Below are 71,471 nucleotides of genomic sequence, written 5' to 3'. Positions count from 1 at the left end.
CTTTCACAATATCACAAACAGTTTCGGCCTCTCTCAGTTTTTCTTTGAGAAAATCATTTTCAGCTTTAAGAATGAAATTTTGTTGTTCAAGATCTTGATTCTCAGTTAGAAAACATCTTATTTTTTCAGAGAGGTGATCTATCATAAGATGAAGGTCTTCAGTTTCAAGGTTTTGAAAGAATACCTGATCTACTTCATTTGCCATGAGACAAGGCTGTGACTTAGTCTCAGATTCTTCATCATCATCATCTGAGTCATTTTCCAAATCTTCCCATGAAGCCATCAGTCCCTTCTTCTTTCCTTTTTTCGGCTTTTCTTCCTTCTTTAACTTGGGACAATCAGATTTAAATGCCCCATTTCCTTGCAATTGTAACAGATTACTTTGCTAAGATCTTTCTTCATCCTCCTTGAGCTGCTGCCTTTGTCTTTGAGTTTCATCATTTTCCTGAATTTTTTTGCAAACAACACAAACTCATTTTCAGAAGAGTTATCACTGGATTCATCATCCAGAGGGTTAGTCACAGAAGAAAAGCCAATTCCTTTTTTTTTTGAATCTTTTTTTAAATAGGAGTTTTCAAATGCAAGAAGATTTCCTCTCAAATCATCAAGTGTCATGGAATCTAAGCTACTACTCTCAGAAATAATTAAAGCTTTTGTTTCCCACTCTTTTGTAAGACATCTCAACACTCTTCTCACTAGCACAGATTCTGAATGTGAAATTCCCAGAACCTCTAAGCCAACAATGATAGTGTTGAACATTTCGAACAGTTCATCAATGGACTCTCCTTCCTTCATTGTAAACATTTCATATTCTCTGTTCAACATGTCTGTCCGAGTCTTCTTTACAATGGTGGTTCCTTCATGAGTGATTTGTAGCTTGTCCCAGATTTCCTTTGCCGTTGTGCATCGTGATACCCGTCGGTACTCCTCAAAGCTGACAGCACAGTTGAGCATGTTTACTGCCTTGGCATTTAACTCTACTTTCTTCCTATCTTCCTCGGTCCATCTTGCTTCTGGTTTGAGGGTGACCACTCCTTCAGCATTTGTGGTAGTTGAAAATTGAGGTCCTTCCAGGATAATCTTCCAAAGTCTGTAATCTACTGCTTGTACAAATATCTTCATCCTCTCCTTCCAATAGGTATAATTTTTTCCATTAAAAAGAGGGGGTCTGTTGCTTGATTGTCCTTCGGTCAGATTATAGGACACCACATTTGCGCCACTGTTTTCCGCCATGAGGATCTTTGCTCCAAGCTGCAAAGCTTGATCTCTTTGAGACCAAGCTCTGATACCAATTGATGGTTTCAGTGGCTAAGAGAAGGGGGGGTTGAATCTTAGCCCCCTTTTTGCTTGCTAACTCTTGCTGGACTTAGAGGAAACTTTTCTGTTTTTAGCTCGTCCCTAGCCATGAGACATTTTCATTTTATCTCGTCACTTGACACGAGACATTTTTTATTTTTCATCTGAACAGTAAAAAACAGAATTGAAGTAGGAAGAGAGAGAAGATTACACCCAGATATATCCTGGTTCAGCTGCTAAGTGCAGTTGCAGCCTACATCCAGTCTCCATCACAACAATGATGGAATTTCACTATAATCATCCAGATTACAAATTGTAAAGTGCTAACCCAACTTACAAGGGGATTCCCACAGAATCATGAAACACAACACAGATGTACAAAGGAACTCTAAGACATCTATGGCTTTTTCTTTTAATTTTGCACTCTCTGCCTTTTTCCGCTCTATGGCTTTTTCATACAAACCTCACTGTTTGCCTTTTTCCATGAGACTCAAGACATGACAAAATTAAACAGAAAAATACTAAACAGAAAACATTGAAGGAGAAGAAGAACTGCTAGCTTAGGTAGCTCTGAGACTTCTGTGCCTTGCACTCTCAAATCTTACTCCTTACTCCAAACAGTGGCTGTTCTCTCTTTTTAAAGAAGAGGGAAGCCTCCACACTTGAAGCCAACACCCAAACCAACTTCTTCCTCCTTCAAGAAACAGAACCGGTTCGGCCACATAGAGAGAGAAGAGATAACCATGCAAAACCCAACATGCAATTACCTCTGGTTCTTTCTTGATCATCACTCTTCATCAATCCGAGCTCTCCATCCTTGGCTTGCTCTCCAAGATGGATTTCTGGCCCTTGATGCTTCATGATGATGATGACTTCATCTGCTTCAATCTCTGCCTCAACCATCACTTCGCCACTCTAGCTACTTCCTGTGGTGGTTGAGCAGAATCAAAGACAAGCCATGCTTCAAGAATCTCCTTTGCTGGCCAAATCTTCTTCCTTCTTTTTGAGTATGAAGGATCCGAGATTACCTCACCAAATCTAACCATATTTGGTGATTATCTCAGCCACAACATACTTTTGATTTTCTTTTTCTTGCCATCATTAATTTGATGGTCTTTATGCATGCAACTCCTTCTTTTCGGTGATAGTAGCTTAATGTAGCTTCCATGGTTTCCTGGTTAATGACCGAAGAGAAGAGAAAGAGAGAGAGAAGAAAGAGAAAACAAAAGCAAAGCTATGAGTGTTATGATGAGTAAAGTAATTAGGTGCACTTTTCCATGCTTTGTGTAGTAGCGTGTAAGCTACCATTAATTGCCATCAAATCACTTTGACCTTTTCTCTCTCATATTTCCAAGGACTGCATTAACTTAACTTGATAAAATTTGAGTTCCTTCACAAGTTAATGTGCGAAGTCCGTTGGAAGCATGCAATCAAGATTCAATGTCTTGGGTTTTTATTATTTTAACCATTGTGCCCCAATTTCATTTTTCTTTCGGACCATGGCATGCATAAAACAAATTTGGGCTATTGAACTTTGGCCCACTTATAACATTTGCTTTCCTGATAAATTTTTGGATCAAGCATTGAGCACATAAGAAAGCATTCGTTTGGGCTTGCATCATTCATTCTGGCCCAATTAATAATTCAGCTTCATAGCATGAGAAGCATCTAGCAAGGCTTATAATTGGGCTTAAACTAGAATTTCATTTTCGGCCCAACACAAAATCTGCACAACAAAATTATTAATTAAGCAAATATGAATTAAGATCAAATTAATAATTTTGTAATTAAATATTTAATAATGTTTGTTCATCATCAAAATTAAATAAGAGTTTTCCAAACTCATTATATAGAGAATTTGAATGGTATAAAAATTCAAAATTTAGATTTTTCAAATTTAAATTGTTTGAATTTGAATTTTTTAAATTTTGAATTTTTATTTTAGAGAATAAAGTGTGATCTTTTATCATTGAATGATTTTTTTCTTAATTTTTTTTATCTCATATATAAAATAAATAGTAAAGAATCATTTTTTATTTTTTAAAATAAAATTCAAAATTTAGATGATCTAAATTTAATTTATTCATAAGATCTTATTTAATTTGGATGGACTTTCCTTGTTGCTTCCTCCGAGATTTTTTTTTGTGTGTATTGATTTGCTTTAAGCTAATAGAATTTTTAGTGTGTATTTTTTTGTTAGAATTATTTGGAATTTGTATTTAATGTAGAATTGCAGAATTTATTGTTTAATTTTAGGATTACTTGCTTTTGGTGTAAAATTGCAAATTTTTAGTCTAAAATTACTTAATACAACTAAAATCAAAATTGTGGATTTTACTCAATTACATAATTGCAATTTAATTTTTCTCAATCAAAGAGGAATAATGTTTACAAGAAAAAAAATAATTAATGTATAAATATATTGTATTTTGATTATTCTCTTTATATATTAAATAAATTAATGTTTCTTGATAATTTTGATAAAAAAATAAATAATAATAATAAGTGGTCCATGTTAATACTCACGTATCTAGACCCTAAAATTGTAGGAAAGTATGGTATAGGACCGTATTTAGGCCCCATATTTTGGTGAGTGGAGCCTCCATTTGTGGTAGAGGTAAAAGGAAAAATAATAATAATTTGCATGAGTGTTCCTTTTGGAGATGGTAAAACAAAAGAACAATAATAATTGCAGTACCTTGGAATCATTGTTACAATTATTGGTTCTTTTTAGCTATTTTGCTAACGTGCCTTATTATTATTATTATTATTATTATTATTATTATTATTATTAAACAGTTACTTTACAATTATTATTCTGTTTTTATTTTTAACATAATTAATTTTTTAATATATATGTTCTTAAATAATTATTTAACAAGTCATTACCTCTTATTCAAGTAGAAATCTTTTAATAATGTTATGTGCTTATATTTATAACTAACCATATAGTTAGTCCTACGTACAAGTGTCTAAAAACCTCTAACTAAACTCTTAAAATAGCTAACTAATTTAAGTTGCCAACTAGATAACCAGTGGCTGTAAAACCTGATGATAATACAATAAACCTTCTGTAAATTTCTCATTACACAACAATAAAGCATTTTCTAGTTTCTACTATCTTAAACTTATCCATCAGAATCACTAACAAACTTGCAATATTTAAAAATACTTGACACTCACATTATATTGTACAGTGAACACCAAATAATTGGATTCTCACATTACAAATATAACAATTTTTTATTTTGATATTGCAGAGCAATGTATAAAATACATATATATTAGACAGAACGATGTTTAATAGAAAGTTGAAAATTAATAATATATCTCCCGACAAATTGATAATACACCCTAGGGGATTATATACTTTTACGAATAAAAAAATATTGGAGGCGATTAGATAAAGATGTCTAAAATGTCTTTTTTTTAAGATATTTTCATGTTGTGTTTTAATTGATTTTTGTATAATTTATTCGGTGTTTCTCATCACATATTATTAAATTATTCAAAAGATTTTCTTTCCAAAAACAATAAAAAACATTTAATTTGGACTAAAACTAAAAAATAATAGATTAACTATTAAATTTTTTTAAAATATTATTTACATTAAAAAATATATCACATTCATCAATATATATATAATTAAAAAATAATTAATTTATATTCGTACAATATATAAAATAATTACTATATTATTATTATATTGTAGATTAAAATTCACTAATTTAAATTTTCTTTTTATTTTTAATATAAGCATTAGAAATAAATAAAATTTTTATAACTAAATGTAGTGTAACAAAATATATATAATATTAATTAGTTTTTAAAAAATTCTAAAAAAATAGTTTCTTTCATTTTAGTAAAATAACTATTTATTAAAATAGACAAATTAATTATTTTCTTCTAATATATAGTTTTTTTAAGACATAAAAGTAATTAATTAAGACATTAGTTAAGATAATTAAAGTCACTATTTCATTAAAATTTTAATTTAAAGAAAAATCCTAGTTAATTTTGGTATAGAAATTTCGAATTTGAAAACATTGATAAAAATTATGTTGAATTTTTATTTATTTGATTCTCATTTAAATTAATCACTACATAAGTTAAAGTTCTGTTTTGAAGTTATATTCGAGCTTTAATCTGATTTTTAAAGTTTCAATTTACTTAATTTGATTTTTTAACTTAGGTATCCGTGACTCGTATTAGGGTTTTAAGTGTTTAGTTAAAAAAAATAAGGTTAAAAAAATTTCAATTGTCATATCAAATAGTCACTAGAATGTATAATGTAGCAGTCGTTAGTTCATCTCAGCATGTTAACAGATTTTGTGAGACGATGACAAAAATAAGATTAGGAACCAATGTGAGTCATAACTATTAAGTTAGGAGACTAAATTGAGTAAATCGAAATTTTTGAAATTAGATTGAAATATAGTTGTTAGAACTGAACCAATGATTGAACCGGTCAAACTACTAGTTCACTGGTTTATTGGTTCAACCGATAAATCACTAGTTGAACAGATAAAACCGGTCTCACGAAGTATAAAATATAAAATATAAAATAGTTAAAAACTTAAAATTAAAATTTGAAATACATATCTTCACTAACATTTTATGAAGAATCAAGTCTCAACTTCTAAAAATAACTAATATAAAAAAATCATAAAATTTTAATACTATAATAGTATCTTATTTTGACACAATAAAAAAATAATTAATTTACAAAGCCTATCATCTAACTATAATATCAGTAGATTTTAACACTAACATCAAAACAAATAACCTTAATCACAATACTAGCAATAAAATAGATCAAGTAAATTAATAAATTTTTAGTGAAATTTATATTTATATTAATAATGGTATATAATTAAAATATAATTAATTTTAAAAATAGAAAAAATAAAAATTAAATTAAATTAGATATTTATGTATACTATATAATTAGTATTTATCAAATATAGTATTTAAAAGTGCAATGGCTAAGTGGCAAGTAGAGGTTGCTTTTGCTCCAAGGTTCTTGGTTCGAGACCTTGTGGAGACATTTTAACAAAATTTTCAAGCAAACCAGTTTGGTTTGCACCGGTTCTTACCGGTTCACACCGGTTTTATTCCTTAAACGGTCCAAAGAGTAAACCCTAGTCTGGTTCTAGTCCAGTTCACTAGTTTTCCAGCCGATCCAGTTCGGTTGCGTATTTGATCTGTAATTTGAGGATATGATCTGATCTGTAATTTGAGGATATGATCTGATCTATAAGATGATCGGATTGGATCGAATCGGATCCACACTCTAATCAGATAGAAGTAAATATGTTTAAAAAAGTAAACAAAAAAAATTATTGACTTTTTTTATAAAAATAAAATTTTTTAATATTTTTATTTTATGGATATATTTGATATCTGATCCAAACATAAAAAGTACGAATATCGAATTTGATCTAATGAGTTTAGTGCGGATTGTATCAAAATTTCAGCCATATCTCATCTGTAAACACCCCTAGCAATAATAACTAAAAAATTATAATGATTATATTTTTAACTAAGAGGAAGCGCAAAAAAAAAGTACTAAATACAAGAACATTTAATCAAATATTAAAAAAAAATTTACTTTAAAACAGTTGGACTTTTTTTGCTCATATAATAATAATAATAAAAATAATAATATGATAATTATTTTATATATCACACAAATATAAACGTTTTTTTCTATGATCTTAAGAAAGGTTTTGTAAGTCCCTAACCTTGTTATCGATTTTTGTAGTGTTAGCCCTCATATTATCAATTTTGATTCATATATAATTCGGATGAAAAATTATTTGGTAACATGCTTCTTTTTTTACTATGATATACTTGTTTATTATTATTATTATTATTATTATTATTATTATTATTATTATTATTATTATTATTATTATTATTATTATTATTATTATTATTATGTACATTAAAAAATAACAGGCTAAATTATTGCCATAACAGAATAGACGTATGAAAGTTTATCATTCTTCTCTAATGGAGGAAATAAAATTCTTTTTAATAGTTTATTTAATGTTTAGTAGAATAAAAATAAATTTTATTAGAATAAATTTTAGTACGAGTTTAATATTTTTATTCATCATAAAATATTTATAGAATTACTCATAGATAAATTTTGGAAAAAGGAAAAAATATCATGATTTTCAATTTTATTTTTAAATAAATTTTATTTTTATTTTTTAATAATATTAATTTTTTACCATATATAATTATTCAATTATTTTTTAATCATATATAAATAAATTATTCTTAATAAGACTTTTTTGTGTTATTCAATTATCTTTTTTAAAAAATAATTAATTATTAAAATAATTAAACTTTTCACAACAAAAATAATAAAAAAAATTATGAACGAAAAAAATTAACCATCCTGATAATTTTTTGTATTTTTATTCATATTTTAATTATAAACATAAATATAATTTAATTATATTATTTATGAAATGTGACTATAAATGTAGATAAAATTTAGTTATATTACTTATATATAGTTTCATTGTATTGTATTGCTTATAAAGTTAGATTATAATTATGACAATAGAATTGTTTTGTATTTTTATATGTGTAACTAATTGGTAGTGTTAAAACATTACTTTTAATTATAAATAAGATTTATAATTTAAAAAATCAAATACTCAATTAAAAAGATACGAAAAAATAATGTTAAAATATTCTAACTCTTTAAAATAAAAATATTCAAAATTCAATTAAAAATTATTTAAAATTTAAACTCAATAAAAATTTATATTCAATGTATTTTGTATTAAATATATTTAATAACCTATTATATCATATTGGTTGAAATTAGTTTTTATAATGTTAATTTTTTAATAACACTTTATTAAAAAAAACCATCTTTTCAAAAAATTTTAAAAATTAATTAATATTATATATATTTTATTACATTACATCTTGTTATAAAAAAAAATTTATTTATTTCTAATGCTTATATTAAAAATAAAAACAAAATTTAAATTAGTAAATTTTAATCTATAATTTATATATATATTTTGATGAATGTGATATATTTTTTTATGTAAATAATCTTTTAAAAAAAATTAATAGTTAATCTATTATCTTTTTGTTTTAGTCCAAATTAAATATTTTTTTATTGTTTTTAGAAAGAAAATCTTTTGAAAAATTTAATAATATGTGATGAAGAACGCCGAATAAATTATACAGAAACCAATTAAAACACAACATGAAAACATCTTTAAAAAAAGACGTTTTAAACGTCTTTATCTGAGTGGCCTCCAAAAATATTTTTCTTATAATACACTCCAAGCGAATTATTTATATCACAACATTCTTAGAAGTTTATTAAATACCAAATCAATTAATACTTAAATAATTCACTAACACTAAAATAATTGTAAAAAAATTAGTCTACAAATATATAATAACTTATCTATATCTCCAAAATGTTGCATGAGTTTTTTTTTTGAAATGATCGCATGAAGTATTTATAGTTTGGGAGAAAATTCATGTGATTCCTCACATCTTTTGTCTCTCAATTCTCAATAGACATGTCACTTCAATCTTCAAAGGTGTTTTTTTTTTTAACTAAAAAAATATTACTTTACCCAAAAATTATACACAGTACTATTACTTCAAATGATGCATGGCTATACATACCAATTGAAGAGATATTTATACCTTTTATATTTGTATTATTTTAAATTAATTTTTAATTTCTAACATCTTAAAATGTCAAACTAGCTACTATATAAAATTGATTGGGTTGGAGAATTTTTTTTAAAGTCTATTATTCCATTGCAATTTCTCCATAAATAAAGTATTAAGCAGTTTATTTTTCATTTTGGATTCATCCCCAAAATTAGGTTCTTTTATCATTATTGGTAAAGTATTATTTTAATTTAGACTAAATTTTAATTTTGTCTCTAATATTTAAATATCTTATTTTTATTCTAAATATTTTATTTTAATTTTTGTTATCAATTTTTTTTTAAAAATAGTCTTTTTCTATTATCTTTTATTATTTTATTGTTTTCAATCTCAAATAACTACAATAACTATGATAATTATTATAATTATAAATTTTGTTACTATTAGAAGAAAATAATAATAAAATATCTTTAAAAAATATTTAATTTTAATCATAAAATTAAACTAAAATAAAATATTTTAAATAAAAAAGTTTCATACATTAAAAATAAAAAAATTTAATTCAAATATTAGGAATAAAAAAAATATTTTTTTATTATGTTATAACTTCACTCCTAGAAGTTTTTATTTTTAATATTGGAGTGATAGTGGTGTTTTTTTTAAATGTGGGTTGTTGGGGTATTATACTTAAATGTGAGATCGTTTAACTAGAGGTACACAAATCGGTGCCAGGGATTTGTGTAGGGTACACAAATCAGTCCCAGAGATTTGTGTTAAAAAAAATTAAAAAATTTTAAGTACAGAAATCGGTGCTAGAAATTTGTGTACTTCCACAGTTTTAAAAAACACCAAAAATTACCATATTAAAGTATATTACCACTTTTACTTCCATAACAAAAAAAATTAGCCTCACTCCTAAGTCCTAAGAGTCCCACGTGGCACTTGATTCATGACAACCCAAAAAGTGGGTCCATTTTTTTAGAAGAAAAAGAAGATATTGTGAATCTGTCAACTATTGTCGGGTCCTAAAATTCGAAGACGCGTGTCCTAATAAAGAAGTAAAGTTTCACTCTCCCATACAGAAGAAACAAATCACTACTGAAGCATTGCCATTGGCTTTTTCTTGTGCAAAACTGATTAACATTTTTCAATTAATTTTATTTTGTGAAAACTACCTTATGACTTGACACTCATTTGATTTCCGTGTAACAATCCACAAGTAAAAATCAGATTCTTTTTTGCTTTTTATGGTTCATGGTAATGTAAGTGTAAAATAACACAAATTTTCTTATAATAAGTGAAGGAAACCCTATAAAAACACAAGTTTTCCTTTTCCTTCAAAACTTTACAAAAAAAAGCATAAAACATGGAGGATAGGTAATTTCATTAAATCTTAACAGAAGTGAATATAAGTGCTAAAAAACATGCCTATACTTGCACGGAAAATCATATACATATACTTTGAATCCAACAAATAACCAATTCAATACACACTTAACTTGTAGGAAAAATAAACGTACATACATAAAAATAATTACTAAATCAGTTATTAATTATATATATATTTTATATTAGTAATTAATTTTAGTTTATAACTAATATAATTAAATTTGTATTTATTACTTAAAGAGATCTCTATTATTTAATATTGTTTTGGAATATAATTAATAAACGAAAAAAAATGTTTGGAATTGAAATTATATTTCTTAATTTTACATACACTTTTTTTATAATTAAAAAGAAATATTATTATCTTACAAGTGAAGTAGTGAAGAACCGAAGATTCTCTCCTCCTCACGTTTGGTTTATTCTGGCAGTTAAAAATCCAAGAAATCTTAGATATTTTTTCTTTTTATTATTATTTTGCTCTTCATTTTGTTCTTTATAAATAGCATGGACCGTTACCTGCATTCACCACCACACACATCAAAATCGTTTTAACTACATAACTAACTCATCATGTCGAAGGTGGTTTGTGTCACCGGAGCCAGCGGCGCCATCGGATCATGGCTGGTTAAGCTCCTCCTCCAACGTGGCTACAGCGTCCACGCCTGTGTCCAAGATCTCAGTTACCCTCTCTCATAACTTCATTTTCTTTTATTCCGATCCTCACAATTCATCACTCTCATTAACTACTATCAGTAATTACACTCTCACTATTATAACACACACATTATCTAATATTCACTATGTTAGGTGTACCTGAAAAATAAGTTACCAAAAATATAAAATATATATTAAAAATAAATTAAATTATACACGTATTTATAATAAAGTACATAAATATTTAAAAACAATACTAGACTATTAATATTAGTCTCTTAGAATTCTTTTGTTATAACTAAAGGCATAATTTATTTAAATTTGATTTTTGGTGTGAAAAATTGGGACATAATTTCAGAGGATGAGAAGGAGACGAAGCATTTGGAAGCCATGGAAGGAGCGAAGGGTAATTTGGAGTTCTTCGAGATGGATCTTCTAGACAAGGAGTCGATTGCGAAGGCCATAAAGGGATGTGCCGGTGTTTTCCACCTAGCATGTCCCAACATCATAGGACAAGTCCAAGATCCAGAGGTACGAATGGAGTCTAACTACGATGGTCTAATATCAACAAAAATCAGTTATAAATAACATTATTTTAAGTTTTATTATTTAACTTAATTTGATTTAGTTTATAAAAAGATTTGGATGTGTAGCATTACTTGTAGGAATTAATCTTGAATTTGTGATATTATATGGTTATTGATGAATGAATGAATGAATGAATGAGGAAGTAGAAGGAGATATTGGAACCAGCAATTCAAGGGACAGTGAATGTACTGAAAGCAGCAAAGGAAGAAGGAGTGGAGAGAGTGGTGGCAACATCATCAATCTCTGCCATAACTCCAAGTCCTAATTGGCCAGCTGATAAGATTAAGAATGAAGATTGTTGGACTGATCTTGATTATTGCAAGCAGAAGGGGGTCAGTATTTTAATTGTTTTTTTACACTATTATCTTTTTTTCTTTTTTAATTTAATTTTAATGTATCGTTAGTATAAAATAGTTTTATAAGTATATCTAGTTTAAAAATACTATTTATAAATCAACCATTAAAATTAGTTACTATATATTTATATATTAATATATATGTAATTTTACTATTTTAAATGTGTAATTTGTATTTCAATCTATATTCTGTATTGACCACTGATTTTTAACATAGTTATATTCTTATAGTTAATTACAAGATGCATAAATAATTATTTAAAAAATAAATATAATTAAAAATTATATAAAATATTTCATACAGCTAGTTAGGGTATTATAATTAAATCTTTTACAATAGTAGATTTCGTAAGGAGTATGATTCAAAACTCACTAACTAAAGAGGATGAATATGTATGTTATCCGAATCAATTAAGTATGTGTTCTTTCTCGCTTACTTATTTTAAGGAAGAAGAGATAATATCTAAAATGGGGAAATTTTGTGAATATACTAGCATATGTGTTTCTTCCTTATTGTGCGACTTATAATAAGTTTTAGATACATATTAGGTAAAATAATTTGTTTTAATAATTATATAAAATAACTATATTAAAAGTAAAAAGTAGGTATATATGCAAGAAGTATATTTCTTTTATATATATATATCCCGTATAATTGTTAAAACGGGTTTATTTTAGCGTATCATTTATTTTTTAAATTCTAAAAATTAGGATAAATAGTTTTATTTTTTATATATGCGATCCGCATTGATTTAAAGATAAATGAACAAGCCAGGCCAATTATAGTGAGACACCGAAACGCACGTTTTGGATGAATAGAAAAGGAGAGACAAGAAAATACAGTAATTTATAGACTTAAAAAAAGTTATAATTTATATATGATGATAATGATGTAACCCATTACCCTCTTTCCTGATTGGGTCCCAAGCTAGTTCAATAATGCTAAAGCTTAGAATGATTGTCTAAAGTTAATTGATGAGTCACTATTCAGTTTGTTTAGCCATTAAATTGGAAGCTTATTCATCATATTAAGTTTTACATGTTTGTTTTTGGCGAATGGAGTAGTGTTTGCACTCTTCACTGATTGGCCTTTGTGGGTCATTTTATTTTTGGTCGGTTATTGGGGTCACTCTATGATGTCTTGATGGGACAAGACAAGTTAACTAATTAAAGGCACTTGAGGTTTTGGTTTAATGGCAATTTTAGTATCTCTAATGAAAATTTATGTGTTTTATGGGTGCAGTTATACTATCCTATTGCAAAGACATTGGCTGAGAAAGCAGGGTGGGATTTTGCAAAGGAGACAGGTTTTGATGTGGTTATGATCAATCCTGGCATGGCTGTTCTTGTTAGTGTCCTTAAAGGTAATCTATTCTTTCCAAATAAATTTTTACTGCCACTATTTGGAATAAGTTATTTTTGTACGAAGATAATAGATACGAATTATTATATAATTTGATATGTTTGATTAAATTATCTTTTTTATTATCGTCTTCACCGTATTTATTAAACATAATTATTATTGTAATTTTGGAATGACATATACAATTCATCCGAAATATAATCATTTATGTATTTTTACTTAATAATTTAAGTATGATTTTTATTACTCTTAAGAAAAAAAACTTTAAAAAGATAAATGGTATTATACTATGATGACAAAGAATATATATGAATGTATTTGTAGATACCAAATAAGACCATTGGAATTCTTCATAATCATATTTGTTTATCCTTTCCCCTGCATTTAAAGAGCTCATTTTGATGACATAGTCATGCAAAGTTACTAGTAAAATTTTGGAGCCTGTGAATCATTACATTACAGGTGACAAAGAAACGTACGAGGATTTCTTCATGGGAATGGCACACTTTAAGGACATAGCAATGGCACATATTTTGGCTTTTGAGAACAAGAAAGCATCTGGAAGGCACTTGTGTGTAGAAGCTATTCGTCACTATGGTGATTTTGTTGCCAAGGTTGCTGAGCTTTACCCTGAATACAATGTGGCTAAGTGAGTCACTTTCCATTCTTTTTTCAATTACCGAATTTCAGTTCAACAACAGAATCAGATGAGAATTAACGATTAGTTGAATGGTTATTTCATTTATCTGCTTAAACAAGTATCAAGGGTTTCAAAATCAAAACCCTTAAATAGAATCTTGACCCGTCGGGTTAGAATAGGTGGTACTTGGAAAAACAGAGTATTATGAGTTTTTTATTTTTATTTTTATTTTTCAACTTTTAATTAGTAGTTATTTATTTTAATTTGCTTGTGGTTTTTTTTTTTAGGTTGCCAAAGGATACCCAACCAGGACTGTTGAGAGCAAAAGATGCATCAAAGAAGCTCATTGATTTAGGGTTAGAGTTCACTCCTATTGATCAAATTATCACTGATGCTGTGGAGAGTTTGAAGAGCCTTGGCTATGTCTAAATAATTTTTATTATATAATGATTCTATTGAAGAAGCCTTTGGGGACTGACTGCATATATTACTGTCACAAAGTGGTGATGATGGTGTTAATTATTATTATTATTTCTTCCATCATTACTTCTATGACTCAATGTTCATCATCGCATTTCATGTGGTTTTTGTTTTATACTACTTTAATTCTCAGTTACTGTTTGTGTATGTGTCTGTTTGTGCTTATGGTGTAAAATAAAAGGTGAACTTATTGCAGTTCAGTCACCATAGTGACTATTAGTATTAATTTGACTAAGTGTTCTAATTTTATATATATCGCTATCTATAAACTTTTGGTTCGTTGTTATCAATGATTGATGATTCGAAGAAATCACTTAAATGTAGCATAAATTTAATAAAATATATTGTCAGCATAAAATTATGTTAAGATTTATGTCATTATCTAACAAATACTGTCTACCAAATTTGTAGGAGATAGGAATTACATTAATATGGGGCAGGATGGAAAATACTCATAATAGTCCTTAACTCCTTACTTAACATTGGTGGGAATAAATTTTGTTACCAAATTTATACAACTCAGAATCTGATAAATGAGATTCCTCTAGGCTTTCTACTCCAACATCTATATGCTTAAACTTGAACACTCCCCAGTTTGAAGAAAGCAACTAGAGAATGTAGTTAGCAGCTTGCTAAATTAAGAATCCTTAAAATGAATTATTACTACAATTGTTTCTTTGATGCAAATTTACATGAAGCTTGTTGCAAACCAAGTAAAAATATTATGAGCTAAGGTGCAAATGATGGCCTATTTCTGCATGAATGTAAGGAGAAGGATTCTCATGACCCATTCATTCAACCAAGAGAAATAATGACAATTCTAGATAAAGCTCAGAAAAATCCATGATGTAACAATCAAATAACAGGGATCAGATTAGATCACTATACCAGTGTGTCCATGAATGACTTCAAATTCTTCGCATCTTCATCGGTTGTCAGGAACTTGGGAGGTTTAAAGAGTTTCCATAGACCAGGTGGATGCTTACTTTTAACTTTGGTAATTCCAGAAAACCGCCCATAAATCTTTTCACACTCTGGATAGGGCTTGACATAAAGATTGTAAAATCTAAGCCTGGTTGGCTTTACCATGTCCTTTAGTCCAACCTCGAAACCAAGGGCGCCTTTCGCTTTCAAGTACTCCATCACATTGTACCTAGGAACAATCTGCTTCTCAAAGTTCACACCCAAGTACTCAGGAACATGAAGCAAACAATCAACACTATAATTCATCCTCTGCACCAAGAACCCAATCTTTTTCTCAATGGACTCTACATCATAGGTTATCAACCTTGGCTCTTTCCATAACAACTTCAAAGCATCACTTCGAATCAATCCGTGATCGCACAAGCAATCCACTTTTAACTTCACTTCAAAACAAGCCCGCAGCAAACCATCCTGAAAAATCCTCTCTTTGATGGCTTCCCTACACTTCAAACCCTCTAGCAACCGCAAACACCGTGAAAATTCCCCAATCTCCATTCCCAGAATCCTTGGCACCCTAACTACCTCGGTCCTAATTTCGTGCTTAGGAAATCCTAACTCCTCCAATTCACGAATCAGGGGCTTCAACCTCTGCTCAACCCCAATTCCCAAAACCCTTGGGTTCAACCGCACAACTCGATCAACCACCTCATCCCTCGGAATCCCAAATTCCACCAGAAACTCAATCGCAGAAGCAAGTTGCCTCCTGCTCACTGCAATCACGCTCGGAAAACCCTCCAAAATCTTCGACACAACGTCATCAGAAAATCCCAAGCCCTTCAATGCCTCGACTTTCTTGGAAGCCTCAACCGGGTCCAGTTGGAATCTTCTTGAACACTCCAAGAAGTTCACAATCATGGATGAGGAAGGGTTCATGGCCTTGAGCTTCGACAATCCCTGCTCCCAGTTTTGGAGGAACTTGGGTTCCAACACAGCAGGGCAGTTGCGAATGAGGGAGACAATGGCATTTTGGGGAATTCGGAAGGAGAAGAGAGTGGCGAGTGATTTCTCAAGTTCAGGTATGTTGGAATCTAAGAGAAAGGAGTTGTTGGAGATGAAGTGGGAAATTTCGGAAGGGGGGAAACCGTACCTCTGGAAGAGACTGGCGAGGGAAATCTGTTTCCGGTAACAAGAAGCAGTGGAGAAACAGAGGGAGTGGTTTCGGAGGATAGCATTGCCAATGCTTCTTGTTGCTGCCATTGTGAATGCCTCTCGTGCATTGTTCCCCCCTCCTCAATGTTGGGCAATCGGTCTTCTCTGATGTAATAAACAAACCTGCAAATTGACACGGCAAAAAATGAGTATCAAAATTATACATGAAAATTACATTGTTTAGGATATTTTTCTACATAAAAATTATTCATTTCGCAAAATGATGATAAATTAAGATGCTGTGGAATAAAAACAAATATGAAAAAATTTCACTAATGGAATTAAACAAAGATCCAATTGTAGCAGCTAAAACACTAAGCTCACTATATCAGCTAGGAACTGAAAAAACAAAATCCAAGCAACTATAAAGATTAAACATAAGTCAGCTATAACAAAGTTATCAACAATATGTTTAATATGTTTACTCATTTTTTCTCACTTGAGATTATCTTACTTGACTTTTATCAACAATTTAATCAGCAATTTGATCAACAATCAGCAACAACAAAACATCGATAGCAGAATTTCAAAGTTCATAACTAACATCAATATGGTATTTTGTAGATTCTGGGCCAAGAGTATCTTCACTATTTTGTTTAAAGAAGTTAAACAGATACTCAGCAAAAAAGGTTAAAATTGTTAAGAGAAGATTAAAGAGCAACTCAGCAATAGCAAACTTATTATTAATTAGGATAAACTCAAATTCATGAATCATGAATCATGAATCAAATTCAATGCAGAAATTGAGAGAACAATATGTAATAACCAAGGTTGCGAGAACCAAACTGGTCAATAAACCGGTAGAATAACTGGTTCAATGGTTTAATGGTTCAACTAAGATTCAACTGGAATTCAACCGGTTTAATTAAATATAAAATAAAATTATTAAAAATTTAATATATAATTTCAAATATTTAAATTCAATGATTTCTAAGCTAATAAACTTCAAAATTTCACAATAAATTGTTCATAATCTATCATTAAAAGTTCACAAACAACTTCAAACATCAAAGTTTATAACTATAGAAAATTAAAACACACATAAATGACAAACACACAATGTTCTACCACCAAAAGAAACATTAATAAATAAGTTTTCAACTAAACAAAGACACTACTCATCAAAAATCACAAAATTTAACAAAACAGCAACATTATTTCAAAAAATCAGCAACTGCCACTATAACAGAAAATCAGCAACAACATTGTTTCAGAAAATCAGCAACTCAGACTAACAAAATTATTTCAGAAAATTTAACAAAACACCATCAACCATCATCCATCAAAATTTAACAAAATAAGCAAAAATGAACAAAAACAGAAGAATCAGCAACTCAGAATCAGATTTCAGCAACTCAGAATCAGTAAATTAACAAAATAAGCAAATATAAATTGAAGCAGCTTTGCTTACCGGCAAGGGAGGAAGGGAAGTGACGACGAGAGAGGAAGGAAAGTATGCTCGGACAGAGAGAGAGGGGGGGCTCGAAGACAGAGGCTTGACGATGAGGACAAAAACGGAGACGCCAACAGCTCCGAGCAGACCTTCGAGAGGCGACGATGGCAACCGCTGGCGGCGATAGTGGTGGGGGCTGGCACACGTTCTGTTTGAAGGTGGCTGCAGCTCTGATGGGTTTAGGGGGTGTTGTGTTTTCTGCAAGGTTTTGAAAACCGGACTGGTTATCAAATCGTTCTTGTTATTGGTTCACTGGTTTATTGCTTCAACCAGTTCAACCGAAATAACTGTTTTACAATAAAATAATATATAAAATATAAATAAATACACAAAAACATAATTATAATCTAATATAAACATTAAAATGTCATTCAAATTTAAAGCATTATAACAACCAAAGTCTTATGATGTTAACAAAATACAAACTCAAAAACCAAATAACAAAAGAAAATATCCAAATATGAAATGCCTACATGAAAATCTCTCATCAATCATCAAAATCGCAAAAACTTACTGCAGATTTACCGCATTGCAGATTCACTGCATTAGAATCGTCTTCACCTTTATTTCCACCATCTTAAAAGGAGGAATCAAAAGATGCACAAATGAATGTTTATTGATTGACCCTATCATCCATAATTGAAAGAAAATTTCATTGAATTAACTTAATTCAATTTATGCTTTTCTTTATTGGATTAACTTCAAAACTGACCAATTTATGTTAGCACGACAATTAACAACTTTAAAAAAATTGACAAGATTTAACAAAGATTAACAAAGTTTTTAACAAAAATTAACAAAATTTCCCAATTTTAACAAACTCAGCACAATGATTATCGACAGAAAAAAGCACTGAATGTCTGAACGACCACAAAATTGATCATCAAGAAAATTTAACAACAAAGGAAAAGAAAAAAAAAAGCAAGATTGAGCAATGAATCAGTCAGAGTTATCAAATTATCATGAAGCATTAAGACAGTAACAGAGTTATCAAATTTAATATCATCAGGGAGCAAACTCAGCAAAGCCAATCAACCAAGAACAAACACTGAGAACTGAGCCACTGACTGAGAATTCGAGGCATTACCTTCGGCGAGGGCAGTGAGCAGCTTGAGGGAGAGCGACGGACGACGAGACAAACACTGGCGAGCTGGCGACGAACACTGGCGAGCTGTAGACGCACACGACGGACGGATGACGGGAAAGAGAATTACCGAACGACCACGGTGAGACAGGAGGGCAGCGCGACGGGCGGCTAGGGTGAGACGAACGGCGGCGCGATGAGGCTAGGTTTATCAAGGAAGGGTTGTGCGATGGAAGACTTTTGGAACTTGGTAGAGGTGCGTGAGGGAGAGGGCAGAGACGCGGGTGGCGACGCAGGAGTTGAACGAAGTAGAAGGAAATGTGGATAACGGAGCAACAATGCCGTCGGCGGGGACTCTGGCATAGTTGGAAGATAGATAAGGGGAAGAATGGAGAGAAGAGGATGAGTCGGGGAGTTGGGCTGGGTTGAAAGGGGCGTTCGACCCGACCCTGTTTAAAAAACCGGCATGAACCCGAATCATATTTTGTAAAATTCGGATTTTTTTTTGTTTAAACTTGTTGAAAGGGTAAAAATGAAAAAAATGGATTACATAGCTTTAACAAAATTATTATTAATATTATATTAATTTTGTTAAGTGTTAGTAAGACATACAAACATTTATAATCTTGCTTTTTGGATTTAATAGATCTTATTCATGAATGAAAGCTACTCTTTTATATAGTCAAAAAATTGTTAAGTGTTAATAAAAAAATTGATGATGATAAAATAACATTAGTGTAATTTTAAATGTTTTAGAATAAAAATAAAAAGATTAAAATATTAGAAACTAAAATAAAATTCACTCTAATGTTAGAAAAGAAAATAATATTTTATTCTATAATATAATTTAATTGTAGGCTGCTAAACTTTACAAATAGAACCTAAAAAATCAGTTAAATCATGCATAATGTTATGAAATAATTAAATAAATAAATAAAAAAGATGTAACAAATATGAAATATAAAATATAATTAGATAGTTATAACCTCTAGTAGTAATGTTTATTAGAATTACTATATTAATAGATATATTTAATTATATTGTAGTAAAGTATAAGAGATAATAGTATAAGAGAGAGAATGAAGGTTATTTTATTGCTGTAATTGTGTGTGTCTATTATCTCAGATACTTGCTCTATTTATAATTACCTAATATTCTCTTTTTCAAATTACATTAATATAGAGTCAATCCAAGGAAAACAAAGCACCGTTCATAGTTAATATCACATCGCCTAACATTGTGAAGAAATTCATAATGCATTAAATGGGCATCCACCCATGCTTATCACAACACTCCTCCTTAGATGACCATTTAGGATTATTGCCTCGTTAAAACCTTACTAAAGAAAAATTCAATGGGCAAAAACTTCAGTGAAGGAAAAAGAGTACAAGATCCTTTGTGATGGGGACTGCCTCATTAAAAACCTTGTCAAGAAAAACTCAATGAAAAAAAAAATCTGATCAAGAAAAAAAGAGTACAGTCTCCCCCTCTTGCTGACATTATTTAATGTCTCAAAATTGACGCATCCCAATCTCATGTACCAATCTTTCAAAGGAGGATTTTGAGAGTGACTTTGTAAATAAATCTGCCAGATTATCACTTGAGCGGATCTGTTGGATATCAATTGTCCCTTGATTTTGAAGATCATGAGTGAAGAAGAATTTGGGACTAATATGCTTTGTTCTATCACCTTTGATATATCCGCCTTTAAGTTGAGTAATGCATGATGTATTATCTTCAAACAGGACAGTTGGAGCTATCTTATGGTCAATCAGTCCACATGATGACAGAATATATTGGATCAAACTCTTGAGCCAAAAACACTTGCGACTAACTTCATGTATCGCGAGTATTTCAGCATGATTAGAAGAGGTTGCTGCTATTGTCTGTTTTGTGGACCTCCATGATATAGTTGTACCACCATATGTGAACAGATATCCTGTTTGAGATCTCCCTTTATGTGGATCAGACAAGTATCCAGCATTTGCATAGCCAACTAATTGTGATTTGGATCCATAGGGATAAAACAATCCCATATCAACCGTCCCATGAAGATATCGAAAGATTTGTTTGATTCTACTCCAATGTCTTCTGGTTGGAGAGGAACTATATCTTGTTAGTAAATTCACAACAAATGATATATCGGGTCGCGTATTATTAGCAAAATACATTAGCGCTCCAATGGCACTAAGATATGGTACTTCAGGACCAAGAATATCTTCATTTTCTTCTTTAGGACAGAATTGATCCTATTTCACATCCAAAGATCTTACGATCATTAGAGTACTTAATGGATGTGACTTATCAATATAAAATCTCTTCAAGATCTTCTCTGTGTATGTCGCTTGATGAATAAAGATCCCATTTTTTGTATGCTCGATCTGCAGGCCGAGACAAAATTTAGTCCTTCCAAGATCTTTTATCTCAAACTCTTCTTTCAGAGTTTTTATAATTGTTGGAATATCTTCAAGAGTTCCAATGATATTTAAATCATCAATGTACACAGCAATTATAATGAACCCAGATGTAGATTTCTTTATGAAAACACATGAACAGATATCATCATTCTTGAATCCATTTTTGGCCAGATACTCAATAAGACGATTATACCACATTCGTCCAGATTGCTTTAGACCGTATAAAGATCTTTGCAATTTGACTGAGTATAACCCTTGCAAATATTCATTGGATGGTTTAGATATCTTTAGTCTTTCAGGGACTTTTATATAGATATCCCGATCTAATGAGCCGTATAAATAGGCTGTTACCACATCCATTAAATGCATATGCAGTTTATGATATGCAGATAAACTAATCAAATAACGCAATGTTATCGCATCCACTATAGGGGAATATGTTTCTTCATAATCTATACCGGACCTTTGTGAAAAATCTTGTGCCACAAGTAGGACTTTGTAGCGCACAACTTCATTTTTCTCATTTCGTTTTCTCACAAATACCCATCGGTATCCAACAGGTTTTACATCTTCTGGTGTACGGACTACAGGTCCAAAAACTTCACGTTTTGCAAGTGGTCTAATTTAGCCTTCATGGTTTCTTTCCATTTTGGCCAATCATTTCTTTGTCGACATTCTTCGACTGATCTTGGCTCAAGATCCTTACTTTCATGCATGATATTTAATGCCACATTATATGCAAATATTTAATTGATAATTGTCTTATTTCGGTCCCATTTCTTTCCTGTAAAGACATAATTTATCGAGATCTCGTCATTTTCACAATCTGCAGGTACCTTAACGTCTTCTGGTGTTAACACTATATCAAAATTTTGGACAACTGCAGGTGTCTCTACTAAGTCTTTTTCAACAGGAATAGTATTTACCTCTTTTCTCTTTCGAGGATTTTTGTCTTTGGAACCGACAAGCCTGCCACGCTTATGGCATGTATTTGCTTCAGTGGCAATTTGTCCAACTGGGACATCAATTTGAATTGGGGTATTTTCCGCTAGTATATAAGATTTGGTTATCCTCTTTGTATCAAAAAATGTATCAGGCAATTCATTTGCTATTCTTTGCAAATGTATAATCTTTTGAACTTCTAGCTCACATTGCCCTGATCGAGGATCTAAATGCATTAAGGATGATGCATTCTAATTAAATTTCTTTTCAGGAAGCTTATTCTCTCCCCCTAATGTTGGAAATTTTGATTCATCAAAATGACAATCCACAAACCGGGCTTTAAATACATCTCCAGTTTGTATTTCAAGATACCTCACTATAGAGAGAAAATCATATCCAACATATATCTCCAATTTTTTTTGGAGTCCCATTTTAGTGTGATTAGGTGGTGCAATGGGAACATATATCGCACACCCAAATATTCTTAAATAGAAAATATTTGGCTACTGGCCAAAAGCTAATTACATAGGAGAGAACTGATGGTAACTCGTTGGACTCAAACGAATAAGTGCAGCCGCATGTAAAATAGCATGCCCCCAAACCGAGGTTAGGATATTTGTTCTAATAAGCAAGGGTCTAGCAATTAATTGGAGGCGCTTAATAAGTGATTCTGCTAACCCATTTTGTGTGTGAACATAAGCTATTAGATGTTCAACACTTATTCCATTAGCCATACAATAAGCATCAAAAGCTTGAGAAGTAAATTCACCAACATTATCAAGACGAATTGCTTTGATTAGATTTTCTGAAAATTGTGCTTTTAATCGAATAATTTGAGCCAGTAATCTCGCAAACGCCAGGTTGCGAGAAGATAATAAGCACACATGTGACCATCTCGAAGATGCGTCTATCAGAACCATAAAATATCTAAAAGATCCACATGGTGGATGAATAGGTCCACATATATCACCTTGAATCCTTTCTAGGAATTCAGGGGGCTCAAATCCAATCTTTACTGGTGATGGCCTTAAAATTAACTTCCCTTGAGAATATGCAGCACAACAAAATTCACTAGATTTAAGAATCTTCTGGTTCTTTAGTGAATGTCTATGAGAGTTTTCAATAATTCTCCTCATCATGGTTGTTTCCGGATGACCCAATCGGTTGTGCCAAGTCATGAATTCATTTGGACTAGTAAACTTCTGGTTTACAGTGGCATGTGATTCAATTGCACTAATCTTGGTATAATACAACTCTGATAAAAGTGAGGGTAACTTTTCTTATATAACTTTTTTATTTAAATCATGAGTTGTGATACATAAATACTCATTATTTCTCTCATTCATTGTTTCAATATGATATCTATTTCGGCGAATATCTTTGAAACTCAACAAGTTCCTCAGAGACTTGGGAGATAATAGTGCATTATTTATTATAAATTTTGTTCCTCCGGAAAACAAAATTATAGCTCTTTCGGAGCTTTCTATCACATTGCTTGAGCCAATAATAGTATTACCATACTCTTTTTTTGGCACAAGATGGGTAAAATATATAGTACTTTTAAGAATAGTGTGCGAACTTGCACTATCCGCAAGGCAAATATCTTCAAAATATGTCCTTGCCATTTTTCTTCAAAAACAAATGATAATAATAATAAATTGAGTAGAAGTACATGCACAGTAAAATTATTCACATGAATACTTAACAAACACATACATATATCAAACTATTCCATCATTGATCAAATAGCCAAAATTTTCTTCAGAATCCTTAAAGAAATTAGATACATCATAATAAGTGGTGGAATTTTCATCATTTGAAACAAAATTTGTTTCCTTTCCTTTGTCATCCCTTTTCAAGGATGCTTGATAAAGATCAACAAGGTGCCTTGGGGTACGACACGTACGTGACCAATGGCCCTTTCCACCACAACGGAAGCATTTATCCTCAATTGATTTACTTTGTCCATTGTTTCTTTCTTTATCCCACTTCTGGTGAGATCGTTTCTTGTGAACATAATTTTGTTCCTTCCATAATTTTTCTTGTTATCAAAATTTTGCCATTTACCTCTTCTGGGGTTATAATTTGCCGCATTTGCTTCAGAAAATGGGGCGGCGCCAGTTGGGCGGGCTTCATGATTTCTTAAGAGCAACTCATTGTTGCGTTCAGCAACAAGAAAGTAAGAAATTAGCTAAAAAATTTTAAATCATTTTTTTCGATACTACTGCTGCAGGAGCACATTCGAGACATAGAAGGTCGAGAAAGTTTTCCCTAACATATCGGGCTTGAAAAAGCATATCACCGTCTTTTGATGATTGTACCTTTCTTCAAGGTCTTTCCATAGATTTGCATGATCTTTTAATGTGAGATATTTATTTTTCAATCATACGTCAAGATGACGATGAAAAAAAATTATGGCTTTGGCTATATCCTTCTGAGATGTATTATTTTCAGTCTTAATGATATCTTCAAGATCCATTGAATCAAGATGGATTTTAACATCTAGTATCCATGATAAATAATTATTTTCAGATATATCAAAAGAATTATATTCAAGATGAAAGAGATTCGACATAATGAAAATTTGTTACCTGGAGTCTTCCTAAAATTTCGTTAGAGCTTCGTGTTGATAACGTATTATGAAATAACTAAATAAATAAATAAGGAAGAAGTAACAAATATGAAATATGAAATATAACTAGATAGTTCTAGTAGTAATGTTTACTAGAATTACTATATTAATAGATATATTTAATTATATTGTAGTAAAGTATAAGAGAGAATAGTATAAGAGAGAGAATGAAGATTATTTTATTGCTGTAATTGTGTGTGTCTATTATCTCAAATACTTGCTCTATTTATAATTGCCCAAGATTCTCTTTTTCAAATTACATTAATATAAAGTCAATCCTAGGAAAATAAAGCACCGTTCATAGTTAATATCACACCGCCTAACATTGTGAAAAAAAGTCACAATGCATTAAATGGGCATCCACCCATACTTATCACAACACATAACATATATCCCCTCCTCTTTCCCCTTTTAACTTTTTTTTGAAACAATAAATAGTTGTGTAATTAAACTGCTAAGATAAAATTTCTATGAATAAATTTAATATATAAAATGCCATGTAAAATTTATTTATGGCAATTTTTTTAATAAGAGAGTTTAACACAATAAGTAAAACAAAAATAACAACAAATAAATAAAAAAATAAAAAAGAACAATAAATAAATAAAAGAAAATTCATTAGTTATTTTTTGTGTTTCGCTTTTTTATAGTGTACTTCTGATTTTGTACTCCTTAAAATATCTTCGGCCATTTCAAATTTATTAAAACTCTGTCAATACGACTGCAAGGTCGATCGAAATCATGTAAATTTTGGATCGCTAAGTGGAAGTTCACCAATTGTATATCTTGTATCCAATTTTTAGAACGATTCACAGTCGCTATTAATTTGATAACATCTTTTCTCTCATCCACCTGCACAATCTCGTTGAAATCTCTTATATAGGAAACTGACATACACTGCTATATAACTTAATTCCTTCCATACAGTAAGTTTTTCGTCTCTTGTATGAACTTTATACACCAAAGGAAGTATAATTGAAATTATTTTTAATAAGATTCCTTCAACACACGCTCTCCTTTATGACAGCGATTCATTTTAAACATTATTTCATCCCAATTTAACAGCAAACTACCCGAAACACCTTCGGACCTAATATATTCTCATCCCGCAACATTACTCTCCCAAATTTTTATTACATCAAACTTCGTTACTACCTGCCTTTTAGCCTCAAACAAGCCTAACATTTCAATTTAAATTTTTTCTTGAGATTTTTTACCTTGCTCAATTTTTCATCTCTCCCCAATTTCTTACATTCCAAGAACAAAATTATTTTAATAAATTATTACACACTTTTTTTTATCTTTGGGTCTGCAGTGTCTTGCTTCTTTTTTCTGTTTTGCCAATTTTTTTGAGTAATTTTTTTTATTTTGTGCTCCAAAAATAGTCATGATATAATCTTTTTCATTGTATAAAATTGCACTTGATTCCAATGCAAAGTTCCAATTTTCCCCTTACTTCCTTTATTCTTGTCCGAATCACCATCATCATCAACCCTCTTCCCAACTACTTTTTCATCGTGTTCCGACAGATCCCCTCTCCTTTTATCAATGTTGTTCCCTTTGTACCGAAATCCATACCACTATCAATCACCGTGTCACCTCTATCACCCATTTTTTCATTAATGTCTCTGCACCATCATCAGCAACATACATATTCAACCCACCAGTCCTTTATTCAATGTCATCGTCGAGAGAGTAGTGGCTTGGTTTTCCGCCACCAACTCCTCCTCGATCTCACGATCCATCATAAGCGGCGTCAGGATTGTGCATCTTCCTTGCCACATTGAGCCTCTTTTGCCATAGTCAGCTTTTACATTCCCTCCTTCAACACCAATTCGGCCTCCCTCAGTCACTTCTGCGCCAATCTCCAACGCAAGTGTCACAGATGCAACTTCCTGCACACTTGTCGTAGACCTTTTTCTAACTTACCCATTTCTATCGTGGATGTTGTGATCCATTTCCATCAAGTCTGATCCGAATTTTAGACCCAACCTAACATCACCGAACCGGTTGATTGAGAAAATTGGGTCCAAGGATCTTTCTCTATCTTTTTTAGACATTCTTAAATTGTTGGGTCTAGCACCAAACCTACAAAGAACTTTTTTATTCCTTTTGTCTCTTTATTCCAGCCCATTAGAATTACCTTTATAAACCCATGTAATTATATTTTCAAAAACAGCTTCATAATTAATATAACCACATCCCACACAATTCACTCTCCCTTCAATTCTTTCATAAATTGGTTGATATATTACTGTTATTTTCTGATTTTATTTTTTTGAATAATCATTAATCAACTCATTCAAAATAATTCCAAGAACTATCAACCTACCATTATTTTCTCTGTTTTCTTTAGCTCTCCATCACCACATCGGCTACCTGGTCGTTGAAAATCGTTGATTTTGTAACACGTGCATTTCCTAAACTCGTATTCGCACATTCTCTTTCCACAACTGTTCTTCATTGTTCACAGCTATAGTTACTTTTTTCATTAGCTTCTTCGTAACAATTCAATTCAAAAGCCTCCTGTCTCACTTCTTTCACTAGCACATTGAATCCACTGATACCTACTGTGATATGGATTCATTCATTAATTATATCCACGATACAAGTATCAATTTGCACTCGTTCAACACCAAAAGACATGCACGATTCTGTTACTTTATTACAACCGACTACTTCCCTCCATTGGCCTCCTAACATGTTAAAGGTATCCGTTGACCACGCATGTAACGAAACTCCGTAGCATTCTAACCACACTTTTCGACTTTCACATCACTCCATCTCATCCTATTTCTATACACTATGGAAGAATTGCAAGAGACTATTCATTTTAAATGTATATGCTTCTTCTGCATTCAATACAGAATTAAAAGTAAAAAAAATTTATAAGCTCCCAGTTCTCATACTTGAACAACTTGAGGCAGGTTTTTTCTAATCATCTCTTTCAAGGACTTAAAATCAATTACCTTCGTTGTACCGTCGACCAGACTTCTCTATAGTCAGTTTATATTCTCTTTCATCACTGATATTTTGACTTTTTTTTCGTCCATCCATTTTCATGCAAGTCTGGTTCTTTTTGGTGGCTCGTTAATTTCTCTACTTGCCTTTGGTTATCTCTTTTATGAGGCTAAAAATTTTTCTTATTCCGACTATCACTTTTTTTCTGAGTTGTCTTTTGGATTTTTGTTTCAGTTGTCCTTCTATACTTCGCTTCTCCCACATACACAATCTTCCTTCTTAACCTCATACAATTCATTTCTGTTATAATCTTCAGAGCTCCATTTTTTGTTGTATATTGAACAAATACAAAAATATACATATTACCACTTCATAATAGATAGATATTATTAATATATCCAGTCTAATTAAATTGATAGAATAATTCGTTCTTCAAAATATCTTTAAAAAAATTATCAATAAAGATAAAAAAAATCTCATTTTCTAACTATTGATACTCTTCTCGATCTTTTACATGCATTTTCCTAATTCTAATCCACCCTGTATTTTCCACCTCTTATCTCTTGCTCTTTCTCTCACTCGTTCTCTCATATTTATGACAATGTCTATCCTATTTTTATCTTTCAACTACCAGACATATCTTAATTAAGAATCAAAGTTTCCTTCAGAAAAGGTATATGTTTACTATGTATCAATGTGAATACGATGATTTCAAGTAGGGTCGACGGAACATTTGTGCAAAATAAGACATGGAACATGATTTATTATTGTAAATATAATTATCCTCATCTGTGTAAGCCAAATCTCACATGCAGAATTTGACCCGTACATCCTGATTCTTCTATTTTATCATTTTCTTTTTTCCTACTCTTTTCCTGTCATTAAACATTCATGTTCTTGTTTTATGTTATAATAATATTTGCACATGATGCTCATTAAATAATACTTACATTAATTCTTTATAAATAATATATAAACTTCAATAAATCTTTTATTATTATAAAGTTTTTCTTTTGGTATTTTATTTTGGTTCAATACAATTTCCTTTTTAATTTTACATCTTGCTACATCAACAATAATTAATGGGTAAGAAATAAAATATAAACATTTAAAATTTTACTGACTAAAATATATATATATATATATATATATATATATATATATATATATATATATATATATAAAATCCAAATCCAAAATTATGCTTACCAAAATTTCTCCCTTGTTAAAATTTTCTCTTTATGATGCTCATTAAATAATACTTACATTAATTCTTATAAATAATATATAAACTCAATAAATCTTTATTATTATAAAGTTTTTCTTTTGGTATTTTATTTTGGTTCAATACAATTTCTTTTAATTTTACATCTTGCTACATCAACAATAATTAATGGGGTAAGAAATAAAATATAAACATTTAAAATTTCTGACTAAAATATATATATATATATATATATCTATATATATATATATAATATATTATATATATATATAAAATCCAAAATCCAAAATTATGCTTACCAAAATTTCTCCCTTGTTAAAAATTTTCTCTTTTGTCTTTCTTTTCGGGCCCCATTTCCCTATACGTGTCTATCTAACATGATAAACATAAACAAGCATGCACTTATACAAGACAAAAGGTATATTCTCAGCAGACCCAAATACTAATAATAATAATAATAATAATAATAATAATAATAATAATAATAATATAATATGATGAACAGAACTAATAAAATTGATTGATAAAGTTAACAAAAAGACTCTCTCTTAAGAGGCTCAGAGTCTTGGAATACATTTGAAGAAGAAGAAGAAGAAGCAGCAAAGCTAAGATATTGGGGAAGAAAGTCATAGTTGTTATTGTTTTCAGCTGATGATAGGAGCAGAAACTTTTCACTATAATCTTGATCTAATAATTGACTTGGTAATAAGGTAGTATTGTTATTAGAAGGGTCTTGTTGCATCTGATGGATGCTTAGAATCTCTGCCTGAGCCACTGCAAGTTGCATTTGCAATTGTGTAACTTGATTTTGAAGGTATGATATTGCTCCAACACAACCATACACAGGGTCTCTCACTCTTGCAGTTGCCTCATAAACTAAACTGCTTACAGCATCTCCTCTTTGATCAATTGGAAGTTCCTATACATACATACATACATCAATAAATTATTAACCTTATTGCACAATAATCAAAGAACAATAATAGATGGATGCTAGTAATTTATTAACATTAATTGCAATATATAACATACACAAATACTTAAGTAGGCATATCCATATATTCCCATCAATAATTGGCAAATTTTCTATATGCTAAGCTTTAGAGTTTAGACATATTGAAGAATTAATTTGAAATATTTGTTTATATGTATATCTAAAAGATTTGATGGATGAAAAAAAGAAGGTAAGAAAGAGTTGGAGAGAGGTACCTGAAGCATTTTGCTGACATTGCTAGCGCCAAAGACTTTGTGCACAATGGCAAACTTGCGAGGATCATCAGAAGGAAAATAAGGAGCAAAGATGCATTCTTTGGTGCAACGCCGCCTCAACAATTTGCAAGAAGCACAAGGTGAGGAACCCCCCATTTGAAAACAAATTAAAGATTGTCCTTTTGTTTTTGTTGTTGTGTCATTTGATGTATATGTATATGAAGAGTAGTATATAATAACGTGAAACACAGCACAATGAAGCTTGGTATTTAAGAGATTGAACTTAAAATCCCTTATTTATAATATATATAATGGACGGTGAGATTAAAGTCGCTTTGCGCTGCCTAGAGTGTGTAGCATCACTAGATGCACATGCACTTCTTGTGAAACCATGAATTTATTTGTTAATAAATATAAATAAATATGGAGTTGATGTACTAAGGAAGAAATATAGAAACCACTTCTTCCCATGAAGACCATTAAAAAAAATGTGGTTCACATGTTAAAATTACAAGTTTAGACAACGGTATTTGAGGCATTTACAAGGTACTTAAGGGAGCAATAAAGTCAAAGAGTGAAGGGCAAATAATGAATTCAAAGGGTTATACTTATATAAATATAACTAATTAAGTTCCTAGGCGGTGGTCAAACACTGCCCAAGGCGCGTGATAGGTTGGCAATCCATGCACTTGTGTAGTTTTCACGTACACATTTGACTCTTAAACTTTCTATTATATATAAATATATAAAATTTAATTTGTATTTTCTATTAATGCAATTATGTAAATATATTTTATTTTATTTTATATGAACATATAATATATATTCTTATATTATTGTAAAATGCGTTTGACGTAATTACTTATCATCTCAATTTAAAAGGCATATAATATAAATTACATTATTACTGTTATTCCATATAAAAATTAGCATATTTTGTTGAATATCACAGATATTCTCTTACTATATAATATATTCTAGCATTTAAGAATTCAACTCTCTCGACATTATTATGTTATATTTAAAATTTAAATTCTAAACCAATAATTAATTAAAGAAAAAATATTCCATCCATACATGCATCACCTATATATATATAAAACATATTTTATAGTGGTCGTACATGCATTTAATATCCGAAGTACTCATGTATTTATGTGCTCTAAATAGCGAGTTATGATACAGCTATTAATCTTGGACAGATGGAGTATATTAAGAAAATAATTAACTAGTATAGTTCACTTTCTATCGGCTTTTGTGAGGCAGAAAACTTAATTGGAACCCTAACTTGGACCGAGACTACCCTGGAGAGAAGAGTTCAACGTGAATGTTTGTTGTCTCGGACTTTCAAATGGAAATAAACACGCTCAAAAAACACACTCTTTCTGTATATCTCTCGCTCCTCTTGCTTAGGAATTTAAGTTGAAATTATGTAATTATGAAAATGCTGAAAATGCTCTAATCTCTACATCTATAATCTATATGACTATCTAAAAAAAAAAGGAAATTGTTATATATCGAAAAATGAAATTTTCTTTTTCTCTATTTTTAAAATGTAAAATTTTCTATGAAATTAATATAACCTATTCTTTAGTCTTTTTGACTAAAATACCTTCCAATAATCATTATAATTAAAATATATAATTAGTGATAATTATTTAGTTGATACAAATAATGAGAATAAAATATACTTATTATTAATGTAATAAATTTCATTTTTTTAATATTTTAGCATTAATTACGAAATACAAAAAAAATTAAATTAAATACTTCTGTAACAAGTTAAAATATTTATTATTATTTAAATTAAGCAAACAATTATATATTACTAATTTTAAAAATATAATTATAATTAAAATAATTATTAAAAATATTTTAGTCAAAAGACTAAAGCATATCTCATTTTAATCTTGTAAGATATATATATATATATATATATATATATAGAAGAAACTTAAGAAGAATATCATTTAGACATCTTATAATAAATAGAAAAATCTCATTTTCTTTATAGTTATCACTATATTAATAAAATAATCGGTATCATTATTTTATAATGATCATCAAATCATCTTTTTAAAAATTTAAAATACTAAAAAAATATATAAATAATTATACTTTTAATTCATCTTTCATTATTTTTGTACAGACTTTTTTTATTTGTTTTATATTAAAATTTTTTTAAAATAAACAAAATTTAAATTCTAAATTTTTAAATTATTACAAATTTTATATTATATTATAAAATTATTTTTGTTAAAAATTTAAGATAAAAAATATATAAATAATTATATTTCTAACCATAATTATTAAAAAAACCGACTTGCAAAACACATAGTTAATATAAAATTAATCATGTTCAGTGGAGCCAAAGGAATGAGTTGTATACTCACAGTAGCAGCAACAGAAAATTATTGGGCAGCTGCAAATCATGCATGGTCATGTTATTGCAATGCTCCTGCATATACTGCAGACAATACTTATAATTACTAAATGATTATATTATTATAAATAAGTAAGAAGCCTAGCTGTTTGATTAATGTATGTTATCGAGACTATGAAAGCCTCCATGGATATATTATTTTAAAGAATAATCTTGTTAAGTAACCCACAGAAATCTAGCTAATAAATATTTTTAAACTACATTTTATACTAATTAATTATTATTAATTAGTAATTATTTAAATTTTATTTTTTAAAATGTAAAATTAATAATTATTAATTGTAATTATTTAAAATTAGTTAATTAGGAGTTGTTTACTCACAAAATCAAGTTCCACCAAGCTCTGAAACACTGAAACCCTAAAGCCTATTCTACTTCTTTGCATTAAATGCACTTCACATGATTCTACTCTACAAATCTTTTCTTACGAGGAGTAATACTCAATTCGCAATGTTGGTGGTTCAATTAATTGGGTACATATATGACCATCAAGTCTTCTATAGTCACAAGTATATATTTTACCTATTAAAGAAAATATTATGAATTTTGATATGAAAAGCTTTTATTGAAAATTCAGATATTTGATGTCTCTAATGCCTTCTGTAGCATGTTTATTAAAAAAATAAAAAAATAAAAATAAAACTATCTACTCTAAATAACTTTAACAAGTGTTCTTAGCAAAATTCTTAAATATATATTTTTTTAGTATTCGGTAAATATTCAAAAATAAGGGAAATGATATAGTTTAAAAATAAACATGATTAAAGGAAAAACAGGCATCTATATATTTCTCTATCCTTGAAGAAAATCATGAAACGCAAGCTCAGACGAATGATGACAATAAAAAATGTACCTCCAGCGATCGAAAGATTAATAATAATACATAATGTTTTTATGAATAAATTAAATATCCTAATAAAAATACTTGTTAAAATAAGTTTTAAAAAATGTGCTAAGTTACTTTTTCGTGTGTATTGAAATCATTAAATCTTAAAACAACTTCAACTTTTATATTATAATCAAGAACAAATATCCTAATAATAATAATAATAATAATAATAATAATAATAATAATAATAATAATAATAACTTTCCTCCATTGCCTTGGCTGACATGGAAGATTCGGTTCTGGACATGAACGTGGTCTTCTAAATCTAGAACAATGGGACTAGGACTAGTAAAATAAGATTGGCACGCGAAAACAATGTTATAGACTTATTGAAACCCATCATGAGGTAGCTCAACATAGTTGATTTATGGTGCTAAATGCTAATGTCTTCTTCTAAAATAACTAGTGTACGTCAAAGAGTTAAGTTGATTTAATCATTTAAGACGAATGATTCATCGCTTATCAAGTTAAACGTGTAGTCTTGTCTCCTATTCCACCGCATACCAAAGCCAAAACAATTTATCTTTCATATCTATAGTATAAAATAGTTTTACATTTGTATTTAATTATATAACATTATATTAACAAAAATAAATATTTTTTATATTAACAGTTTGAATAATTATTAAAAAATAGATATAATTATATGATTATGTAAAATATTTTATACTTTACTGCATTAAAATTAAACTCATATATTAAAAGTGAAACTGAATGAAAAATATTAGATGATTATTTTTTTCTTACATCTGAATTAATAACAGTTAATCATCTATTTTTTACATTTTAAGTGTTGACGTTCTGATATTTTCCAAAGTAAACAGCCAAATTAACCTAGTTAGACATGAAGATAAAATATTACCATGTATTAATTATTTTGTAAGACCTCCAAATCTGACCGAGTGTAAGCCGAGGGAAAGGAATTGGAAGTGCAGTTTGACAAATGAGGCAACATAGAGACAGAAAATTTACTTGATATGTGAGAAGCACAACTGTCCTGAAATTCAATTTCAATGGCTTGTGCATATGGATTTCAGTCCCCAATGTGGTTAGTACCATCTATTTTCAACATGTTTTGTTTGCTATGACCAACCTGCAAAGCACATTTTAAAACAATAATAATTACAAGGCACATGATCACCATCTGTAGGGCCTCCATACTATCTCCCCCAGGACTTCAACGGAACGACTAACGAGTGAAAATTTAAAGTCTTAAATTAAACGTTTTAATAATGGGAGCAATAATTTATTAGTATATTCAAGTATTAGCAATCCAATTAGCTTATACTCAAAATCAACAGTATATACTAAACTCCAAGCCATGGATCCTAAATGACCAATTCAATTAGTATTATTGATTCAACTATTTTTAAAGTTCAGCAAGTGTTGCTATAAGATTGTCCCCAAGATGTTGTAAATTATAAAAGGCAATAACTTATCATTCTATAATTCTATTCTTGGAGGTTAAACATTAATACAGTAGTGAATAATGCAAAATTTGTTGTAGAATAATATATCTATTCATTTACATATGCATGGTTCTCAATATATATATTATATAACTGGAGAGAGTTTCACTATGGAAGGAAAACACTTTCAACGTTTTGGATTAGAATTCTTGTTTAGAACTTAACTCTAATTAATTTATAAACTTTATTTTAAATCAGAAATGAATGAAAACTCATAACATAATTTAAGTTAAGAAGTATTTAATTTAAATAAGTAATTTTGATGTAATGATATTTTTCCAATAATAATGAATATTTTCAAAAGGGATAATTGAATATTAAGAAAGCTGGATTCTAGTCCCATAAATCCCATTAGTAAAGGGATTAACTCAGAGAGACAAGATTTATGACTTACCTTCTGCTATGACCTAATTCTTGTTCTATATTAATCCAATTAAACCCAATTATTCGAATACATTCCTGAAACCTCATGAGAACTCCCCTTATTAAGGGTAGTCAGGAAGGTTTTCTATTTTTAGCATTTGGTAATTGGTAGTTAGGCTTTCAGTTACATTCAGTTTTAGGCTAACAGCTTTCTGTTATTGTATCAGACCTTAGCAACTATGTATATATATATATATATTCTTGGTCTTACACCTCTTGTATATTTATTTCATTAGATGATAATTCAGATATGAAAACTCTTCTCTCATTCTCTTCCAATCATATTCGAAAGCCTTTCACCATTACCACGACTGAGCTATTCTTGTTGTGTTCTATTTCGCGTACAATCCTCTAGAGCACTTTACACCACTAACTTAGAATCCGTGCAAGTATACCCCCACTACTGAAGTGTCTTAGGTCTGGAACAAGAAAGATAGTAGAGATTTGTATCTCAACCTCACACAAGGGAAGAAAAGTCAAGTAATTATGATTTCCTAATTCTTATTTAAAGAAAAAAATACCTCCAGAGGAGAGCAGTATAAAACAAAATAAATCATAAAAATCAACTCCTAAACACATACAAGGATATCAACCGCGAGTACCTAGACACCACTACCTCAAAATAATAGTTATATTTGAGTAGTAGTTCTTTAACTCAGTGTTAGTCTGTTAGACTAATTCATTTAGCCTAACTCATACATTGTGCATAGTTGCATCATTTTAGCCATCTTATTCGCTGATGCTTTGTGATAGCTTAGCACTTAAAGAAATGATGTTGTGTCAATGCTGTGTTAATTTGATTATATACCCAAAAGAGGAATGCTAGAGGACCAACAAAATTTATTGTTTTTGTCCAGCAGTTAACCATCAATGTTTAAAAGTGTGGGCTAAAATTTTTGAAAAATGAGGATTCAAAAGAAAACAACTCTGGAGAGAACAAGACCAGTATTACATATATGGTGCAATATAGATGACTCCAGAGTCCAGATAAATATCACTCTCAATTGGTATATCCATGCCCATACAGAAGTATACCCGATACAGTGTTGACAGAGTATGAATAGTTAACTGATGGAATAAAATATGATGAATCATGTCCAAATGGTGTGTACAATGTAACATCAGAAAAACGTTTCTAGTGTGTTATTTACTTCTTATGTTAGTTGTTAGTTTGTTACATATCTTTCAGCGTGTAACACCAAATCCAAACAAGGTTTAAACTAGAATCAATATGCCAATTTTATAAAAGCATGACATGCTTGAACAATGAATAAGGTCACTAAAAATAATCTGCAATCAGATATTGAATTCACCTCAAATTTAGATGTGATCCATCTAATTCATCATTGATCTTCAGAAGACTTTGGTGTTGGTACAACCTTCGCAAATTCTGTCTTTTAATTCCATTTCTGAACGCAGTGCTTGCCGGACATCTTTTTTCTTTGTAGGATAAACCTGACATTTTCTGCTCGCTTGTTTTCCTTCTAAGGTACTCTTCTGCTTGCACCTGAACTGATGATGAGAGAAAATTTGTAAAGAACAAGTGACTACTTTAATTCTGTATAAGAATTCTTTTAATTTAAAAAAAAAAAAGGTTCTTTTAACATCAACGCTGTATATGCTATATAACTCATCAAGAATGGAGAAAAGGTGACATTCGAAAATTCTCTGATATATCCATCCAAAGATGTTTAGGATTTTAAAATAAACGATCCTTCATAGACTAGCAACTGATAAATAACTTCAATGAAGCTTGATTCAAAATAGCTATAAAGTTAAAACTAAACAATAAGTAGGACTAGTGCTAAAAGGGAGAAATCTCGGGGAAGCATCCTACAAACAAAAATGAAAATTAATAAGAAAACAGAGAGGAGAAGAATACAGCAAAGTTATATGCAGCATCACAGCATTTCAAATATGAAAAATTTAGGACAGTCATGGAAAATGAATATTGTAAAAGATACAATCCTATGACAAAGCAAATACTCGAACAAAATGATGCCTTCACAGATGTGAGCATGGGAGTTCTACTCTAACCAAACCAATAGAACACCATAGATTGCATACATAAACAAAATTAGTTCCTAGCTGCAACAAAAATCCTTAGAACAAATCAAGAAAAATTTTCCCTAGTATAAAGGACATGAAGAATAAAGGAAAAAAGAATCATAGATAAGGGAGGGCCAGGAAATAAATGCGTAAGTCAAGAAAACCTCACTACTTAATATTTTTCAATCACATAATCCAAAATGATTTGAAGTCAAATCTGCTTGCAGTATTCACATTTGCATTGATGACAGGAGTTTTCAATGCAAAAGATAAGGAGATACCAGATCGTGAAGCTACCAATGTCATTGCACGGTTTCTGAGCCTTGTAATCTCGCTAATAGCATTCAGATTTTCAGTAAATGCGTCTGGTCCAGGCTTTAGAACATCATTATTCCCGTGATATGACAATGCATTTTCACATGCCTAATTTCCAGACGGAGAGTGATGAAGCATACAGTTAATTCAGATTTCAATCACCAAAAAAAGAAAAAGAAAAGAAAACAACAGCTAAAATTTAGCAAATGTATCACCATAAAATTAAAAAGGTAGCCATTAACAAAAAAAAAGTCCAGAGTATGGTTGAATTGCTTCTTCTACACAACATTTTCAATCACAATTCACAATTCAAAACACTGTTAAATTCACTCCAAAAATGTTAAAGTCCCTGACTCACTAAGATATTGACATCAGTTACAGATTCTGTTCTCTTTTTTTTTTTTTTTCTGTTGACAAGAAATATGGCTTGTTAGGTTCGTTGTCTTATCCTCCTTCAAATTGCAGTTTTCAGATCATAATTATACACTTCAAACAAACGCACCCGCTCTCTCTTATATATATATACCTTCTCTGCAACAGAATGAAAACCATTATTCAGCGCATCCTCCACAAAGCGCAACCATTCCAAAGGCGTAACTCGAAGCCATTGATATTTGGAGGACTTCGTTTCTCTCATAACTAAAGCCTCGTACCTCAAGGCCAAGCAACTCTTCAGAGAAAACCATAATTAAAAAAAATGTTGAATAAGCACATCGTCGCTCGCTAGTAATTCTTCAGGATTAGAAGATGAAATGAAAATGAAGATGAAATAAAATAAAATACGCCAAAATGAAGCAGAATTCTGATTCATCTAAAGCGTGAGTGTCGTGGAACTCCGAAGCACAAGAAGAAAGTACCTCATGATCGCCGACGAGTGCGAAAGCACGGACGAAAAATTCAAGGACGAGAAGCTTCTCGTGAACGGTTTTGTCGGAGATAGAAAGGAGAACGGAGATGGATTCAGATCTGAGGAGTTGCGTAACCTCAGAACGGACTTCAATCAGCGATTTCACATCCTTGGAGACCAAAAGCGATCCAAGGAATTGAAGTGTCGAGTCGCTGAAACTGGGAGAAGGAATTGCAAAAGGTTATGTTAGAGAGAGAGAGAGAGAGAGAGAGAGAGAGAGAGAGAGAGAGAGAAAACCTTCTAGCTTGGATTAGCGAGCGAAGGAGAGAAAGTGGTTGCTCTGTGCAGTGTGACATCGCGGGAAGAAGGATTGAGCGGTTCGGAAAGGTACTTGGTATTTGAAAAAGAAAATTTCAAATTATATTATATATTAGGACTCTTTTTCGGTCACGAAATTGTTTATTTTTTTTATTTTGGCCCATGGATTGGACAGCTCTCAATTTTAGATATTACCCATTCAGGTGTACCACACTCACACATACAATACAGGTTTTATCACACCCAACTACAGCTGGGAATAGATGTGGCTATGCGAGGCCAACAAATAGGTTATCGGTACAAAGAGACAACTTATTTTTTATTTTTTTTCATTCTTTTTGTTAATTTTTTATAATTATATTTTTAAATTATTATATTTTTCTTCTCAAATTTTTTAAATAAAAAAGTGAAAATAAATTGAATTTTTATAATTTGTTCTAGTTTATCACCAAAAAGAATATAAACCATAAAATTGTGTGTCTCTGTCCTTTGTGTCTTGTTCTCAATGTCTTGTATTGTGTTCTTCTCAAAACAAACACAACCTAGTGAACTAAAAGAAACACGATATAAAGTAAAAAAGAGGTTCACCGAAAAAAAAAAGTACAAAAAGTGGAAATTACCAACCCAAAAAGGTACAAAAAGAGGAGGAGGATGTTCAGTTAAAAAAAAAAAGATTAGCATAATTATGTTTTTCTTTGTCACATCTTCTAAAATAAAAAGATAGAAGAGAAATCAAATCCTTGTGTCAAGTATATATCAAGTGATAAATGCTGGCGTTATAAGAATTCATTTTCATGTGCACATTGATATTGTCATGGTGATGCCATGCATGCGAAAAAAGAAAGTAGTTATGTGAAGACTAGTATGAGCGAAAAGCAAATTATGAATCATGATACATGCATTTCGCATAATATGTGACTTTCTCATTCTAGGTATACTTATGATATTCTTTACATGCAATAATGATTGATAAGCGCAGAAGTTTCTGAATTTCTGTGTTCTCTTTTTATTTTATAGTCAGGTAAGTAATTTTCCGACGGTTGCAGCTGCTCAACGCAAGGATATTCATCACTACACAGTACACACTACTGGTTGGGTAAGTCATGCCATGTTATTAAAGGCATTATACAGAATAATGACTGATTCAAATGAGTTTCATTGTTAAATTTGCTAAACCAAATTAAATCAATTGAAAATCGAAGGACTAGATAGAATTTGATAAACTATTCTAGGTTAATTACATTGTAAGCAATCAAATTAAATCACATACAATTTGAAAGAGATTGGGTAATACTCATTTCCAATTTCCACATTGTGTGTCTTCACTATTCAAGTTTTTTAAGGATTTGGTTAAGATTTCATATGAAAAAGTACCATTAATAACTCCAACAAATAGCATTAACGAAATATTTTCTACAAAAAGGCTTCCAACTTTTAATTGATTTTACTTTTCTCATTAACTATAACTGCAAGCTAAAATAATGATATTAAGGAGAGGGCTTTCATTTGTTACAAAGATGGTATGTTATCACAACGTTATGAAGAAGTAAATACAAAGGCAAGAACAAAATCAAAGCAGCATTCATGGGTCCATCTGCGGCCAAAAAAGCCCATCGGTCAATTTAATTGTATATTAGATCAACTATATGGCTTTCAAGTTTCAAGTACATTCACTCGAGCAAAGACGAGCAAGGGGAAGAACATAAGGCGTTGGTAACTGACGTATGACCAAAATGAAGGGCATTCTGTTAGCAAGTGATTCCCCGAATAAGCAAAGAACCATGGAAGCTTGATGTAAGAACCACGATTTAAGGCATGTTCTGCCATCGCCCCCAATCCCCATTGCAGATAATCACCGTAGAATAGTTGCATGGAAATCTGAACTACAACGTATATCTAAACCATGCAGAAGATAATACCAATAGATACGTATAACGAACAGTTAAAAATGAACACACTAGCTATTATTTAATATTTATTAATACTTGTTCAACCCTAAGGGAAGGGCGAATAAGAGACTTTATACATACATTATTAATATAAAAATAGATGCTGGATTGATTCGACTTGAGAATAAGACTGGAAAAAAGATAAACCAATAAAAGGCAAAAAGAGGGGGGTTTCTGTCATGGAGTTTTGTTTAAAGGGCTTCTGCACTCAAATCAATAATGTACGAGTTGAATTTCTACAAAACTGAAAATATTTGAATTTGAAATTGCATCATTTCTTTAATTAAATAATACACACAAGACATGGTAAAATATTCCGAATTTCCGTATTTCAGTAAACCTGCCACCTGATAAGTCGCCAATCAATCAAGGACTAGTTTTCACTACTCAAATGCAATAACACAACCATGACAAAATTGCTAACATCATGTTTGATCCTTTTGCATTAAGCAAAATTGCTAACTCATGCCATTCCTGTTCAATGCAATAATTTTAACTCACCGTGTTGGTTTCAAAATATGGGAATTGTACAATCAAATGCATTTGTTGTAAATGAATACTGCTTTTCCACTAAGTCATCGCTTTCCTTTCAACTGGCCATGATTATAAAAGCAATTTAACAGCCAACCTATCCACTTCTCTGGCAAAAGCATATTATAGACGACAAACTCTCATTCGGATTCATTAATTATCCTATGGAACTATGACTAATAAAGCATTATATTTGTTAATGACATTACCAGCTTGTACCACACACATGGTTTTATTCCAAGCAAGTATAAAACACATTTTCATGAAAGCGACACTCACCTGAAAAATCAACCTACCTTAGCAGCAAGCAATTTGGAGAATATCCACTTGTCTCTATAAAAACATTCACATGATTGAATTAATCCCTGTTTAAAGATCAAAAACCTACCAGCCAGTGACAGGAAACACAAAGGAGCAAAGAGGCCTCTGCTCAAAGTACGTGAACAACCTACCTCTTTGCTTCCAGTTCAAGAAACCAGCCAACTGAAATAATAAATCCCTCAGCCCACAATTCATAGTACATAAAATGCTCATGTCAGAGCTCTCAGTAGGGTCGTGACCGGTTCCCACCATAATGCTCACGCCTATCAGGCCCAGAATTATCTCTATAATTGTCTCTGCGCCTATCTCCACCATAGCCACCTCTATTGCCCCTGTAAACAAAAGAATGCAAATCAACAATCAACTTTGAATTTTGACAAAGAAACATGAAACAATATATATATATATATATATATAAACCTCAATTGATATACAAAACTACAAGGTCATTTTATGAAATCAATAGATAAAGCAAGTACCTGTCAAAGGGACTAAACTTATTCCAATATATTTAGACCAAACGATAACCTTGAAAATAATTCTTACTTATTTTTTTCCCATTGTTTTAATTGATAGGGAAGTCATTCAATACTCCAACTTCAACATTTACTCAAGAGAATACGATCTACATATATGAAGAACGGCGCTGAACCCTCAAGTTCAACAATATACTAGTACCGAGCATTTTAGGTTCGTCAACATTTGGACTTAACAATGAGAGCGACCGTCACATTCCTACTAGTCCTTCCAACCTAAACCCACTGTCACTTCAACTATGAACTTTTATGGTGTACGTATTACGAAAAATAGCACAAGTATCTCTATCAAAATATTTAACATAATGAAACCGCTCAACATTTATCATTAACCCATGATTATATGCAGGCCGTGGTGCAGATTTTTCTGCCATTGCAACACTGATTTTATAACCCCTCAAATCGTAATCTGAAATGCAGGAGTTATTATTAGTACTCTTCATATTCAAGAACATATATAAATATGCTAGTAGAGAAGCCAGATAAATACTATTGTAGAAACCGCCGGCTGAGTGTGCTGCAGAGGGATCTTCATAAGCAAGGCAGGCATCACCCTTGTTATTCCCATTCTCATCAGTGTATATTTTTATATTCCAGGGCCACTGATCCTTATAACCCCTCTTCTGCTTTATTCTACCAACCTACAGAGTTAAAACACAGATATGTAACAAAATTCCAACCATGTTCAACAAAAGCTAGTTAAATATAATCATATTTTCCCCTGCACAGCAATCGAGTATTTTTCTTACATGAAGCACAAATAATCAACCAATATAGCACATAAAAATATGCTTAGGGACCAAGAAGCAAGAACATTCCTCACATAATTTATTTTAAGAAAAAAAGAAAACCCTTTATAATAGCTTGTGCAGTAGGCAACAGATCAGAACATTACTTGACCAATGCCTCCAAAAAGTTCTCTCAATTCTTCGGTAGTCACATCTGGTGGTAGGTTGGAAATGTAGATTCTAGAGTTGTCACAGGTATCATCACAATTCTCATCACACTGCTTCACTGGAGCTGCAGGCTCAGCAGGAGCACCACCATACCCACCTCGACCACCACCGCCAGCGCCAGCATTATAACCACTGTCATATCCTCCTGGGGGCCCACTTCTACCACCCCCACGTGCATCGGTTACATTATCGCCACCATAACCACCCGTGTTACCTCCATAAGATGGAGGATATGAAGTAGGTCCACCAGTATAGCTTGTAGGTGGGGGACCAGCATCTGTTCCATAATTTGAATTTCCATCGTAAGAATTATAGGAGGGTGGGTAGTTACCACCAGTAGAACCACCATAAGTTTGGGCTGCAGGAGGGGGAACTTGACCATAGCCACCGTCCTCTCTCCCCTGATTACCACCATATGAACCACCTCTACTGCCACCTCCACCTCTACCATCATTATTACTACCCCGCCCACCAGTATAGTCATTACCCCTGCCTCCATCATAGTTACCAGATCTACCCCCTCTGTTATTACTATACCCTCCACCTCCACCACCTCCTCCTCCTCCTCCTCCTCTGTTATACCCACCCCCACCACCGCCGCCGCCACTACCACGATCATTACCACCAGTAGGAGATGGAGTACCGCATTTGTTACACTCAACCCTTCTTGCAAAGTTCAAGTTTCCACAACTAGATATAGAAATTTCCAGTGAAGTTCATAATAATAATAATAATAATAATAATAATAATAATAATAATCAACATACTTAAAATTAACAAGTTGAGTTACTGGAATTTTAAAGAATTGGTAAAGAATTGATAGATCACAAACCTTGGGTTAGGGCAACGCCAATCTCCGTCTCTGCCACTACCACCGCCACCGCGGCCACCACGACCGCCACCTCGTCCGCCACGATCTCCACCACCTTGATATCCACCACCACCTCCTGAAATTCAAATCAAATTATAACATGAAATATATGAACAAAAAATTGAATCAAACAAATTTGAAAACGACAGAGCCAGAAACACAAACCTCGACCACCATAGCCTCCACCTCCTCCCCGACCACCATAACCACCACCGCCGCCTCCCCTTCCACCATAACCTCCGCCATCGTTTCCACCATATCCTCCGCTCCTTCCACCATAGCCACCACCATCGCCACCTCCACTGCCATATCCACCCCCTCCACCGCTGCCTTTCCCTCCGTATCCCCCTCCGCCATCACCACCTCCACCATAACCCCCTCCACCGGAGCCGCCTCCTCCATAGCCTCCACCTCCATAATTACCACCGCCTCCATAACCACCGGAAGCACCGTAGCCTCCTGTAGCTCCATAGGACGGTGGCGCAGAGCCGCCACCGCCTTCTTGACCGTACGCTCCAGACATGATTCTGATCTAGGGTTCGCAAGAAACACTGCTTTCTAGAAAGAGAGAGAGAGAGTAGTGAGAATATTTTGCGAACACGAGCTTTGTTAAGTGATGTAGAGTTGTAGTAGCCAAAGAACTGTGTGACTGTGAACTGAGTCACCTAGTGAAGTCTCTAAGCCCAACCCTTTGCATACTAATGGGCCCGATTGGGCTAATGCATGACCCATACAAATACTGAAAATTAATTGTGCACAAAATATAATTAATTTGGATTGGCGTGGTAGTCACTCATCCACTTTATATAAGTATCAAAATTCGAATCTCATTTTGTACATGTAATAATTATTAGCCATCAACAAACTCTTAAATAGAATTCAAATTCACTATAAATTAGGCTGCGTTTGTTTACAAAGACAAGACACTGAGACATTGACACAGAGACACAAAATCATGTTTGGCAGAGAAGACATGGACAGAGACAGTGTGTCCAGAGACACTGAATTAGTGTATTTTGTATCAATCCTAACAAGAAGGACACAGAGACACTAACAAGAGACACAACTTATTTTTCATTATTTTTTTCATTATTTTTGTTAATTTTTCATAATTGTATTTTTTTATTACTATATTTTTCATCTCAAATTTTTTGAATGAAAAGATGAGAATAAATTAAATTCTCATAATTTGTTCTAGTTTATCACCAAACAGAATATAAAAACACAAAATTTTGTGAGTGTCTTGTCCTGTTCTTAATGTCTTGTTCTGTCCTATTCTCAGAAACAAACGCAGCCTTAGTTCTTGACCTCTTAGCATGGAAAATTCACTAGACAATAAAAAAAAATTTATGCACAAAATATGTTTTTTTGTAAGACTTAATCAAGTGATTAGCTCACTAATATGAAGTAAATTAGTTTTGGCCTGCGTGTTACCATAAATAAAAAATAGCACTGCAAACAACGTGACATATAAATAGTTAGAAAATGGTAGTAATTTTGTGATAAATTTGTGAAAGAACGGCCGATTGGTATTTTTTCCGGTAATGCAACGAGTACCATTTACAAATATCTAATCTGCATTGTTGTATTGACAAAAATTACTAGCTTTCGCCCCTTAAATTTTTTACAACAATCAAGATTAAGCTCAAATCACCAAACAGGAAAAAAAATGTGACAAATTGAATACTACATCTGCATGAACAACTTAAAAAATAAGTTCTAGGAATTTCATTCACCGAGAAACATGTACAACAAAATTGCAGCAAGCCAGGGAAGCTGCGAAAAAATGACCATTTTTTACCCATGTCAAACTATCACCAACTGGATTGCTATCACTAAAATCATCCACTGAAAATTATACAAACCGAAAAGTTTGGCATGAGATGTCCAGATCTCAATTGAAAACCTGCAATTATCCATAGACGGATCGACCGATGTGATTAAACCAAGTCCGCCAAAGTCACAGCTTTCGGCTCTCTGATCATGCTCCTGATAGTAACTATTAAAAGCATAAGATATGTTATTAGGCCAGCTGATATTGAAGCAAGATCCGCCGGGGGACAGCGCAGTACAATCAGCATTCGAACAAGCATCTAAAGCGCTGACTGTTGCATTAGACAAGTCCTTGTTGTTGTTCACAACACACCACTTTGAAGAAAGGTACTCAACATTTTGTGCATCCACAAGGCCCTTTGAACCCTGGCCAAGATCCACATGGTACTTTGCTTGGCCATCAAAAGTGAACAAACCCCAATGTCGTTCAAAGTTTCCGGCAGCTATGCTCCTTTGGTCCTCGTCGAGAAGGCTTAAGATGTAAGTTTCTAGTGGAGGATGCCGTGGTCTAAGTGGAGTCCCCAAGTTGCTGTGAAGGTGGTTCATAAGGCCTTTCATAAAGGATTCAGCTAGATTCGAGCTTGCGTTGGCAGCTCCGTCTGTTGGCCAACCAATCTTTGCCACAACAATGTCCATACTAGGAAATCCTGCTGTTGATAATGCAGTCACGACAGTATCATAGCTCAAATCGAAGCTGTTTTTGTAAGCTTTATGGTTAAAATTATGAGGTTTTGCGGTTTCTTTAAAGAGGGAAAAGTCCAGTGATGTGTTTTTCGCTTGTAGGAGAGTCAAGAATGGAGAAATGGTCACAAAGAAAGGTGATCCATTCTTGTCAAGAAATGTGAGGAGCTCAATCATGGTTTTGTTGAGGTCCGGTCGAAAATGAACCCCGGATGAGGACATGTTAGATTCTGACTCAAAATTGTCAAGGCTGCACGGGACCACTACTTTCACTTTGCTGTCCAAATTCGCTCTCTTTAAAGCTGCTTGAATGTTCATAGCCGCTCCAACAACGAAAGGCTGAAATTGCTCACCATAACTTTTGAGAAACGGCTCATCACCAACAGCAACATATCTGCAAAAGTATGATAGGTAAAGCTGAGACAACAGAGATTCCGCCTTCCCACAAGCTCTAATTTCTTAAATCCCAATATCAAGGAGTGAGTTATACTCATTCTTACAACTATAGGGAAAGAACCATATACAATAAAATGTGATTAAAAAGTTTAGACTCCTACTCTGGATGCCAGAATAGTAAAACAAATTATGATTAAAAGCTTGATTTTGTGAAATACCTATTAGGGAGACAGAAAAACTTCGATCGACACAACTTAAAACAAAAGTGCAATGGCAATTGCCAACCAATGCGCCAACATGTACTTGTAGTAAATTATTAAGGCATAAAAGAACCATACACATACAGCATCAATATTTCAGTGCAGCAAGAACATTTGAGAAACAAAAGGTAAGAATTTAAAGTTTCTGACTAGCATGCATGGTGAGATTAGAAAACAGTAATGTTATTCTGTTCAAATCAAAAGCAACATTTCACAAGATTTTCCCACTTGAGCTTGCACCAAGAAAGCAAATACAAAGAAAATTAACATGGTCACGGCAAAAGAGGTGAATTCAAGGAATTATGCATTATCTTGTTTCATTCAAACCCTGAAAATCTGCAGGTGTTTCTTTCTTCCATTTCCTTTAACAGAATCCTGATATGTTCCTATAGCACTGTTCATGCATTAATTAACCAGACTTTCACACTTAAATTAAACTGAACACAAGCCTTCAAAAATATTCAGGACCATTACTTAATTGAACACTAGCAAGTAGCAACATCACCAAAAGCATTTTTCTCACTAGGTAAGTTCAACTACACATGAACATAACTTAATTAAAACATAAAATAAATGATAAATGAAAGTGAAGCTCACTCAATTTTAGCTGCATTCCCCCCATTGGAAACGTAGCGGGTGACATTATCATGGACCCAAGTGTCAGAAGCTTTGATAGAAGAGTTGAATGTTTTGAGCATGGAGTTGGGAACACCAAGAGTGATAGCAAGGTTGGAGCGAGAAAGAGCTTGAAGAACATGAGGGTTTGCATCAAAGAGCTTAACCTTGTTGATGTTGTTGGACTTCAAGAGCTTGACGACGATGTGGGGTGGCAAGGGGTGTGAAGCCATGGTGCCCCAGTTGACACCAATAGCTTCAGAAACAGTGAAGAGGATGAATGCGAGTGTGGTGATGAAGTGGCAAGTGCTACTCCCCATTTTTTGGTACACTGAAGGGGTCTTTTCCTTCTTGAGTTAAGAAGAGTGAAGAGTGAATTGTTATTGGGTTAGAGGGAGAGACAAATGGGAAAGAAATGCGTGTTGTGTGAGTTGGGATCAATGGATCATTTTTTATGAAATAAAATCATTAAGGAGAAAAGTTAAGAACCATCAGAATTTATTAATTTTTATTATTATCTAATTATTAATTAAATTTTTTAGTTTAATAATTTTAATCATGTTTTTATATTAATAATTAATTAATAATCAAAATTAATAAATTTTAACGAGTCTCTAATAATTTTTTTTTTATCATTTTTCATAATTAAAATGTCTAAAAGTTGAATTTATAACTTTATAAATATGAAAATACATACCATTTTAATTAACATCACACTTGTTATGCCAATGAGTTATAGGCTTATAGCTCAAATGGCATAGTCTCTTCATATTCTAAAGGACTCTAATTATCTCAAAAATAATGAGAAAAAAATATTTTTTTAACATTTAATTTTTATTTTTGTAAGACTGATTAGCTCTTCTGTTAATATTTTTTTATCATTAACACATGAACTAATCAATCTCATAAAAAAAAAATTAAGAATAAAAAAAAATATTTCTGTTAATATTTTTTATCATTAACACATAAACTAATCAATCTCATAAAAATAAAAATTAGAAATCAAAAAAATATTTTTTTATTTAAAAATTTTGTAATTTTTTCAAAAAAATTATCAAGAATTAATTTAAGTATTCACTCTTTATAAAAAGGTGTGAAAGGAATGTCTTGCACAAATTGCTTTTCCTAAAATAATTTTCATAATACAAATATTTTTGTACCGTTTCTAAAACTCAGACTCAAAATATTTTAATTAAAATATAAAATATTTACTATCTTAATTAACTTTTTATTTATTATTATTATACATAGTTAATTTATTATAAAAATGGTTTAAAAACATGTTAGTGCTTATTAATACCATGTTTTATAAATAGAAAAGAAGAATATATATTTTCTTATTTGTCCCCATATATTTAAAGGACAAGTTAATAATATATCAAGTATATATAGGTTTCTAAAATAAAAGCTTTATTGAAAATTTGAAAATTCGTCGAACTAAATAAAACTTTTTTTTGTCTAAATAAAATGCAAACAAAAAAAGATTGGGTTATAACTTATAATATTAACTTTGAGCCAATTTTTTGGCCTTTTAATAGGATATTAGGTTAGAATTTGAAATATTTTTGGAAACTTTAGATATTTAGATTGGATTGTTAAAAAAGTTGTTAAAAACATTAAAAAATGGTTTAAAAATGGGAAAAAAAAAGACTTAAACATGCTAAATGTGCTAGTTCATTTGTTTCGCCGAATAGCTCCTTTGATTCATGGGTTAAATTAACCTTAGTTTGTTAAACGTTTCATTTTCACATTGCCTATTTTTAAAGCTAAAAGCTTGGTCATTTAAAATGGTTAAATAAATACACATGAAAGACTCGACCCATTTTAACAGCATTAATAGTTTAATACATATATTAGCAACTCAACTAGCGGTACTAATAAGTAAGGTTGGGTTTAAGCTCCATCCGAATTTACTTATAAATTTAAATTTATTAATCCGAATTTTACTCGTACACTAAAACCCTCAGTTCAATTATATCCGACTCGATCAGCAAAAAACAAATTTATTTTTATTCACATACAACATCTAATTACTCCACAATTCATAATACCAAATATTATTTATTTACTATTATTAAATACAACATATAAATACTAGTGCAAAAAATAAAAATTTAAATTTAAATCTTCACTTGTTCATCATATGTATATATATTTTTATGAACATACCCATTATATATCAAAGATGCGGAAAATAGTGTTCCCAATCCTAATTCCAAAAGGTGTTTTGAGCCCCTTTTTATTCTGGTAGAAATTAATACAATTTATAATCCACTTACATAATAAATATCTTAAATTTTAATTAAGATATTTGGGATTTAAGTTTTAGAAATAATAAAATATATAATTTTTTATAAATTATATATAATACAAGATATTTAAACAAAAAAGTTGCACACCAAATCCCTCTCAATTTCTATTATATAGATAGAAAAAATAAATAATTAACAATACTACGTATAAAAAATTATCACTAAATTAATTGAAAATATAAAATACATGTATACACGGATACATAATATCTATAATTCAATAGATACAAAATCGACTATATCTCAATAATTCAAAAACTCAAAAATTATTTTTAATATAAAAATAAAGATGACATTTTATTTAAATATTGATATTTAAAATATATTATAATATTATAAAAATTATTTAATACACCTCACGTGTTAATTAGAATGTTGTTATGTATTTAACACATTTTCACATATTGGCCAAAATATTGCCACGTGAACAACACCTTCCCTCACGTATTACAACACACAATATGCCCTTACATATTGACTCTCTACCTATAAAATTCATCCACATCTAATTACACTAAATATTTTCATTTTTAATAAAATTATCAATATTTTTTTCATATAAAAAACAACCATTTGTACCCATGAACTTTACGAACGCTGACAAAAGTACCCATTAAAGAAGAAAACTAATGTTGTATCCATCAAAGATGGATCCCGTACGACAAAAGTACCAAAAACTGAAATTTATGTTGACTTTTTAATAAAATTCCATAATTACCCCCACCATTATTTTCAACCCTCCTCTCTTCTTCCCCAAATCTCAAACACCTCCAATGCCTAAAAACCCTAATCTCAATACCTAAAAATCCCAAATGATCATTTTTCCAACCCTAATCTCAATACCCCTTTCAACAATTTTCAACCCTCTATTTATTCTTTTCATCAATTTTACCACAAATCTCATGTCCAACACCAAGCATAGTACCTCTTCCATGGTTGGTGAGCCTAACCACTGCAACTGCAGCTTGTGTTGCTGCTACAGCAGCAGCTGCAGTAGCAGCAGCTGCAGTAGCAGCAGCAACATCAATGTCATGATTGTTCTGCTCTTTCACTGATTATGTAAAAAGATTGCAACCAAGCTGCTTCAGCTGGAGAAATGTTTGGTGGAATGGTAGCTGAATTGTGACACAGAACTTTAGAATTATTTGAATTTCTCTTAGCAGCAGAAGTAGTAGAAGAAGATGAAGAGAATTTCATGCTTCTGGAATCTCTATAGTTTGAATTTTCTTGTTTGTGTTGTTGTTCTTTGTCTCTTCTTATCCCAAACAAGTGATAAAATTGATGAAAAGAATAAAGAGAGGGTTGAAATTTGTTAAAAGAGGTATTGAGATTAGGGTTGGGAAATGATAATTTGAGATTTTAGGTATTGATATTAGGGTTTTTAGGCAATGGAGATGTTTGAGATTTAGAAAAGAAGAAAGGAGGGGTTGAAGATAATGGTGGGGGTAATTTTGGAATTTTATTAAAAAATCAACATAAATTTCGGATTGGGTACTTTTATCATACGGAATCCATATTTGATGGATACAACGTTAGTTTCTTTCTTTAATAGGTACTTTTGTCAGCGTTCATAAAGTTCATCGGTACAAATGGTTGTTTTTCTTTAAAAAAAATTAGCTATAAAACATAATATGAAGATATCCGGTTAAAATATAATTATTTAAAAAAAAAAGGCTTGCATACAAGGTGTTCAACGAGGAGTCCAGCCATGATATTACTAACATTTAGTTGGGAAACCATGTTCTATTATTAGGTACTAAGTTTGCTGTGTAACTAAAATCATTCTCCAAGTGCAAAACGCAAACGAATTATGTGTATTTGGATTAACGTTCGTAACTGAAAATTTGTATAAAATTGCGTATAAAATTCTCTCTTCCCAAAGCAAAACCAAACACACCCTATCCTATGTATGTGGATGTTTTTTCTTTTTTCGTCATAAGATTGGCACATTGGATTTGGCGTGCGATGTGGAAACCGCACGTCCTTGTCTTTTCTTTCTCCATGCCCTCTTCTAAACATTGAAGGTTCGTTTCACTTTTTAATAATTTAAATTATTTGTCTCTTTAGCCTCTTATTCTATCATATTATTTATTTATTTTATTTTTGTTGCTTCTCAATGTTCCAATTTTCCAGCTTTCAGCTTTGTTGTTTGAATTCTAATTCTCTTCTTTGATCATACATTTGTTATGCCTTCATGCATGATGGGGTTACCTAATCATTCGTCTTTAAGAGTTTTGGTTTCTTAGCAATTCTTGGTTCAGAAATTACCAGCTCCATGGATATCTATGTTCATTGCTAGGAGGATAAACCTTGCACAAACCCATGTTTCTTTCTATTTGTCGTGAGTATTTTTCTTTTCTGCACTTTCTCTTCTTCATATAGATTGTTATAAGAGCAAGTATATGAGATCTGATATTTTGTTATTGAATTTTACTTGGTTATTTTTTCTTCAATGCTCTGTTTTCTTAGCTTAAAGGACAAATTCATGTTATTATTATTATGAGGGTATCAAACTATAGTGAATTAAAGTAGATTGAGGGAGGAATAATGAAATGTATTTACTTATTTAACCTTGTTTGATTCCTAGGCATTGAAATTTCTGGCCTCAGAATTGTTAAAACATATTGGAGTCTATAAATAAAACCTTTTCTCTTAGAGGTTTAATTTGTACCCTGAGATTTTGTCATGGTAATTTAATACTTCACCTACTACTATGCAGAATTAGTCTTAAAAATTCAATGTCACTTTTGTTTGGTTATGTTATTTCATAAATTGCAGTGTAAATATTTGGCTATTTGGTTTCTTCTCAAATTGCAGAATAGAAAGAATGCTTATACTTTAGGATGTATATGGTAAGCTTTCATCTCAAAGACAAAAACATAAAGATATAGTTTATAAAATACAGATATAATATATAAAAAAAATTGTATCTTTGAATGTTTTTGCTTATTTTAATTTATTTTAATCCTTGTGTAGCCATATACTAGGAGCAATAAAATGGCTGCACAGACAGTACCTAAGTTGGCACTAGTACATAAGCATGATTGGCTTATTCTTCTGCTTCTTGGTGCTATAGAGATACTCTTGAATTTTATAGAACCCTTTCATCGCTATGTTAATAAAGACATGATCAGAGATCTTACTTTTCCATTCAAAGAAGACACCATACCTATGTGGGGTGTTCCTGTAAGTAGTTTCGCAACTAGACTCCGTTTGGTTTATGTTTTATTTTCAGTATTTTCTGTTTTTGAGGATTTTGTAAAGAAACGTTCTAAAATGAATGATGAGGTTCTGTTGTTTTCAGTTTTTCTTAATAAACAAAACATTTTTTTCAAACCAAATGCTGTTAAGAAAGAAAAATTGTTAAGAAAAGATTGTTCTATATAGCCTCTTATGTTTCTTACATTTTTCTTTCTTTTTCTTTGGTTGGCTTTAGTGCTATTATGATTAGTTTAACAAACTAGTTGATTATTCTTTTGAAACAGATAGTGTCTATACTCGTCCCCATTCTTATTTTTATTGGGTTTTACTTTCTAAGAAGGGATATCTACGATTTACACCATGCAGTCATGGGTAATTTTCTTTTGATCTTTTAGTCCCTTGTTGATTTATGAACTTTTATTATGCTTGACCCCTGCATTCTAATTAACTTCTCTTTGGTTTCTTCAACTTGGAACCTTAGGTATCATGTATTCTAGCTTAGTAACAGGTGTTATCACGGATGCGATCAAAGACGCTGTTGGTAGACCACGGCCAAACTTTTTCATGCGTTGTTTCCCTGACAAAATACCGGTTTGTTTTTTGTCCTAACTCCTAAGTGTATAAAATATTTTACACTGATAGCCAACATAGAATTGGGAAAAATTGACAAATTGTAAATGCTAGTTACTCGTCGTTATTCGATATAAGATTGCTAAAAAAGAAAAGTAACTAGTGCCCACTTTTTTGTTATGTTTGATTCTTGTCATTCAGGAGTTTGATGAAGAGACTGGTGATGTTATTTGTCATGGGATTGCAAAAGTTATAAAGGAAGGATACAAAAGTTTTCCAAGTGGGCATACTTCATGTAAGTACTAAGAACATGTTTCATTTTGTTAGTTTCATGTTAGAGAGGACCATGGAAAAGAGTAAGAAGTTTTATTAAATTCATAACTACTATTCATGACATATTGAAATATTCAAATTATCTCTTTTGCATGGATGTTTAGTTTGTTAGTTTTCATTTTCATAATAAGGTTTGTTATGCTATCAATTAGTAAAATGATTTGATGTGAATTCTTTTTGGTAATTAATAATTGTTAAACCAAATGCAGGGTCATTTGCTGGGCTAGCCTTTCTTGCTTGGTACTTATCTGGGAAAATCAGAGTCTTTGATAGAAGGGGCCATATAGCCAAACTATGCATTGTGTTGCTTCCATTACTAATTGCTTCTCTAATTGGAATTACTAGAGTTGATGATTACTGGCATCATTGGACCGATGTCTTTGCCGGAGCTATCATTGGTCAGTACGTAGTATTCTTTAGATGGGCGAGCATTATTTTAAATAAATTGTAAGACAAAAATGCTATCTGTACGCCAAAAATAAGTTATTATTTGTGTTTATAACATATTTTTCTGACCAAATAATTAGCTACTAGGATAATCAAACCTACATTTGACGATTAACCAAACTTGTTTATAGTAGTATAGGAAAAAAGTTTTTATGAGATACTAAATATGTATTCTATATCCGATGATTGATTTTTACTGTACACGTAACACGATTGATTATGAAAATATCGTTTACGATCCGTTGAAATTGTTGTACATGTAATATTATTGATTCCTATTAAATCTTAACGATTTGTTGTTTCAGGACTTGTGGTGTCTTCAATTTGTTATTTGTTACTCTTTCCCTTTCCTACTCTACAATCTGGTGAGTAGTTATTTATTTATTTATTTGCTTAAATTGATGTTGTCTAATACTAAATTGGTTTCCTTCTTTTCCCCTGTTTTTTTGGGGGTCAATTTGTGTATGTAGGCTGGGCACCTCATGCATATTTTTATATGACTGAGATATCCATTGAGATGAATAATGACTCTGAGGATTTGGAGAATGAAACAAGAACTAAGTAATTGCTGACTTAATGAAGTAAATGAAGATTGTGTGACACTAACCCATCGTTTTATAATGAGATGCAATGTCAATTTAGCAGTCATAGCTACATGAATCGATGGCTTTATCAATAGGTAATATAAATCTGTAAATGCTTGTTGAGTTTGGAAGATGTTGTAATATATATAAGTTTATTGAAAATTTTTATTATATAAAAAGAAAATTGACATAGAATGTTAGTTTAATAAATAGGTTAAATTATTTTGTTAGGCCTATAGTTTCTATTTGTAATTAAGTTCTTATATTTTAACGTTTTTAATTGGTTCCTCCATCATCAGTTATAGAATTGTAATGAGTAAATAGTCAAATTGGTCCCCAAAAAATAGCCCAATCTCCAAACAAGTTTCCGTAAGAAAAAGATAATAGAAATTGTCTCCAAAAAATTTAAAATTGCTAACGTTAGTCCTTCCGTCAAATGTTTGAGTAACGGCGTGAACATATGCTGACCTGGCCGTTAGAGTGACACGTCAGCGAAGGCTTAAAAGGCGTCGTTTTCGTTGCTCCCTGTTACAACGCTTGGGTTTTCATCCTTGTTTCGTATTCTCTCTCTAGTTGCATCCTTCTTCTGAAAAGAAATGGAAGAAAAGAAAGAACCACTGCAATCCCTTCGTCTTAGTTGTTTCCTCCAGAAAGACGAAGCATTGAACGGCGACAACCAGGCTTGACCGACGACGACAGTGTGCTGGAGTTATTGGTGACCGGTTTGCGACGACATTGGTCAACCGAAAAGGGCACTCCATCGCCTTGCGTGAGAGGTAGGTTAGCTTTCTTTTCTTATTTTGTGAGAGTGATTGTGGTTTTATCTCCTGATGAATGTGGTTGTATTGTCGTTGGAAATCCATTGTTACTATTTGCAATGTTAGGGTTTAGGAGAATGTGTTCAGGCTTAGGGCTTTGGTGATTATCCATGATATGACCCTGTTTTTGGATTCTTGAGAACGTTGTTTGTGCTCTGTGTAGCTGCATGTGTGTGTGTTATATTCATTTTGGTAGTTGATGTTGAATATGCTTTGCCTCTCTATGAAAAAAATTTGCATCAGTTTTGTGTGTTGCTGTTTTTGGTTTCAGATGGAAGGTCCCCCAATGACCTTTGTATTTCACCATGGTGGAAAGTTCCAAACAGATGAATCAGGCTATCTGTGTTATGAACCAGATAATACTGAAGTATTAATGGGTGTAGATTCAGACACTCTAGACGTTTTCTTTGTGAATGGATACTACAAAGACGAAGCATGACAGAGGTAAGCCTATTCTGAGTCTGGCAGAGGAGGTACGAAGAACGGTTATGAAAAGCATGTCTGACAATAGACTGAAGCTTCTGAGTTATCAAGGAAAACTTGCTCCAGTTCAGCAAAGTAGGCTAGAATCTCTTATTAAGTTATCCAGAAACTGAGCTCTCTACTGGTCGGGTGATGCGAAAGAGGAAGTCTACGAAGTTCAAGGATGGCCTACTAATATGGTGGTAGATTTGGGGAAGCATACTTGCTCCTGCAGGTTTTGGCAGTTGACAGGTTGAATTCATAACTGATTTCTTTTTACATATGCATACCATGATTCATACTTAACTGAATGAATTTCTTTTGTGTGAAATATATAGGAATGCCTTGTATGCACGCAATATCAGCCATTCAAGAAAAAAATGATAAGAGGCCTGAGGAGTATTGCCACGAATGGTTGAGCATAGATGCGTACAGAAGAACATACCAATTCAATGTTAATCCTGTCAAGGGACAAGATCTATGGGAGAAAACTGGTTCTCCTGCACCTGTTCCACCTCCTATCAAACCTAAACCAGGCAGACCAACAACAAATAGAAGGAAGGACAAGGATGAAGGACCCACTGGCACGAAGACAAAAATGAAAAGGAAGTATGCTCCAATTCGGTGCATGTACTGTGGAGAGGTGGGCCACAACAAGAGAACTTGCAGCAAGAAAAAGTAAGACGATGCTTAGAAGAAAGCAAGGATGATGCAATTGCAGCTTGCAGCTGTTCAACAACCACAACCTGCACCTGGTCCAGAAGCAGAAAAGGAAGATCACACTCAGCCCATACAGACACTACCTGCAGTAGCAACAACTGCTTTAGATGAACAGACTGAAATATCTGTTACTCAGCATGCTCAGCTTCTACTGACACAATAATCCCACACCTTAACCAATGTCAGTCAGGTAATCTTCTAAAGAGTTTTAATTTGAGCATTAGTTACTTATAGCTATTTTTTATTTCAGACAATGATGATAACTGTTTGATGTAGACTAGAAGTAGAGGAAGGCCTCCAAAACTCCATGTCACCAGGTCCAGGACAAACGGAAATGATGATAACCAATGTCAGTCAGGTAATCTTCTAAAGAGTTTTAATTTGAGCATTAGTTACTTGTAGCTATTTTTTATTTCAGACAATGATGATAACTGTTTGATGCAGACTAGAAGTAGAGGAAGGCCTCCAAAACTCCATGTCACCAGGGCCAGGACAAACGAAAATGCCTCTCCAGGAGCAGTTGCTGTATCTGCTGAAACCATCAAGGGTAGCAGCCCCACAACAGCCAAGAAACTTGCCAGCTTCATGATATTCGTTCCAATTTCGGGTTTCAAACCTCCCAAAAAAAAAAAGACATGGAATGACTTCAAGACTTGAAGACATAAAATATAGGGCATTTAGTATCTGTTACTTTTTTAAGGGCCAAATTTTACCATTTATAAACAATGTCGTAGTTGTGGTATCTTCAATAGCCCTATTTTTTGTGTAGCCCTTTATGGTATACTGCTTTCAACTGTCAGCTACTACTTTTTGGATTATTATCATGTTAAAACAATGTTATTTTTTGAATCTGAGACAATGGAAACTAGTACACCATTGGTGATGTTATGATGTGATGCTATTCCTAGTTCACTTAATTTTAATTCTGCTTATTCTGATTTGCTTACATTATGTTATGATCAACAACAATATTGCATGTAAATAATCTTTTTACTAGTAAAGAAACATGAACATACAAGGTTTTCACAACAACAAAAAACTATCAAGGTTCACAACATCATCCTTTTCACAGTAACTGCTTCACTTCCCACTAAAGAACATACACATAATCATAAAAACCACAACCACAACTATTAATCCAAAATACAGTTGCATTCTAAGTGCTTTTACTTCAGCTTCTAAGCTCATCATTCTCCAAGATATGTTATGGTTCAACAAAGCAGCATCACTTTTCATTTCTGCATCAGTTTTAACTTCTCCTAAGTGCTCTAATCCTTCACACCCGTCGTCCTCAACCCACCTAAAGTAATTGCAGTGGCTGCCCTTCTGCACAATATCAGGGTACCAAAATGTCAAAATCCAACTCAAATAATTTAAAGTTTCAAGAAGACTACATTGATAACTCACCCGGTACCTTGGACAAGCATGGAACAATCTATCAGGATTTTCTCTTGTCCCAGACTTCTTGATCACTGTCTTCAGCCCACAAAAGCAAACTTGGTCGGAGTTCTTCCTCCGCCACCGCAGCGAAGAGCTCGAAGCATGGCTTCTGTGTGATTCCGACACTTGTCGACTGCGACCCCCACCTACACTACCCATCGTGCAATTGGTCATCAATTTTCGGCCTCTGCAGAATCAATCTCATGCTGCAGCAAACAATGGCATTTAAGACGATGAGGGGATTAGGGTTTACAGACCTAGGACTAATTTGACATACATATGGAAACATATCTTGTCACCAGCCACTCTGCGTCAAGCTAGCATGCTGATATGCCACACTGACAGCCACATAAGCAACTGTTAACGGCGTCACTGACGGAATTCACGGAACGTTCACGGAAGGACTAACGTTACCAATTTTAAATTTTTCGGGGACAATTTCTATTATCTTTTTCTTACGGGGACTCGTTTGGAGATCGGGCTATCTTTTGGGGACCAATTTAACTATTCACTCGAATTGTAATTATATGGGTTAAGTACGATTTTTGTCCCTAAGGTAGGGGTTAAAAATTTTTTTCGTTCCCAACCCTTTTTTGCTTACAAAATCGCCCCTAAGGTTTAACTTAGTTTTAAAATCGTTTTTTTTTCACTAAAATTTTAATTTTTATTACCAAATTATCCTTAATTAAAAAAAAAGAAAAAAAAAAGAAAAACGGATTAAAGGGCTGGGGAACAAGGGAAGGGAATCACATTGGGGGTTTTTGGGTTTTTCAGGAAAGAAGAGGGGGAAGGGAAGGTGGGGAAGGGAAGGGGAAGGGAATTTGTCGTTGCTACTTTTTGTCGCATCTGTTGCTCGTCGTTGTTCGGTCGCTGGATCTCACTACTGCTCCTCGTTGTTTGGTCCTCACTGTTGCTCCTCGACGTTGACGCCAGCAGATCCGCAAGGGTGGACGTCGTGCACCACTCGTCATTTCTGCTTCTCCTCCTTGCTCAGTCGCCAGTCATCGCTGCTCCTCGTCCTCCTTGCCCGTTGTTGTTCTTTTATTGTTGTTGTTCTTCTGCTTCTGGTTGCTTTTGTTGTTGTTGTTCAAGAGGACAGGATTGGACCAATGAAATCCAACAACAAATTCCTCCAATTAATTTTTCAGTGACAAATTCCTCGAAGAGCCTTGCTGCTTCTGTTTCTTCTGATTTTGATTTTGATTTTATTATATTTGTACTTTTGATTTTGATTCTGTTCTTTGATTTAATTGTTCCTCTGATTCTGATTTATTCTGTTTCTTCTGTTTTATTCTGATTCTATTTATGCTTTCTGTTTCATTCTGATTCTGTTTATACTTCTGATTACATTGATTTTGCTTCTGATTCAATTATTATTGCTGTTGGTGTTGTTGTTGTTCTTCTGCTTCTGGTTGTTGTTGTTTCATTATTGCTTCTGCTTTTGCTTCTGGTTGATTTTGGGGAAGAAGGGAAAGGGTATTTAGTCCGAAGGCCGATTTTAAAATCAAGTTAAACATTATGGACGATTTTGTAAACAAAAAAAGGTTGGAGACGAAAAAAATTTTTAACCCCTTACTTTAAGGACCAAAATCGTACTTAACTCTAATTATATTTTTGCCGTGTGTGAGCAATGGAAAAAACAAGGAAGGATGTAACGGAGAAAAAGAGAGGGGAAGGTGGAGGAAGGTTTGGTTGTTCAGAAGGAGTCTGAGATGGATATTCGAATTTAGAATAAAAGTTACCGTCGAATTTACCTTAAAAAAATCCAATGATAAAGAGAGTGGTTGTCAATGAAAGAATGCGTTTTATTTTATGAAATTATTGTCTTACAATCTCGAATCAAATTATTGTGTTTCGCGCCATCTTTTTGTAACGAATTTATCGTTGGAACACTAAATTCAACGGTAATATTTTGCAAAAAAAAAATTTGCAGATTTATTTCGAGCTCTTCTATGCTAAATCCGACAATATGATCAATTGTGTTTCTATTTGTGTCTTTTGGGCTCTTTTTTTTTTCGTGACTTGTTTTTACTAGTATAACTTAACTAAAAAGTCTTGAGTAAGTTGAGTTCATATGTTGAAAATAACCAAAAAAAGAAATTGTATACCAACCCTTCTCTGCAATTTGTAAACGCGTGACTATTTATAGAATACTAATTCCTAATGGTGGTATACAACATTAATATACGGATTAGAAATTAAAGATTAACAAAAAATAATATTCTAAATCAGTCTTTAAAAAATATAACTAGACGTATTTAAATTTTTAACTTCTTAACATTCTAATAGTAACTCTTAATGTTAGTTATTACAAGTAAAAACTGTCCAAAACTTCATTAGTTCCCTAACTTTTAACTCTTTGGATTCTGTTGCTTAATAATAATAGGCCAAAGATTTTATAGCTCATGTACATGTATACAAATCTAGTGTCGTACAGCGACCTTCCAAGTTCCAAGTCAATGAGCCATAAAAAGTAAAAACAATAGATACATAAATTAAATTATATATATATATATATATATATATATATATATATATATATATGCATGCACATAGTACATTGTGAGGATATGGGTTGAATTTGACCCCTGGCCTTCAATGGAATGAAATGTAATGGGTGATTGACAGCTCTTGCATTGTAAGCAAAACATATATAAATGCGCATTACTGTTTGATTAATATAATTAAATTTATGTTTGGAATTTCTGTAAACTAATAACTCATTTTCTTTTCTTAAAACAATAACACAATTTATAGGAGTGGATCTTTTTCACTAAAAAAAAAATAGATAATATTAATTATGATTTTTTATTTTTTATTGTTTTTTTCATATTTAATTTTAATCTTATTTATAAAATTAATAGTCAAATATCACACTTTATTTTCTCAAATATTAAAAAAATTGAAAAGAATCTATTTCCCACAACTCATCTATTTTCCACAAAACCGAAAGGGACCAGAAAATAAATATTCCAATAAGGAGGATATTCTTAAAACAATGTCTGCAGTCATTCTTACACAATGGCATGGATGTTCTATTTTGCTTTTAGAACGGAGATGTAGTATATGTTTAATTTTGAATATATATTAGAAAAGGATCGAAATTCAGCTGAACAAGTTATTTTTATAAACAAATCGAAGTAAATATCTCACAAAGTGTTTTTAGAGATGGCAAACTGAGTCAAAATTTATTGGATCGACTTATTTAATTTGAAAAAAAAAGTCAATTTAAAATTTTGAATTTACTAAAATAAAAAAATTTTACTTAACCTACAGATTTTGGCAGGTTTCGATAAAACGGAAAGAGCTGATCTGATAGGTCTACTATTTTTTTAATACTTAAACCAAAAGCTATTCAAACCCATCATAAATTTAACTACTAAATTTGGCATAAATAACCCTACTCATAAACACAATTCACTCTCATCAACCTTTTTACCCACCCTTAACCCTACTTACATTTGTAAGTTTGTATTTGAAATGTTTGTTTATTTTACTTTAGTTATAATTTGATAATGTTTGATTAATTAAAAATTTAAATAATGTTTAATTAAATATTTTAGACTATTTTTTAAAATATTTAATGGTTTACTAATTTTTTTAAGAGAGAGAGTAGGTGGATTTATTCTCCTGGCCCACAAACCAGCCATTAGATAAAGAGAGGTAGAGATTTGAGACCACCTCATTAGATAGGATGGAGCGGATTAACCCACTAATTAATAGATTTTTGGTGGAATAGGACAGGGCGAGCTTACCTGCTTCTCATCTTTACATGTTTCCAATATATCTTATTGGCGACGCATTTGTTACTTTCGATGTTGTCTTTTTATTTTATAATAAAAATATAAAAAGAAAATACATAAATTTATTAAAAAAATATATAAGTTTTTAAGATAAAACATAATATTTTAGAAAGAAATGAAAGAAAAAAATACAATTCTTATATTATACAATTAAAATTTATCTGTTATGTAATTAAATCTTTTGTATTTTTTGTTATTCAATTAAAAAATTTGTATAATTCAAAACAATTTATGTATTATGAAACTAAAATTCCTTTAATTTCTCGCATTGCAGCAAGAAAAGAAGAAAAAATGCACAATAACAACTTTTATATGCATGTTGTGTGAACGATTTTTATTTTATCAAACCAAATTAGTTGTATTTAGTTCAAAAATCCGCTTAGTGATGTAGCATGATCGTATTTGATAATCCTAAATTGCTTATTGTCTTACTATTTCTTTACGAAGAAATGTACTCAAACATCTTTAATGAAAATTTTAATTAACCATTATCCTGGAAAATATTGGTTAGAATAAATGACTTTAATCTTTTAATTCTAAAAAATATTAGGAGCAATCACTTTTAATTAAAAAATAGAGAGTTGGTTGGTGTTGATTTAAATACATACAAGGAAAAATTGTTAATTGTTTAACATTTTTCGTTAATTATTTATTTTTTTAATTGGATATAGTAAGTCTTTTTTTAATATTTATGTGTATTTCTATATAAAAAAATAAGAAATTCTGAGAAAATAAAAATAAAAACACCCCAAAGAATTTTTATCAAATCAAATAATTTAATACTAATAAATTATAATTTAAATGATATATTTTTTTTTTTTTACCTAAAAATTTTGAATTTGAGTTCCACTCCTAATTAAAAAAAAAATTAAAATAATTCAATGATTGAGGGTTCACCTACTTCAAGCCAAGAGATAATGCGGCAGTGATAGCTCATCTCTTATCCTTTAACTGTATATGACTTGTTTAGAGATTCAACTCCTATAAATCTATAAGAATAAAGCATATTTTTAGGACTAGTCTTTTATTTCTTTTATTATTAGGAGAAGTTCCACAATAAGAAAATATAATTATTACCGATAAGAAAATGCTAGTCTCTTAAAAAATAGAAAAAAAAAAGAGAGAGAGATAGAAAAAGAAGTTGATGGTAACCAATTACCCAATCAACCCCTTGTTGCCGCGCAAGATATATATTAGTCTTCTATATTTTACTTATATAAAATACACTTATTGTATTTAATAAATAAATAAATATATATATATATATATATATATATATATATATATATATATATATATATATATATATATTTGTCCGTACCTATGCAAAATGAACTTAAAAGTCAATTATTCCGTTACTATATTTTACTATGAGTTTAAACTTAATAACCAAGTGTTTATTAATTATTAGAATCGCATAATAGATGTGAACTAATAAGATTTTAAATAAAAGTATATATCCAGATTTGAGTTTGGAAAGAGAACTTTAGAGTCTTTAATAATTAATTGGAATTAGGCTGAGAACAAATTGAAATGTTACACATAAACACACACACGAGATAATAAATAAATTTTTAAGTGAAAAAATGGAGAGTTACTTTGTTTTGGCTCAAACGTAAAGTAAATAAATAGAATGAAAAAATGTTGGTGATCTAACATTTTTCATTAAGAATACAATTTCCATTTTAAATAATATTTTAATTTAAATAAACAAATAAATGTTTGAATTATTAATATTAAGAGACATTATATATTTTTATAAAAATATTTTAAAAAAGATACTCCATATTTCTCTCAGATTTTGGAAAATAATTTTTCTAAAATTTACATAAATAAAATTTATATATGACATTTAAGATTTAGGGTTAATGTAATAACAATATCATAATTATAAAGCCATCAGTTGAACATTACTTATAGTAAAATAAAAAAAAATTGCTTATTAATAAAACGGAAAGAATACATAAAAAATATATAAAGATAATAAAATTATGAAAGAATAAGAAAAGAAAAGAAAAAATAAAAAAATATTATTGATTGTTGATTGATTGAAGTTATAAACTATGAAGGTAAAATTAAATATATATAGAGAATTGGTCTATGAAAGATAAAAACAAATAAAGATAATATACTAATAAAGACTAAAATTATAACTGAATTTGTGTATTCTGTTGGCTGGATTTGTAGACCGCAAGACTTTTTTATTATTGTCATGGGTTAAGGTGGAAGAGTGGTTTAATACGCCCGAGGATGAAAGATGTCAAGAACACCAAGCTTATTTAAATTAAGATGAAAGGGTTGAGAAGACAAAGACTTGGTGAATGTCAGCTAGCTGCCCAGAAAAGGGAATGGAGAGAAGTTTTATCACTCCAACTTAAACTTTTTGTCGAACCAAGTGACAAGAGCACTCTGATTATCACAATATAAAACTAGTGGGTGGATAGAAGAGATGCGTAAAAATTGTAACACATTTAGTATCTATTGAAGTTCACAAGTTGTGTTAGCAAGTGCATAATATTCTGCTTGAGTGGATGAGCGGGCAACGGTGGTTTGTTTCTTAGTCTTTCAAGAGACTAAAGAACTGCCTAAGAAGAAACAATAACCTGTTAAAGATCACCGAGTGTCACGACATCCGACCCAATCAGAGTCACTAAAGGCGAGAAGCTGAATTTCTGATACTCTTGAAAAAAAAGTCTTTTACCGGGACTAGTTTTCAAATATCGTAACACATGCTTGGCAGTTTGAAAATGAGATTCAGTAGGTGATGCCATAAATTGACTTAATTGTTGAGTGGCATACATGATGTGCGGTCGAGTAGTGGTGAGATAGATAAAATGCCCAACCAAACAGCGATATATAAATGGGTCGGATAGCAGAGAACTTTTGTCTTGATATAGTCCTGTGGTACTATCTATTGGAACAGAGGCAGGCTTAGCCGCTTAGCACCTAATAAACCAGAATCCTCGAAAAGATCAAGACAATATTTTCTCTGAGATAAGCAAATTTTCTTTACTGATTGAGCAACCTCAATACCCAAAAGATATTCTAATGAGCCCAAGTCTTTAATTTGGAAGTGTTGGTGCAAAATAGACTTAATGGCAGCAAATTTAGAAATGGAATTACCAGTGAGAACAATGTCATCAATATAGACTAGAAGGATAGAAATTTGAGCACCAGTGAATTTAACAAATAGACTATAATCAGATAAGGTCTGCTAATATCCATGAGATAGCAAAAGATGAGAAAGTTTGTCATACCACATACGACTAGATTGTCGTAAACCATATAGTGACTTTAGTAGCTTGCAGCATTGATTCGGTCGAGGAGATGTAAATCTAGGTGGCAGAGTCATATAAACATCCTCAGAAAGATCCCCATGTAAGAAAGGATTATTGACATCTAACTGATGTATGGGCCAATACCTCATAGAGGCCAATGCCAAAACTAGTCTAATGGTAGTAGGATTAACAATAGGGGAGAAAGTTTCTAAGAAATCAACACCTTCAGTCTGAGTGAATCCTTTAGCCACAAGGCATGCTTTATATCGATCAACTAAACCATCAGACTTGTGTTTGATGCGATAGACTCATTTATAGCCAACCGGCTTAACGCTTGCAGGGCAATCAACAAGGCGCCAAATTTTATTCAGCTCAAGAGCATCTAGCTCATCTTTCATAGCACTATGCCAATTAGAGTGTTGATTGGCGTCCTTAAAAGACTTTGACTCAACATCAGAATGTAGAGATGAAAGAAACTTTTTATGTGAAGATGAAAGAGAAAAAAAAAGACATGATTGAAGATAAAGGATACTTGCACTTTGAGGGAGATTGATTTGCATAGATAAGAGATGAATTGCACAAGTAATCAGAGAGATATGCTGGAGATCGGTGACACCAGTCGAAATGACGAGAATGTGGTTCATCAAGTGGTGAAGAAGGTGATGGGGGATGAGGAGGTGATGGTGGACTGGTGTCTAGTGCGGAAGGAGAGATGTGTGTGTGTTGAAAGTGATTCAGTGGTTATGGGTTCAACTTGGTTAGGAAACGATAGTGAGAAAGAAGGAGAGGTTGTTGGAGAAAATAAAGAATTAGATGGATTTGAGTCAATGGGTATAAGTGAGGGTTCAACTGGAAGACTAACTGAATCTTGTTTTTGAGAAGGTGTGTTTGGCAATGTTGGGTTTAGTGTATGGAATTGGACATTTTTGGTGACTAAAACATAAATAATATATCCTTTAAAACCATGTTGAAAGCCAATAAACACAACTTTTTTGGCTCTTGGATCAAATTTTGATCAGTTTGCCATTAGGGTATAAACAAAACATAAGCATCCAAAAACTTTAAGGTCATGATAATTTGGTGGATGATTGAATAAAATATCAAATGATGTTTTAAAATTAATTGCGGATGATAGAACTCTGTTAAGTAAATAAACAGCATGTTTAACAGCGTATGACCAAAAAGATGATGGTAAATTAGATTGAAACATAAGAGCACGAGCTATATTCAAAATATGTTGATGCTTGCGTTCTACCCTTCCATATTGTTGAGGAGTTTCAACACAACTACGTTGATGAATAATGCCCTTTGAAGTATAAAAATCATGTAAAATAAATTCTGGTCCATTATTGGAACAAATAGTTTTAACTTTAGAGTTAAATTGTGTTTCAACTAAAGTAATAAAATTTTGTACATGGTTTTGCACTTCTCCTTTTGATTTTAATAAAATAACTCATGTAAAGTGGCTAAAATCATCAACAATAGTAAAAAAATATTTATGATTATGAATAGAATTTTGTCAAAACGGACCTCAAATATCAAAATGTAATAAATCAAAACTTGAATTGGCTTTGTTAAAACTTTAAGAAAATAAAAGTTTCTTTTGTTTAGAAAGATGACAAATGTCACAAGTCTCGTCATGATGCATAGAGATAAAAGGAAAATATTTATGTAAATGATTAAGTCTTTGTCCAGAAAGGTGTCCTAAACGAAAATGCCATATATTTGAAGGTGTAACGGGTGAAGATTGGATGAAATTTATGGAGTGTGTAGTGGATGGATTTTTATCGAAATTGAGTTCAAAGACATATAATCCCTCTCTCATTCTACCCAAATCAATCGTCCCCAAATTGTTGCTCTATAGAGTGCAAGAAGAAGATGAAAAAGTGAGTTCACATATGAGTGCTGAAGTAATTTTTGAGACGGAGATAATATTAAAGCTGAAATGAGGTAAGTAAAGAATATCATGAAGAATCAAGAATGATGAAAATTGAACAAAATGTCTTTATAAGAAACAATAGTTTAAGAACCATTTGGTAAATGAACAATAATAGAAAAAATTTGTGTGTAAGAAATAAACCAAGACAAATTTGATGCAATGGGATCTATGGCACCAGAATCAATGATCCAAGTATTCAAGAATGAATCACGATTTGAAAAATTGTTAACAATAGAAAAAATATTGAAAGAGCAAAGATAATGAGTAGTTGGACTTGACAAAAACTCAAGTTGCTTTGAAGGACGAATTTTTTCATCGGAAGGAAGTGCCATGAAAGAAAAGTGATGGGCTGACGAGAGGTCCAAAAGAGGCTCCTCATGAAGTTGCTCGTGTGCCCTTTCTTCTTGACCTAGGACAAAGTAGGGAGGTTGATTCTTCATAGTAGGAGGGGATGGGAGGTTGAAGGGGTTTTAGAATCTGAATTGGTTAGTTTATTTATGGATGTCAGCAGAGCTCAAAAGGAACTCTGATACTATAATAAAACGGAAAGAGTGCATAAAGAGTATGCAAAGATAATAAAATTATGAAAAAATAAGAAAAGAAAAGAAAATATAAAAAAGTTTTATTGATTGTTGATTGATTGAAACTATGAAGATAAAACTAAATATATATAGAATATTGACCTATGAAAGATAAAAGTAAATAAAGATAAGATAAAGATAAATAAAGATAAGATAATAATAAAGATTAAAATTATAACTGAATTTGTGTATTCTGTTGGGTTGAATTTGTAGATTGTAAGACTTTTTATTGTTGTCATGAGTTAAGGTAGAAGAGTGGTTTAATACTTACAACTATATTTTCTCAACTAAAAATAATTTTTTATTTTAATCATAATTAATCTTTATTTTAACTCAAGTATAATTGATTTTTTTTGGGTATGAGATTGAATGCTTATTTATTAATATTTGTTCATTGTTCCAAATAAATTCTTACTATATATATATAATATATAATATTTTCAAAGCAATAGGCTATATTATATTTTTTTCAAAAAAATATCATAATATTATATGTGATTCTTAGCAAGTGGAAACACTAACCCGCCAAAGTTTTGATTTGTTGTGTTTTCGTTTTCAGAAAATAATTTCTAACCTTAATTTAAATTAATAAAACTAAGTTTTCCTTGGTTTATATATTACTAATATATTACTGATACATGCATGTATTAACGAAAGAAATTAATTTTGCGTTTGTTTATTTAATTAATAAAATGATATACGCATATTATAATTTAATTGAAAAAACAACAAAAAATACCAAGTTATGACAGGTGATGATCATCTACTTCCAAATTAATAAACCATTGGTGTTGATTACTATGGGAACTATTTTATCTTACTCTATTAGGATTGTTTTAACATTTTAGGTTTTTTTTTGTTAATTTTATGGTGCCTATGAATTTTTATCTAAATTTTGCCTAATTTATTTTTTATAATAAATTTTAATTTTTTAAAAATTATTTATTTTTATATTTTTTAAATTAAATAATAATTTTTAACTTTTTTTAATAAATAAACACCACTTTTTAAATATCATAGCATTATTTTTTTTTAGGGACAAGCGCCTGCGAAGGTTTTAATTCAAGTGGCAAATTATATGCTTTTTAATATGTTGCATCTGAATTCTAATCTTGATAAATGTCTAATGAATAAACTCATAAATAATGTGTGTAAACGTGTAATATGGATAAAAAAAATATAAAGAACTAATGGAATATTTGTATAATGTGTACAATAAAAATTTAAAGAGTATTATAGATATAACTATTAGTATTATCTTTTTTCGTTCGTGTAAGTTTTTTAGATGAATGATATCATGACATAGTATTAGAACTCTAAATTCAAAAGATCAAGAGTTCGATTTTTAGTGAATTGAGATATTTATTATCCTAATACCTGATATTTATTATCTTAAAATTTATCATTTTTCATGATAGCTAATATAAGTAAAAATTTAAAATATAACTAATCAATGCTTTTCGATATTCTTTTTTATTAACTTAAACTTAAAAAAAAAGTGATATCATGGTATTCAAAAATACAAGACAAAAAATAAAGTTGTTGGCTAGAAAAATATTAGTCACTTTAAAAACAAATATTAACAGTATTGCCTAATAAAATATAATGTGGCAGAATTTTCATTTTTTACTAGTTTGGTAGACTCATTAATTTATTAACAGGGTCGGTGTCTAATTTGTTGTACTTGTAGTCTATGTTAAATAGATATAATATTTTTATGCACAAATATTGCCTATACCTACCTTTAATTTAAACAACATTACATTATTGCTTAAAATAATGTGTTGCTCAATTATAATTGAAGATAAAACGTGGTTGCCCTAATCCAGATCCACCTCATCATATAAAACGAGAGAGAATGATAATTTGCAAACTGCCCATGCAACGTGCAGTTGAGATATCTGCATCCGATTGTTCAGAATTCTTCAATTGGCTCTATATTTAAAATAATAATTAAAAAAACACCAAAAACTGTTTACACATAAATATATATAATTTAATTAATTTATTTTTAATATATATTTTATATTATATATATATTATACTAATAACTAATTTTAATGATTAATTTTAATATATATATATATATATATATATAACATAATTAGTATTTTTATATCTTAAATTTGACGTATATGCTGACGTATTTTCGTGATCGGCATTCATATTAAGCCTTTTTTAGATATATTTATAAAAGGAGAAGTTTAACACATTGATCTAATTAATTAACATAAAAAATCACAGAAAGTTAAAGAACTGGATGAATTGGTTAGATTTATATTATTAATACATCAAAGTTAAACTATGTATTAAAAGTAGAATAGAGTTTTGTATTATATTTTATATATGAAATGAAAATATTAAATCTAAGCATTACCGAATAAATCACACTCATCACAAGAGGTCAACGTGTATTTTTATTAAAAATGAAGATTATAAATCGTGTCTGTCACCAAAGTTGGTATAATTTGTCTTATTATTATTATTATTTGTATGTACCGGAGAAATTGTATGTTATGTAAATACTAAAGAGGGGGCATATATATATATATATATGAAAATAACATTTATTCTACTCTTTCTTTGTTCAATAATTGCGAAAGACTTCAATTATGAAATTAGTTGGGTCCAATCTTATTAGTTAATTATAATGTCATTATTAATTTATATTAAATTCAGTCTCTCGTTAATTTTAATTTTTTACGATTTGAATAATAGGTGTGAAATATAAACAATTATTTTAAAAATACTAAATTGTTTATATAATATATAATCAAAATCAAAACGTTATAAA

At 31.1% G+C, this 71,471-nt stretch overlaps 8 protein-coding genes across 18 annotated transcripts; 3 read left to right on the top strand and 5 right to left on the bottom strand.

Annotated features, from left to right (window-relative positions):
• Window positions 1–10,810: 10,810 nt before the first annotated feature.
• On the top strand, window positions 10,811–14,657 carry LOC130965646 (cinnamoyl-CoA reductase 1-like). The gene is made up of 6 exons (XM_057890409.1): window positions 10,811–11,029; window positions 11,363–11,535; window positions 11,739–11,924; window positions 13,192–13,312; window positions 13,774–13,960; window positions 14,239–14,657. The coding sequence occupies exons 1-6, from the start codon at window positions 10,921–10,923 to the stop codon at window positions 14,378–14,380; spliced, it is 918 nt and encodes a 305-aa protein (XP_057746392.1). The 5' UTR covers window positions 10,811–10,920; the 3' UTR covers window positions 14,381–14,657.
• A 107-nt stretch (window positions 14,658–14,764) lies between these two features.
• LOC130965638 (transcription termination factor MTERF15, mitochondrial) lies at window positions 14,765–19,464 on the bottom strand. Its single transcript, XM_057890403.1, has 3 exons — window positions 19,105–19,464; window positions 17,976–18,215; window positions 14,765–16,687 (listed from the first exon to the last, which is right to left on the bottom strand). Exon 3 carries the CDS (start codon window positions 16,610–16,612, stop codon window positions 15,314–15,316), a length of 1,299 nt encoding a protein of 432 aa, XP_057746386.1. The 5' UTR covers window positions 16,613–16,687; window positions 17,976–18,215; window positions 19,105–19,464; the 3' UTR covers window positions 14,765–15,313.
• Window positions 19,465–30,090: 10,626 nt separating this feature from the next.
• Window positions 30,091–39,297, bottom strand: LOC130939692 (protein DOUBLE-STRAND BREAK FORMATION). The gene is made up of 9 exons (XM_057867787.1): window positions 39,220–39,297; window positions 38,933–39,140; window positions 38,602–38,745; window positions 38,042–38,183; window positions 37,025–37,223; window positions 34,682–34,912; window positions 32,881–32,954; window positions 30,488–30,602; window positions 30,091–30,197 (listed from the first exon to the last, which is right to left on the bottom strand). Exons 1-6 carry the CDS (start codon window positions 39,276–39,278, stop codon window positions 34,885–34,887), a joined length of 780 nt encoding a protein of 259 aa, XP_057723770.1. The 5' UTR covers window positions 39,279–39,297; the 3' UTR covers window positions 30,091–30,197; window positions 30,488–30,602; window positions 32,881–32,954; window positions 34,682–34,884.
• A 1,354-nt stretch (window positions 39,298–40,651) lies between these two features.
• Window positions 40,652–45,031, bottom strand: LOC130966339 (transcription initiation factor TFIID subunit 15b-like). Of its 2 annotated transcripts, XR_009081255.1 has the most exons (7): window positions 44,570–45,031; window positions 44,366–44,480; window positions 43,473–44,223; window positions 43,068–43,218; window positions 42,911–42,986; window positions 42,173–42,373; window positions 40,652–42,053 (listed from the first exon to the last, which is right to left on the bottom strand). XR_009081255.1 is itself a non-coding variant. In XM_057891128.1 (6 exons), exons 1-6 carry the CDS (start codon window positions 44,925–44,927, stop codon window positions 42,265–42,267), a joined length of 1,560 nt encoding a protein of 519 aa, XP_057747111.1. In that variant the 5' UTR covers window positions 44,928–45,031; the 3' UTR covers window positions 42,032–42,264. The 2 variants fall into 2 exon arrangements, 1 of the variants encoding a protein (XP_057747111.1); XM_057891128.1 differs by having other exon boundaries at window positions 42,032–42,373.
• Window positions 45,032–45,991: 960 nt separating this feature from the next.
• On the bottom strand, window positions 45,992–48,592 carry LOC130942569 (glucan endo-1,3-beta-glucosidase 9). The gene is made up of 2 exons (XM_057871015.1): window positions 48,172–48,592; window positions 45,992–47,312 (listed from the first exon to the last, which is right to left on the bottom strand). The coding sequence occupies exons 1-2, from the start codon at window positions 48,507–48,509 to the stop codon at window positions 46,211–46,213; spliced, it is 1,440 nt and encodes a 479-aa protein (XP_057726998.1). The 5' UTR covers window positions 48,510–48,592; the 3' UTR covers window positions 45,992–46,210.
• Window positions 48,593–52,251: 3,659 nt separating this feature from the next.
• On the top strand, window positions 52,252–58,530 carry LOC130976229 (probable lipid phosphate phosphatase 4). Of its 10 annotated transcripts, none has more exons than XR_009084695.1 (15): window positions 52,252–52,525; window positions 52,763–52,842; window positions 53,280–53,353; window positions 53,478–53,687; window positions 53,987–54,074; window positions 54,184–54,293; window positions 54,474–54,567; window positions 54,815–55,003; window positions 55,358–55,417; window positions 55,523–55,731; window positions 56,210–56,412; window positions 56,726–57,168; window positions 57,255–57,826; window positions 57,913–57,994; window positions 58,081–58,530. XR_009084695.1 is itself a non-coding variant. In XM_057901182.1 (9 exons), exons 2-9 carry the CDS (start codon window positions 53,345–53,347, stop codon window positions 55,615–55,617), a joined length of 855 nt encoding a protein of 284 aa, XP_057757165.1. In that variant the 5' UTR covers window positions 52,537–52,842; window positions 53,319–53,344; the 3' UTR covers window positions 55,618–56,067. The 10 variants fall into 10 exon arrangements, 1 of the variants encoding a protein (XP_057757165.1); XR_009084685.1 differs by having other exon boundaries at window positions 52,748–52,842; XR_009084673.1 differs by having other exon boundaries at window positions 52,253–52,525; window positions 53,319–53,353.
• Window positions 57,114–57,598, top strand: LOC130974442 (uncharacterized). Its single transcript, XM_057899332.1, has 2 exons — window positions 57,114–57,168; window positions 57,255–57,598. Exons 1-2 carry the CDS (start codon window positions 57,114–57,116, stop codon window positions 57,596–57,598), a joined length of 399 nt encoding a protein of 132 aa, XP_057755315.1.
• A 186-nt stretch (window positions 58,531–58,716) lies between the features above and the next one.
• On the bottom strand, window positions 58,717–59,235 carry LOC130974432 (uncharacterized). The gene is made up of 2 exons (XM_057899323.1): window positions 59,044–59,235; window positions 58,717–58,962 (listed from the first exon to the last, which is right to left on the bottom strand). The coding sequence occupies exons 1-2, from the start codon at window positions 59,233–59,235 to the stop codon at window positions 58,717–58,719; spliced, it is 438 nt and encodes a 145-aa protein (XP_057755306.1).
• Between the last annotated feature and the right edge of the window lie 12,236 nt (window positions 59,236–71,471).

The sequence above is a fragment of the Arachis stenosperma genome, chromosome 1 (genome assembly GCF_014773155.1).
Source record: "Arachis stenosperma cultivar V10309 chromosome 1, arast.V10309.gnm1.PFL2, whole genome shotgun sequence".
NCBI classification, from domain to species: Eukaryota; Viridiplantae; Streptophyta; class Magnoliopsida; order Fabales; family Fabaceae; genus Arachis; species Arachis stenosperma.
Note: the sequence above shows the minus strand (reverse complement) of the source record. Positions and strands in the feature narration are given on the sequence as shown.

Coding starts and splice junctions, on each gene's coding strand:
- LOC130965638 (XM_057890403.1), bottom strand. CDS start 16,612: ATGGCAGCAACAAGAAGCATTGGCAATGCTATCCTCCGAAACCACTCC.
- LOC130966339 (XM_057891128.1), bottom strand. CDS start 44,927: ATGTCTGGAGCGTACGGTCAAGAAGGCGGTGGCGGCTCTGCGCCACCG. Junction 44,224..44,365: donor TGGCGTTGCCCTAACCCAAG/GTTTGTGATCTA, acceptor TTCTATATCTAG/TTGTGGAAACTTGAACTTTG. Junction 42,987..43,067: donor AGCCGGCGGTTTCTACAATA/GTATTTATCTGG, acceptor CCTGCATTTCAG/ATTACGATTTGAGGGGTTAT.
- LOC130939692 (XM_057867787.1), bottom strand. CDS start 39,278: ATGTCACACTGCACAGAGCAACCACTTTCTCTCCTTCGCTCGCTAATC. Junction 39,141..39,219: donor TCGCTAATCCAAGCTAGAAG/GTTTTCTCTCTC, acceptor TCCTTCTCCCAG/TTTCAGCGACTCGACACTTC. Junction 37,224..38,041: donor ATTGGTAGCTTCACGATCTG/GTATCTCCTTAT, acceptor TCTCATCATCAG/TTCAGGTGCAAGCAGAAGAG.
- LOC130974442 (XM_057899332.1), top strand. CDS start 57,114: ATGGTGGTAGATTTGGGGAAGCATACTTGCTCCTGCAGGTTTTGGCAG. Junction 57,169..57,254: donor CAGGTTTTGGCAGTTGACAG/GTTGAATTCATA, acceptor TGAAATATATAG/GAATGCCTTGTATGCACGCA.
- LOC130976229 (XM_057901182.1), top strand. Junction 54,075..54,183: donor TTTACACCATGCAGTCATGG/GTAATTTTCTTT, acceptor TTGGAACCTTAG/GTATCATGTATTCTAGCTTA. Junction 55,418..55,522: donor CTTTCCTACTCTACAATCTG/GTGAGTAGTTAT, acceptor TTGTGTATGTAG/GCTGGGCACCTCATGCATAT.
- LOC130974432 (XM_057899323.1), bottom strand. CDS start 59,235: ATGGGTAGTGTAGGTGGGGGTCGCAGTCGACAAGTGTCGGAATCACAC. Junction 58,963..59,043: donor ATGCTTGTCCAAGGTACCGG/GTGAGTTATCAA, acceptor GATATTGTGCAG/AAGGGCAGCCACTGCAATTA.
- LOC130965646 (XM_057890409.1), top strand. CDS start 10,921: ATGTCGAAGGTGGTTTGTGTCACCGGAGCCAGCGGCGCCATCGGATCA. Junction 11,925..13,191: donor ATTATTGCAAGCAGAAGGGG/GTCAGTATTTTA, acceptor TTATGGGTGCAG/TTATACTATCCTATTGCAAA. Junction 13,313..13,773: donor TCTTGTTAGTGTCCTTAAAG/GTAATCTATTCT, acceptor ATTACATTACAG/GTGACAAAGAAACGTACGAG.
- LOC130942569 (XM_057871015.1), bottom strand. CDS start 48,509: ATGGGGAGTAGCACTTGCCACTTCATCACCACACTCGCATTCATCCTC. Junction 47,313..48,171: donor GGGAATGCAGCTAAAATTGA/GTGAGCTTCACT, acceptor ATACTTTTGCAG/ATATGTTGCTGTTGGTGATG.